The sequence below is a fragment of the Fundulus heteroclitus genome, unplaced genomic scaffold, assembly GCF_011125445.2.
Source record: "Fundulus heteroclitus isolate FHET01 unplaced genomic scaffold, MU-UCD_Fhet_4.1 scaffold_267, whole genome shotgun sequence".
Taxonomy (NCBI): domain Eukaryota; kingdom Metazoa; phylum Chordata; class Actinopteri; order Cyprinodontiformes; family Fundulidae; genus Fundulus; species Fundulus heteroclitus.
In genome coordinates, this window is record NW_023396677.1 from 83,263 (window position 1) to 155,351 (window position 72,089).

The 72,089-nt window shown below is 42.1% G+C and overlaps 2 protein-coding genes across 2 annotated transcripts; one reads left to right on the plus strand and one right to left on the minus strand.

The window, feature by feature from the left end:
* Nucleotides 1-7,610: 7,610 nt before the first annotated feature.
* LOC118559308 (coxsackievirus and adenovirus receptor homolog) lies at nucleotides 7,611-48,785 on the plus strand. Its single transcript, XM_036129973.1, has 3 exons — nucleotides 7,611-7,851; nucleotides 41,393-41,740; nucleotides 47,682-48,785. The coding sequence occupies exons 1-3, from the start codon at nucleotides 7,785-7,787 to the stop codon at nucleotides 48,107-48,109; spliced, it is 843 nt and encodes a 280-aa protein (XP_035985866.1). The 5' UTR covers nucleotides 7,611-7,784; the 3' UTR covers nucleotides 48,110-48,785.
* A 10,381-nt stretch (nucleotides 48,786-59,166) lies between these two features.
* Nucleotides 59,167-66,085, minus strand: LOC118559306 (general transcription factor II-I repeat domain-containing protein 2-like). Its single transcript, XM_036129972.1, has 2 exons — nucleotides 64,608-66,085; nucleotides 59,167-59,503 (listed from the first exon to the last, which is right to left on the minus strand). The coding sequence occupies exons 1-2, from the start codon at nucleotides 66,077-66,079 to the stop codon at nucleotides 59,167-59,169; spliced, it is 1,809 nt and encodes a 602-aa protein (XP_035985865.1). The 5' UTR covers nucleotides 66,080-66,085.
* Between the last annotated feature and the right edge of the window lie 6,004 nt (nucleotides 66,086-72,089).

Genomic DNA, 72,089 nt, shown 5'->3' on the forward strand with positions numbered 1-72,089 from the left:
TGCATTGCATTGAAATGACTGTTGTCATTTCAGCTTTTAACTTTTGCTCTCTCTCTTTTTTCTTCATAGTAGGTACACCTGGTCTGACATTCTGTTAACTGTGACATCAGCCAGAGAAGACAGATCACCCGCTATTACCATCTAATGTAGAACAGATTACTGGATCAATGTGTGCTTCTGTGCTTTTTTGTCTGTCTTGTTGTGTCTCTGCTCTGTCTTCTGTAACCCCCAGTCGGTCGAGGCAGATGACCGTTCACACTGAGCCCAGTTCTGCTGGAGGTTTTTCCTTCCCGCTAATGGGTGGTTTTTCTTCCCACTGTCGCTTCATGCTTGCTCAGTATGAGGGATTGCTGCAAAGCGATGGACGATGTAGGAAATTTTTGACCAATCTGTATAATATGATTGATTTTGACTTTGTAAAATGCCTCGAGATGACATGTTTCATGAATTGGCGCTATAAAAAAAATTTAATTGAATTGAATTGAATAATCAAAACCTAACAGAAATACAATTATAGAGCATTCAGTATTGTAAGAAAGCCCACACTGTTTCTGGATAAATACATTATTGTATGAGTTAAGTTCTATTCCGTTTTATGCCTCTTTCCTTGTGTGTTTGAAATGTCCCATGCTCCTGAATGCACCATAGCTTTCTGACGCTCGCGAATGCATCACACTGGTCTATGAACGCTGTGCTGTGTGGATGCATGTTTGATCTTCCGCTTAAGACAAAGCTTTGCAGTTCAAAACTCACGTCGGTTCTCACGGTTTATTGTTGTATGTGAAAGACAAGAGATCACAAGAAATAAATCAGCCGTACCTAGGATAAAAACTTTGGATTTAATGTTGTTCATAACACCCGTACTTTTGTAAATGAATCTGCCAAATAAAAACAGTTTTTTTCACACTAGAGGTACATTTAAACATTTTTATATAATTAATATAAGAACAAGTCCCTCCGTTGGTCATATTTTAATCCGTTTTTTCGTTGATATTCATTTGTACAGAGCGAGGCGCGCTCCCGCGACAGGGGATGCATATCTCGGCAGGCATGCACTTTTTGTGGTGTTTGTGACTGTGTGGGTGTAGTTAGGTGTGCTCTCTCTCTCGGATAGGTGTGGCTTGGGGAGGAGCTGGCTGCACACACCTGAGTCTGATCTTCATCTGGAGCAGTATTTAAAGCCTGGCTTCCTGTGTGCTCACTGCCAGATTGTCACCGCTAGTTGGATCCAGCTCTGCTCCAGCCACCAGCCACCTGCCACCGAGCCACACCACCCACCTACCACATCTCCAGCTGCTACTCTCGTGAGCCTTCCTTCCTCCTCGACCAGCCCCAGCTTCCGGAGACACCACCTCTCCCTGCTTCCCTAAGGACTAAATAAACTGTTGATTGCACCTTTTCCCCATGCCCGGTTCTCTGCACTTAGGGTCCAGCTCCTTGCTCATAACAGTACCATCTGGCCAAACCATGGACCCAGCGGACCCAGACGATCTCCGGAAAGCCCTCTCCAACCAAGGGATTTTAATCGGAAAGCATGACCAGCTACTCACTGAAGCCATGAGCCTTCTGTGGGACCTGAGTCACAAGGTAGCCCTCATTTCTTCCCAGCTGCCCACCCAAACTGCTCCATCTGAAGCCCCAGCAGCAGTGAGTAATCCTCCCCCTCCTCAGGCCCAAGCACTTCCCCTGCAAACAGCTAGGGAACCTTTTGTTCCACCACCAGAATCAGAATTCAGAATCAAGTTTAATCGCCAAGTAGGTTTGTACATACAAGGAATTTGACTTGGTGATGATGGTGCAGACAGAATAAGAATACAATAAAATAAAGTAAAATTTAATAAAATCAATATATATACAGAAGTAATATACATTCAGTAGACTGTGCGTTAATGTAATGCAGAAGCTTGTAAGTCCTGAACGGGGGAGAGAGACAGTGTCCAGTGTCACGGGCAGCTCTTGGCCTTGTTCATAAGACCTGTAGAAGATGGGAAAAATCTGTTCTTGTGGCGTGAGGTTCTGGTCCTGATGGACCTCAGCCTCCTGCCAGAGGGAAGTGTCTGAAATAGTCCATGACTGGGGTGCGAGGGATCAGCCACAATCTTCCCTGCATGCCTCAGAGTCCTGGAGGCGTACATGTCCTGGAGAGGTGGAAGATTGCAGCCAATCACCTTCTCTGCCGACCTGATGACACGCTGCAGTCTGCCCTTGTCCTTAGCGGTGGCACCAGCGTACCAGATGGTGATGGAGGAGGTGAGGATGGACTCAATGATGGAGGAGTCGAACTGCACCATCATTGTCCTTGGCAGGTTGAATTTCTTCAGCTGCCGCAGGAAGTACATCCTCTGCTGGGCTTTTTTGGTGAGGGAGTTGATGTTCAGCTCCCACTTTAGGTCCTGGGAGATGACAGTTCCCAGGAAGCGGAAAGACTCCACAGTGTCAATGGTGGAGTCTCAGAGGGTGATGGGTACCACCAGAATGTTACTCTGGAGATTTAGGCTCCTGTAGTCGTTTTTTGTTACAGTGTTCCCTAGTTTTTGATCAGCAACCATTCAGTTATCCAGATGATCGCTCTCGGATAGCTTATGTAATAAATATACTTAGAGGTAAGGCGGGTCAGTGGGCAACTGCTTTATGGGAGGGGGGATCAGGGGCCCTTCAGTCTTTCAAAGCTTTTTCCTCTGAGTTACGCCGTGTTTTTGACCATCCTATTCAGGGTCAGGAGGCAGAAAGAGGGTTGTTATTCCTGTGTCAGGGGACAGCTTCTGTTGCTAGCTATTCCGTTGATTTTCGCATCTTAGCCGCTGAGAGTCGGTGGGACGTCAGGGCATTGCGAGCAGTTTTTGTTAATGGTCTCTCAGACCAGATTAAGGATGATTTAGTTTCTCGTGAGATGCCTAACTCATTAGACGAGTTAATTTCGCTGTCTATTCGTATTGACAACCGCCTAAGGGAGGGGAGTAGGGAAAAGACCAGCAAGTTTCGAGCTGCTGCTAGTTTCCCCCTCACCTCTTCCCAAGCTCAGCCGCATCTGAGTACATCTGTCAGCCCCCCGAGTCCCAGTAGGCCTCCCTCTGGCTCTGGGGAGGAACCCATGCAGGTTGGGCGGGCTCGCTTAACTCCAGAAGAACACCAACGGCGGATGCAAGCAAAACTCTGACTTTACTGTGGCCAGACGGGTCATTTTATAGCTACCTGCCCCCACACACCAAAAGACCGGGTTCACCAGTAGGGGAGAGTGCCCTGGTGAGCCAGACCACCTTTAAATCCAGCTCTCCCCCTCGTGTTAATGTGTCTGCCTCTCTTACTTTTGCAGGGATTACCTTGCCCTGTTTAGCACTAGTGGATTCTGGAGCAGACGACAATTTTATTGATATAGAACTAGCTAATCAGCTGCAAATTCCTCTCAAGCCTCTCACCAAACCCTTAAATGCAAATGCACTAGATGGTTGACTTCTAGCCACTATAACTCATCGTACCAAACCCATTTCTCTAGTGATTTCAGGTAACCACCGGGAGAGGATTCAGTTAAATGTCCTTCCCTCTCCTGTGTCTCCAGTGGTTTTAGGTCTCCCTTGGTTAAAACTCCATAACCCCCATATAGATTGGCAGACTTCCTCCATCATCGGTTGAGCGTACACTGCCACTCCTTCTGTCTCCATGCTGCCTTACCCACCACCAGCACCCTACCCCATATTCTCCCCCCAATGTTACCAGTGTCCCTTCAGTTTATCATGACCTAGCAGCGGTCTTTAGCAAAGATCTAGCTCTGTCCCTTCCTCCCCATCGACCATATGATTGTGCCATAGACCTCCTCCCTGGTGCCAAATTCCCTGTTAGCCGTCTTTATAATCTATCCCGGCCTGAGAAAGACATCATGGAGCAATACATCAACTCCTCTCTGGAAGCAGGCCTAATCCATCCCTCTTTCTTCCCGTTAGGTGCAGGTTTCTTCTTTGTTGAGAAAAAGGACAAAACGCTTCGCCCTTGTATTGATTACAGAGGATTGAATGACATAACAGTAAAGAACAAGTATCCACTGCCCCTTATTGATCCCTCTTTTGAGCCTTTATGTCACGCCCAAGTTTTTACCAAGCTCGATCTCCGCAACGCATACCATTTAGTTCGGATACGTGAAGGAGATGAATGGAAGACCGCGTTTAACACCCCTTTAGGGTATTTTGAGTATCTGGTGATGCCTTTTGGTCTCACAAACGCCTACATTCACGTCAAGCTCGTTGGACCCTATTCCTTAGCCGCTTTAACTTCACACTCTCTTATCGCCCAGGCACCCGCAACCTCAAGGCTGATGCTCTCTCACGGCAATCTTCCCCAGATTCGGTCTCTTCTGAACCAGTGCCCATCCTGCCATCTACGTGTTTTGTGGGAGCAGCACAGTGGGAAATGGGTCCATAGTACGGGCAGCTCAACAAACCTCACCCGATCCTGGTGGTGGTCCGGCTGATCGCCTGTATGTTCCAGAAACAGCTCGCTCTCAAGAATTGTAGTGGGGACATGCCTCCACACTCACCTGTCATCCTGGTTTTCAACGTACCCTTCAGTTCCTCCAGCAGAGCTTCTGGAGGCCAGGCGTGACTCGGGACACTAGGGAGTTTGTGGCAGCCTGCTCTGTCTGTGCTCGTAGTAAGGCTTCTCATCGCCCACCTGCTGGTCTCTTACAGCCTCTGCCTGTCCCCAGTCGCCCATGGTCACACATAGCTGTGGATTTCGTTACTGGACTACCACCCTCTAGAGGTAACACTGTCATCCTCACTATTGTTGACCATTTCTCGAAGTCTGTTCATTTCATCCCTCTCCTCAAGTTACCCACTGCCCTCGAGACTGCTGACCTTCAGGTCTCACATGTGGTTAGGATTCATGGGATTCCTGTGGACATTGTTTCAGACCGAGGCCCCCAATTTGCCTCCCAAGTGTGGCGGGCTTTTTGCCGAGTTATCCGGATACCACCTTCGGCCAGACAGAGCGGGCCAACCAGGACTTGGAGTCTGCTCTCCGGTGTGTTTGTGCCAGGCATCCCTCCTCATGGAGCATCCAGTTGTCATGGATTGAATATGCCCACAACTCCCTTGTCAGCTCTGCCACAGGTATGTCCCCATTCATGGCAGCTAATGGTTTTCAGCCTCCTCTGTTCCCAACCCAGGAACGTAACGTTGCTGTGCCTTCGGTCCATGCCCATCTTCGCCGAGTTCAAGAAGTGTGGAAAGCCACCCGAGCAGCCCTCACCCGTTCTGCCCACCGCAGCCAGGTGCTCGCAGACAAACATCGTTCTCCTGCCCCCCGGTACCAGCCGGGTCAGAAGGTATGGCTATCCACACGGGATCTCCCCCTGCAGGTCAAGTCCCGGAAGCTCGCCCCCCGTTTCATTGGCCCATTTGAGGTGGAGAAAATCATCAATCCTTCTGCTGTGAGATTGAGATTGCCGGACTCCATGCACGTTCACCCGACCTTCCATGTTTCTCTGCTTAAGCCTGTGTCCTCCTCCAGTGCCCTTAGCCCTCCGGCCGAACCCCCTCCTCCCGCCCTGACTATTGATGGCCATCCTGCCTTCATTGTCCACAAGATCTTGGATGTGAGGCGTCGGGGTCGTGGTTTCCAGTACCTCGTGGACTGGAAGGGCTACGGTCCGGAGGAGCGGTCCTGGATTTCCCGTCGTCTCATTCTTAGTCAGCAGTTATTGGATGACTTCTACCAGGAGTTCCCTGACAAGCCTGGAAAGACGCCTGGAGGCGTCGTTTAGAGGGGGGGTACTGTGGTGTTTGTGACTGTGTGGGTGTGGTTAGGTGTGCTCTCTCTCTCGGATAGGTGTGGCTTGGGGAGGAGCTGGCTGCACACACCTGAGTCTGATCTTCATCTGGAGCAGTATTTAAAGCCTGTCTTCCTGTGTGCTCACTGCCAGATGGTCACCGCTAGTTGGATCCAGCTCCGCTCCAGCCACCACCCACCTACCACATCTCCAGCTGCTACTCTCGTGAGCCTTCCTTCCTCCTCGACCAGCCCCAGCTTCCAGAGACACCACCTCTCCCTGCTTCCCTAAGGACTAAATAAACTGTTAATTGCACCTTTCCCCCACGCCTGGTTCTCTGCACTTAGGGTCCAGCTCCTTGCTCATAACACTTTTGGGCATAACAACGGACCCATCACTACCAACTACCTTTCCTTCCAACACTTCCTTTTTACACACCATTTGTATTATTAGGGCCTTGTTCTTTTGCTCAGCATTTTTACAAATAATAAGTAAGCTTCCATCCCTCTGGACTTTAGCTAGTTCTACATCTCCAACAACTTTCTTTAATCCAATTGACAAAGTGATAGGACTTACTCCGCTCATATCCTGTCCAGCCTTAAATTTCAATAATACTTTAAAGTCTTCCATTATTGTTTTCTTTCTTGTCTGAACTCTTTCTTCTTCATCCTGAAGGGACCTTTTACCAGCATTTAATCCCCTTTCAATTTTATCTCCAGATTATGCCAAAACCTTTAAACCTTTAAATTCAATGTATTACTCGCCAAACAATCGCCGATCGATCAGTTGAACTCGAGCGCAAAATTCCTTACTTCGGCAAACTTCTCCTTCTCCTCTGCCACCCGCCAAGCCCAGAGCCCGATTCATCCCGTTGACAGATATCCTTCATTATAAACACTGTTTGGCGCGTCGAAACAGGTCCTGTATTGGTCACGTGACTTTCCCACAGTGATACGCGCATTCATAGACCTCATATACGTAGACGCGTCGTTGGGCGCAGGTTCGCACGTCAACGTCACCGCCATATTGTGTGTGGCAGAAAAAAGTTAAGTTCTGTTGTAGTGAACGTGGATCAGAGAAGATGCCTCCTTCCTGTGCTGCATGGAAATGTATTCGGGCTGTTTTTACTACTTGTATCTGCCTTCTATAAACTAAGACTGCACCATGTTGCAAAACTGGACACACTAAAGCTGCAGAGTGGCATATATAAGGATCCATTTTCATAAAACCGTGTCACATGTAAAACTTTTGGAACAGACTTTTTGGGGGAGTATTAAAGAGGTAAAATTACTAATATGAGAAAAAAAAGACCTAGGACAATAAAGTAAAAAAAAAAACATAAAAGTGGTAATGTTATGAGAAAAACGTCATAAAAACGTATTATGAGAATTAAGAGGGAACATTTCCAGAATGTTCACAGTTTGCAGAATTATTTCACTCCTGGAGTAAGGAGTAGGGCCAGGTTAGATTATTTTAATTATTTTTATTCTTTACGAGAATGAATTCAGGAGAATGAAGCTAGAGGGCTATTAAAATAAACTTGTAATATATTGCAAATATAAAAATATTACGAAAACAGTATATTCTGAGATTAAAGTCCCTCTGATACTGTTTAAGTGACTGAGTAACTGCAGATTTGCCACATTTAACATGGCGGACGCTCTGACGCATCGCAGCATAGGCAGAACCCGCCCAACGACGCGTCTACTCTTATATTATGCGCGCATCAACACGGGTTTACGCCATGAGCACAACGCATGCGCCGACGCATCAGCGTTGCCGGTCCCAACACTAGTCCTACCTTCAGCACCTTCTTCCGTGAATCCGTCAAAGAGAAGTGAGACGTCGATTCAACCGCCTCAACTCAACTCGGCTAGAAATTCTTAGTTTGCCTAAATTAGAGTCGGTGTTTCGGTCTAACTGCAACGGACGTCTAAAAGAGTTTATTCTTAATGTACAACTCTGTAACTCAAAGGATTTGAATGAACTCAGCGTTAAACTCGTCGATTAAGTGAAAGAGGAAATGGTTCCTCTTCCAACTGCATCACTAGTGTTGGCTCTGCTGGTTTTCAGCTTCAGTGTTTCTGCTGGTAAGTTTTGTCTTGGATGATAATAAAACTGTCCCTTTAGGGGCTCCGTTTAAAACGATGAGTTTTCATGTGAGATGTTTTAAACAATTTTCTGTATCGCTGTAATAACAAACTCATCTCCTGGTATTTGACCAAGGTACTTTTTATCAGTTTGATTAAACGGTATAATTCAACATAGAAAAAACAGATAAACGGCCGTTTTCTCCTTTTGTGGTTTTTGCACATAAAACCAAAATCCATTAAACGGCTTGATTTTGTTTTTTTTGTTTTCGCCCCCAAAACGGAAATACCATTCAATTTTCGGTTTCAGAAGTGGGCGTTGCTTTCAAGCCCGCCAGTCCGGTGCCCTTCAAAATAAAAGCATGGCATGGAGAAACTTTCGTTGTATTTTCTGCCCTTATCGAAACTTCTGTGTTTTAAATAAAAGCAGGAGGTGTAAATACATATATAATATATAACATATATATACATATATATTTATATAATATATATAGATTATATTATATAATATAAATAACATATGATACATATATATTATATATATGAATTAATACATATATATTATATATATATAATATATACATATATATAATATATATAATACATATAATATATATATATACATTATATTATATATATATAATATATACATAATATTATATATTAAATATATATACATATTATTAATCTATTTAATTATATAATAATATATATTCTATATATATATATATATATATATATATATATATATATTCACTTTGAATGTTGAATTCACTGTGCTTAACACGTGGAATTATATAATTATCAAAAAAGTGTGAAACTGCAAATATATCTTATATTCTAGGTTCTTCAAAGTAGCCACCTTTTGCTCTGATTACTGCTTCGCACACACTCTGTATTCTCTTGATGAGCTTCAAGATGTAGTCACCTGAAATGGTTTTCACTTCACAGGTGTCCACTGTCAGGTTTAATAAGTGGATTTCTTGCGTTGTAAATGGCTTGGGACCCTCAGTTGTGTTGTGCAGAAGTCAGGTGGATACACAGCTGACAGTTCTACTGAATAGACTGTTAGCTGCTTTTTTTTCTTGCTTATATATATATATATATATATATATATATATATATATATATATATATATATATATATATATAGATATATATATATATAAGCAAGAAATATATATACATATATATATATATATATATATATATATATAAGCAAGAAATATATATATATATATATATATATATATATATATATATATATATATATATATATAAGCAAGAAATATATATATATATTATAAGCAAGAAATATATATATATATTATAAGCAAGAAATATATATATATATATATATATATATATAAGCAAGAAATATATATATATATATATTATAAGCAAGAAATATATATATATATATATATATATATATAAGCAAGAAATATATATATATATATATATATATATATATATATATATATATTAGGGCTGGGCAAGTTAACGCGTTAATTTCGCGTTAATTCATTAGACTATTAACGGCGATATTTATTTTATCGCGCATTAACGCATGTTGCTCACATGCTTTCAGTCAGTGTCAGTCAGCAGGCGCGCTGACTGCAGCGCGCTCTCACGGCAGCACTCTCCCGCTCCCCCTCCCCTCTCGTACATGGCTCAGCGGCGCCAGCCAATCAGCACGCAGGCTCAGCCTGGCGAGCCCACTCAGCTCACACAAACTTACCAAACAAACAGCTGAGAGAGACCGCAGCAGCGAAAAAACATGAAATGGGGAAGTAGCACGTTTGGCTTTATTTTAATACCGTAAATGAAATCAAGCTGTATGTTTTGTAAAAAGCCGGTTCATTTCAGTGGAAACACAACAAATTTATCTAAGCACGTGAAAAAACATGAAAACGTCGAGCCCCAGAAACGGAGAGAGGAGACGAAACTTCTCTCATTGCCCCGACAGACCCACAGACATCTCTGACTGAGGCGTTTCAGTCCTCCATGAAACATCCAGGTAGATCAGTGGATGGATGGATGGATGGATGGATGGATGGATGGATGGATGGATGTTACTGGAGCCCACACATAACATGTAATTTAGGGTGACCATATTTTCATTTGGGAAAACCAGGACACCTTTGAGCGGGCGTGGTGGGGGGGGGGGGGGGGGGTGGGGGGGGGGGTGATATTGCTAAATGATTTGATTTAAAGAACACAAACACAGAATTCCAATTAAATCTTTATTCAACCACCTTTTTTAACCATAACTGATTTTTTTAAAGAAAAATAACAACTTTATATCGTGGATCAAGAGTGGCAGGTAATTGTTTGAAGCCAGGTTTTTCAGCTGCAGAGAACAGCAGACATATCCATCACTATGAAGCACGTTACTGCATGCGTTATGTCGCTTGGACGCTTTGTCATTTTATCACAAAGAAGGGAGCCCAGTTTAGCTGCTGTACCTGCTTTGTTTTGGAAGAAGTTACAGAACGCGACGACGACGAGGCGCACAGCTCGCGCTGCTGCGGGTGTGAGCGGCTGAGCGGCTTACGTGATGAATACTGGTGGGTTGCGTTACCAGACTCTGTTTTTACCGGTTCCTTGCAAGTTTTACAAATCACTGTTGTTTATTTCTATCAGGCTGGCGAACTAGTAAAACCTCGTTTTGGGACCGTTTCCTCCGCCGCTACTTGCTGCTACATATTCACATGCTCTGTGTTGTGGTTTGAGAGGGCGGAGCTTTGTGACGGCGTGCCGACTGTAGCAAGGAAGTAAAACTGTCTATCGAACTTTTTATCGACCCTATTTTTTCCTATCACGCCCCACGTCTATTGATCGATAGATATTGTTATCCACGCTATCTATCTTCTGATTAAGAACAGGGCTGCCCGCACCGTCGCGGCTCAGGGATTACGTCACACGCAGCGCTGTGCGCAGTGTCCTAGTGCCTGTCAATCCAATGGTCCAATGAAGGTAATTTAAAAAGCAGGACATTTCCTCACTTTCTAAAAAAAACCCGGGACGCCCGGGACAGGACGTGAAATACGGACATGTCCCGGGAAATACGGACGTTTGGTCACCCTATGTAATTAAGACCTTGAAAGAACCCAGTACATATATTAAAAAGTGTTATTTAAGATAAGATAACATTAGCTAATCCTTTTTTTATCCCACGACGGGGAAATTTATAGGATTAAAGCAACAGGCAGGTGCACACAACACAGACAAAATTACATAAGGATTGAAATATATAAGAGGTGGATTAGCGAAAAAACACTGAACATAACATTATTATTATTATTATTATTATTATTATTTAATTGTAATAATAAAATAAAAACCACAAAACCCAAAAGGTCAACAGTTTCATGATACATCAAGCTTAGGGACTGGCTAATATACAGCAGGTCAAAAAAGGCCATATTTTGGCTGCAGTGCTTGCTGTTCTCTTATGAAGAAAAGATCAACTAGTGCACTAAATTCAATAGATGGGTTGAAAATATCCAGTATAAAATAAGTGCTACAAATGTTTACAACACTTTGTTCATTATGGCAGCAGAACATAAAATAAAAGTGCTCTTTACACTACTTTTGAATTCATTCTTGGAGTTTGTAAATACAATGCGATTAATCGCGATTTAATCGCGATTAATCAGGGCGATTTAATCGCGATTAAATATTTTAATCGTTGCCCAGCCCTAATATATATATATATATATATATATATATATATATATGCAAGAAATATATATATATATATATATATATATGCAAGAAATATATATATATATATATATATATACAAGAAATATATATATATATATGCAAGAAATATATATATATATATATATATATATATGCAAGAAATATATATATATATATATATATATATATATATGCAAGAAATATATAATATATATATATATATATGCAAGAAATATATATATATATATATATATATATGCAAGAAATATATATATATATATATATATATATATATGCACGAAATATATATATATATATATATATATATGCAAGAAATAATATATATATATATATATAATATGCCAAGAAATATATATATATATATATATATATGAATATATATATATATATATATATATATGCAAGAACTATATATATATATGCAAGACCAAATTTTTTAGATATCTATATACATATATATATATATATATATATATTGCAAGAAATATATCTATATGCAAGAAATATATATATATATATATATGCAAGAAACTATAATCTATATATATATATGCAAGAAATAATATATATATATATATATATATATATATATATGCAAGAAATATATATCTATATATGCAAGAAATATATATATATGCAAGAAATATATATATATATGCAAGAAATATATATATATATATGCAAGAAATATCAAGAAACTATATATCTTATATGCAAGAAATATATATATATGCCAGAAATATATATTATATGCAAGAAATTATATATAATATATGGCAAGAAATAATATATATATATGCAAGAAATATAATACTATATATATATATATAATATATATATGCAAGAAATATATATACTATATATATACTTAATAGAACCCATATATATATATATGCAAGAAAGAATATAGATATAGATACATATATATATATAGATATATATGCAACGAATATATATATATATATATATATATAGATATATATATATATATATATATATATATTATATATATCTATATATATAATGCAAGAAATAGATATAATTATATGCAAGAAATATAATATATATATAATATATGCAAGAAATATATATATATATATATATATATTATATATATATAGATATTATATGCAAGAGAAATATATATATATATATATATATATATCTATATATATATATATATATATATATATATCTCAAGATGCTGTGGTAGCCATGGCTGGTTCAGTATGCCTTTAAGTTTGAATAAATCCCCTAACCCAGCAAAGCACCCCCACACCATCACATTTTCTCCTCCATGCTTCACGGTGGGAACCAGGCATATAGAGTCCATCCGTTCACCTTTTCTCCGTTGTAAAAAGACACGATGGTTGGAACCAAAGATTTCAAATTTGGACTCATCAGACCAAAGCACAGATTTCCTCTGGTTTAATGCCCATTCATTGTGTTCTTTAGCCTAATCAAGTGTCTTCTGCTTGTTGCCTGTTCTTAGCAGTGGTTTCTAAGCAGCTATTTTACCATGAAGGTCTGATTCACACAGTCTCCTCTTAACAGTTATTCTAGAGATGTGTCTGCTGCTAGAACTCTGTGTGGCGTTGACCTCCTCTCTAAACTGAGGTGCTGTTAACCTGTGATTTCTGAAGCTGGTGACTCTGATGAACTTATCCTCCGCAGCAGAGGTGACTCTAGGTCTTACTTTCCTGGGGCGGTCCTCATGTCAGCCAGTTTCTTTTTAGTGCTTCATGGTTTTTGCCACTGTACTTGTGGACACTTTCAAAGTTTTCCCAATTTTTCAGACTGAATGGCCTTAATTTCTTAAAGTAATGATGGCCAATTGTTTTTCTTTACTTAGAATTTGTATTATGGCAAGAAAAAAAAGCAGCTAACAGTCTATTCAGTAGAACTATCAGCTGTGTATCCACCTGACTTCTGCACAACACAACTAAGGGTCCCAAGCCATTTATAACGCAAGAAATCCACTTATTAAACCTGACAGTGGACACCTGTGAAGTGAAAACCATTTCAGGTGACTACATCTTGAAGCTCATCAAGAGAATGCAGAGTGTGTGCGAAGCAGTAATCAGAGCAAAAGGTGGCTACTTTGAAGAACCTAGAATATAAGATATATTTGCAGTTTCACACTTTGATAATTATATAATTTCACGTGTTAAAGCACAGTGAATTCCACATTCAAAGTGAATATATATATATATATATATATATATATATATATATATATATATATATATATATATATATATATATATATAGAGAGAGAGAGAGAGAGAGAGAGAGAGAGAGAGAGAGAGAGAGAGAGAGAGAGATCGATCTATTATTTTTTTCTACCTCCCTCCTGTTTATATTGGCTGTTTTCCCAGATACCAGATATATATCTAAAAAAATTCTCCCCCACAAAAATAAAGTTCCACACACAACACACCGTTTCATAAATGTTCCATTTATTGACTATGAGGTGTTTACGCTGGATATGGTGATGAACTGTCACATAATGAACAGCGACATCTGCTGGTCATTTAAAATACCTGTCTGTCCTGTCCTGTTAAATCTCTCTGACACTGAATAGATGACTTTATTCCGAGTTAACCCTGTAGCTATAAAAATTATAAATATATATTACATCTAAATATATGTATATATTTATATATGTATTAGACCTGCTTTAATTTAAAACACAGAAGTTTCGTTGAGGGCAGAAAATACAACGAAAGTTTCTCGATGCCATGCCTTTATTTTGAAGGGCACCGGACCGGCGGGCTTGAAAGCCACGCCCACTTCTGAAACCGAAAATTTAATGGTATTTCCGTTTTGGGGGCGAAAACAAAAAAAACCAAAATCAAGCCGTTTAATGGATTTTGGTTTTATGTGCAGAAACCACAAAACGGGAAAACGAATTGTTTTTCTGTTTTTTCTATGTTGAATTATACCGTTTAATCAAACTGATAAAAAGTACCTTGGTCGTATTTATACTCCTGCATCGACGCAGGAGTATAACCGACGAGAGATGAAGTACAGATGTTTTATATATTATTTTTATGCATATATTTTTATTAATAATTAATCAACAATACAAAATTATTAATGTTACTGTTATTATTATTATTATGATTAATATAATAATAATAATAATAATAATAATAATAACAGTAATAATTTTGTAATGTTGTTAATATAAATATATGTTTTTACTTTCGTTAAGAAATGACAGAGGATTATTGATACTTTCTTTCTCAGTTAGTGGGTTAAAACAGAAAAAAACACACAAATGTTCTGTTATTGTTTCAACATATTGAGACTGCCAAATATGAGGAGAATTACTTCTGTTTAATCTGCAATCACAACATTTACGTTCAATATTTCACCTTCGAAACAAGTAAACAGCTCTGTGGTTGTTTCCAGAATCCTGATGGAAATACAGTTTGTTCTGATTTTCGCTCATCTCCAGAAATTCTTTCTGCAGCTACAAAAAGTTCACCTTCCTGAGTCCATCCAGCACTCTGGTTTCAAGTAGCTTGTCAACACACCCATGCAGGGTGCATGCGGGTTGGATGTGGGCTGGTGAGTGGGCCCCAACTGGTCTTCCCAGCTGGGTCCCAGATATTTTGGTGTGGGGGTTCCATGTTGGCCCCATGTGGGCCAGCCCAGATGGGCTGAGGGTGGGTTTCACATGGGCCCCATTGAAAGCCTACATGGGGAATCCAAATTTCTCCCACACGGGGCCCACACTAGCTGCACCCTGTGTGGGCTGATTATGGGTCCCTACTAGGTCCTACACTGTACCCAAAAGGCGAGTAATCATTATTATTACATGCTAAGTATTTATTTTGGGTGGGGGGGGGGGTCTTATTTTGTTTGTATTACTTTGTCTTAATGTAAAACACACTGAGTGTCCTCTTGGTATGACATGCACTATATAAATAAAAATGCCATGCCATTACTCATGTCTCAATTAGGTCAAATTCAATAATAGATACACACAAATACATTATATATGTATGTATGTATGTATGCATGTATGTATATACACTCACCGGCCACTTTATTAGGTACCCCATGCTAGTAACGGGTTGGACCCCCTTTTGCCTTCAGAACTGCCTCAATTCTTCGTGGCATAGATTCAACAAGGTGCTGGAAGAATTCCTCAGGGAGTTTGGTCCATATTGACATGATGGCATCACACAGTTGCCACAGATTTGTCGGCTGCACATCCATGATGCGAATCTCCCGTTCCAAGACATCCCAAAGATGCTCTATTGGATTGAGATCTGGTGACTGTGGAGGCCATTTGAGTACAGCGAACTCATTGTCATGTTCAAGAAACCAGTCTAAGATGATTCCAGCTTTATGACATGGCGCATTATCCTGCTGAAAGTAGCCATCATGGGTTGGGTACATTGTGGTCATAAAGGGATGGACATGGTCAGCAACAATACTCAGGTAGGCTGTGGCGTTGCAACGATGCTCAATTGGTACCAAGGGGCCCAAAGAGTGCCAAGAAAATATTCCCCACACCATGACACCACCACCACCGGCCTGAACCGTTGATACAAGGCAGGATGGATCCATGCTTTCATGTTGTAGACGCCAAATTCTGACCCTACCATCCGACTGTTGCAGCAGAAATCGAGACTCATCAGACCAGGCAACATTTTTCCAATCTTCTATTGTCCAATTTCAATGAGCCTGTGCAAATTGTAGCCTCAGTTTCCTGTTCTTAGCTGAAAGGAGTGGCACCCGATGTGGTCTTCTGCTGCTGTAGCCCATCTGCCTCAAAGTTCGACGTACTGTGTGTTCAGAGATGCTCTTCTGCCCACCTTGGTTGTAACGGGTGGTTATTTGAGTCACTGTTGCCCTTCTATCAGCTCGAACCAGTCTGGCCATTCTCCTCTGACCTCTGGCATCAACAAGGCATTTCCGCCCACAGAACTGCCACTCACTGGATGTTTTTTCTTTTTCGGACCATTCTCTGTAAACCCTAGAGATGGTTGTGCGTGAAAATCCCAGTAGATTAGCAGTTTCTGAAATACTCAGACCAGCCCTTCTGGCACCAATAATCATGCCACGTTCAAAGTCACTCAAATCACCTTTCTTCCCCATACTGATGCTCGGTTTGAACTGCAGGAGATTCTCTTGACCATGTCTACATGCCTAAATGCACTGAGTTGCCGCCATGTGATTGGCTGCTTAGAAATTAAGTGTTAACGAGCAGTTGGACAGGTGTACCTAATAAAGTGGCCGGTGAGTGTATATATTAGGGCTGGACGATAATTCAATAACAATATATATCGATCGATAGTCGTGTGGCGCGATAGGAAAAAAAAGGGTAGATAAAAAAATCGATAGAGTTTTCCTTCCTTTCAGCCTATCGTATTAGTTGATGCTACAGTCACTACTTCCTCTCGAACAATCGTAATCGCGGACCCAGACACGCCGTCACAAAGCGCCGCCCTCTCAAACCACAACACACTGCAAGTGAATATGTTGCAGCAAGGAGTGGCGGAGGAAATTGTCCCAAAACGGGGTTTTACTAGTTCACCAGTCTGACAGAAATAAACCACAGTGATTTGTAAAATTTGCAAGGAGCCGGTAAAAACAAAGTCTGGTAACACAACCAACTTGTTTCATCACGTAAGCCGCTCACACCTGCAGCAGTGCGAGCTGTCAGCCCCGCGCAACTCCACGTCTTCTTAGGAGTCTTCTGGAACTTCTTCCAAAACAAAGCAGGTATAGCAGCTAAACTGGGCTCCCTTCTTTGTGATAAAATGAAAAAGCGTCCAAGCGGCATAAGGACATCACACATGCTGTAACATGCTTCATAGTGATGGATATGCTGCTGTTGTCTGCAGCTGAAAAACCTTAACCTGACCCTAGCCAGATGTATTTCGCTCAGCCTAGCTCCACTCAGCCATCTCGGACTGATCCATAGGAATGGCTCTTTTATTGAAGCAATATTAGGTAGATTGGACAACATGGAAGAAATAGCAGCATCAATGTTAACGCTTGCTTCCTCGATGCGAGCCACCATTGTTGTCTGAATCAAAACAGTCTCACGGTCGCTTCTCCACTACGTCACATCTATGAAACTCCAGCCCTGCGTCCTGATTGGCTGGACAATAAAATGGGTCCAAGAAATCACTCTCAATGGGAGATGTCCCAGATGGATGTGAGTGAAGCTAGGCGGAGCGAAATCCATCTGGTTAGGGTCAGGTTAAAAAAACCTGGCTTCAAACAATTACTCGCCACTCTTGATCCGCGATATAAAGTTCCGGGGCGCAAGTTTTTCTCTAACAGCGCTCCCTAAATTGAGCAACGAGTGCAGGGAATCATTGCAAAATGAGCTGCAGTCTGTGTCTTCCCACGCCACAACCTCAGACCTCAGCCCTGCATCAGCCTCTCAATTGACTATATAGACAGAGAATGGAACCTGAGGAGTAACTAGTGTACCATTCCCACCTAAATAGGCTATTCTATTAATTCCGTCCGTCCGTCTTCTTCCGCTTATCCGGGGTCGGGTCGCGGGGGTAGCAGCTTCAGTAGGGAGGCCCAGACGTCCCTCTCCCCAGCCACTTGGGCCAGCTCCTCAGGAGGAATCCCAAGGCGTTCCCAGGCCAGCCGGGAGACATAGTCCCTCCAGCGTGTCCTGGGTCTTCCCCTGGGCCTCCTCCCGGTGGGACGTGCCCGGAACACCTCTCCAGGGAGGCGTCCAGGAGGCATCCTGACCAGATGCCCGAGCCACCTCAACTGGCTCCTCTCGACGTGGAGGAGCAGCGGCTCTACTCTGAGTCCTCCCCGGATGACTGAGCTCCTCACCCTATCTCTAAGGGAGAGCCCAGACACACTACGGAGAAAACTCATTTCAGCCGCTTGTATCCGGGATCTCGTTCTTTCGGTCACGACCCAAAGCTTGTGACCATAGATGAGGGTAGGAACGTAGATCGACCGGTAAATCGAGAGCTTCGCATTTTGGCTCAGCTCTCTCTTCACCACAATGGATCGGTACAGCGTCCGCTTCACAGCAGACGCTGCACCAATCCGCCTGTCGATCTCCCGCTCCATCTTCCCCTCATTCGTGAACAAGACCCCAAGATACTTGAACTCCTCCACTCGGGGCAGCACATCCTCCCCAACCCGGAGAAGGCACTCTCCGGGTTGGGGATTAGGCACACCTTTTCCAGTTCAAGACCATGGTCTCGGATTTGGAGGCACTGATTTTTATCCCGGCCGCTTCGCACTCGGCTGCGAACCGCTCCAGTGAGAGCTGTAGATCACGCCCTGATGAAGCCAATAGGACCACGTCATCCGCGAATAGCAGAGACGCAATCCCAAGGCCACCAAAACGGATCCCCTCAACACCTTGGCTGCGCCTAGAAATTCTGTCCATAAAAGTTATGAACAGAATCGGTGACAAAGGGCAACCTTGGCGGAGTCCAACTCTCACCGGAAACGAGTCCGACTTACTGCCGGCAATGCGGACCAGACTCTGACACCGGTCGTACAGAGACCTGACAGCCCTTATTAAAGGGTCCGGTACTCCATACTCCCGGAGTACCCCCCACAGGATCCCCCGGGGGACACGGTCGAATGCCTTCTCCAGATCCACAAAGCACATGTAGACTGGTTGGGCAAACTCCCATGCCCCCTCAAGAATCCTGCTGAGGGTAAAGAGCTGGTCCAGTGTTCCACACTGCCACACTGCTCTTCCTGAATCTGAGATTCGACTATCCGACGGACTCTCCTTTCCAGAACCCCTGAATAGACCTTACCAGGGAGGCTTAAGAGTGTGATTCCTCTGTAGTTGGAACACACCCTCCGGTCCCCCTTTTTAAATAGGGGGACCACCACCCCAGTCTGCCAATCCACGGGAACTGCCCCCGATGTCCACGCAATGCTGCAGAGCCGCGTTAACCAACACAGCCCCACAACATCCAGAGCCTTAAGGTACTCCGGGCGAATCTCATCCACCCCCGGGGCCTTGCCACCGAGGAGCTTTTTAACAACCTCGGCAACCTCAGCACCAGAGATGGGAGAACCTGACCCAGAGTCCTCAGGCTCTGCTTCCTCAATGGAAGACGTGTTGGTGGGATTAAGGAGGTCTTCAAAGTATTCCGCCCACCGACGCACGACGTCCCGAGTCAAGGTCAGCAGCACACCACCCCCACTGTAAACAGTGGGGGTCTATTTGTTGTGTATCACTACGCGCTATAGAGAGTGAATTAGCGACAGCGATGGGAGTTCCATGCATTTATCATCATCATCTGATAGCGATTTGGAATATATAGAAGACTTTCTTGATAGCATCCTGACTTTGGACGGAATCCAGCCATACCAGTTTGAGCCAAGGAGACCAAAATGGCACCATGTGAGCTGAATCTTTCTGCTGCGGCTGCCATCTCTGTATTTTTGTGTTATTAGGGCTGTCAGTTTTAACGCATTAACTTTGTTAGACCATAACAGCGCCTTTTTTAACGCGTGTTAACTGCAATAATGCTTTTTTTCCCTGCAACATCCTCAGAACTGTTTTTTTTTTTACCCCTGCACCTTCAGTTATTCCACGAATGCTAGAGAACAGCATAACCGAACTGTGCTTACTGTTGAAAAGCCCACTTATTTTATGCAACTTTGGGCTTCTTTTTTTGCTTGTAAATTTAATGAGTTGCGAGTTGCAGTTTTTTTTGTTTGCTTGTTTCTGAAAGTGAAACTAAGTGACACTGCCGCACTACAGACACCAGCTGAAATATCCCTCCGTCTCATAACCGAAAACTGAAAAAAACAAATGTTTTTGAAAAAAAAAAATTATGTTTTTTTCACTTTTACCGGATGTATTGGAACATGGCCATGCACGTAGGCATTGTTGCTTTAACAATAGCTCTCGCGAATTTCAATGGTGAAGTCCTCTGGAAATCCGCAATAATTGTTGTTGATCGCAGCTTTGTAGAATACTTCCTATTGAATTTGCTTGTAAAGAGCGGAGAACTTCCCTCGGCTCACGAATTGTTACGTCACAGGATGTGATGTCAGGCGGCCGTTTTTGCCCATATTTGGGCAAAAATGGCAGCCCCCAGTATCAGTGATCGCGACGACAATTTATCTTTTTATTTCTTTACTGATTAATGCTAAATTCATTAAATCACCACAAACGTATTATTTTTAGGTATAGCCGATGACCCACTGATTTTTCCTTGTTGACCGGACTTCTCCTTTAAAGCTCCTGCAGGTCAGTGCCAACACAACTCTCAGCAAGGATTGTAAAGTCAACTATGTTAAAGTGATATTCACCCAAAACTGATCTTTTTTATATCAATTACTCAAGGTTTGAGTTGTAATTTTGGATGAAGTATCCCTTTACATAGTTGACTTTACAAACCTGCAAACGTCAGAATGAACTGGGAAAAAACAAAGAAAAAAGAAAGATAAAAATTCAATGCTGACTGGCCAAGGGTGTCACATTTTTTTATTTATTTCTAAAATCTGGCTTTATTAAATAAATTACAAACCAAGGAAAAAATACAAAATTTAATGTTTTTAATAACAGCTTTTGACTGGAAGATCTGTGCAAGAAAATCTTGAAAACATTTCCTATCTGATAACATTGCTGGTGTACTTGTTTTGAGGGGACATTTATGTCCTTAAGGTGAGCGTATTATTAAACCTTAGAAAATCCAGATTACATTAGTTGCATTAAATTAAGCTTCCTAGCCACAAATAATGCCATTCCAAGTCAGTAACAGCCATTTTTTTTATACCCACTCATTTTTTATACCCAATAAGTGAGTATAAATTTCCCTCGACAGACAAATATCCCAAAGTTACTACTGCTGTGACCTAAGGGGGAACAAAGTCAGGACAAAGCTAATTAATTTTTATAGCTCGTTGGAGTAAAACCGACAGATAGACAAACTCTGGGTCTAGATTATTTTCATTGTCAATTAATCTATTGATTATTTCAACAATTAATTAATTGATTGGTTCTTGTTCTGTCCACAAAACAAATAGATACCCAGTTTATTGCCATGAATGAACAAAGACAACAGAAATATTCACATTTATTAAGCTGAAATCAGAGAATTAGGACTTTTCTGCTTAAAACAAACTACAGAAACTGATTATAGTTGCCAATTAATTGAATTGAATTACTGTTCAATTTATTGATGAGTTGTTGCAGCTCTATTGTGAGCACACTTGGGTAGTTTCAGATCAGATTTACTGCTAGCCCCTAAAAAACTTAATGAAATTTCATTAGCCTAGACTTTACATACATACCAGTTCAGACATGAAGCTTGAGTTAGACAGTTTTTCCTCCATTATTTCAACCTCCCCAACAATCTTTAGGGGGAAACCCTCTGGGATATGAGCAAGGGTGTCACCACTGTGTCCACGCTGTTGTCAGCGTTCGCAGCATCCTTTCATGAACTCTTTGGGTTTCTTTGATATCCTCAAGGAGTGTCAGGATGCGAACAAACATGCTGTCCCTTATTCGTATTTGCTGGGTTTCTGGTGGTGATGTGGTGGACCTGAGGGCAGATAGAAGCAAAAAAAGTGTCAGTGTAGACCTGTTGGATGGAGGCAAAGGAGATGTCAGCACAGACACCTCAATCAGACAATTAAACAGGCTTATTGAAAAGCACACATTCTAAGCAGTTTCTTTCGCTTACATCACTGTGTGCCAGAATGGGATTTGAAGACGGATGGAGGCAGTAGAGGTGTCAGGGCGGACCTGAGGGTTGATGGAGGCAGTGGAGGTGTAGGACTGTGGGTGTATGGAGGCTGAGGAGGTGTCAGGGTTGATAGGGTTACTGGACGAATTATCATCATCTTCATTCTTGCTGGACAAGAATCACTCGCCTAGACATCAATCAATCAATCAATCAATCAATCAATCAACTTTATTGTCAATTTCTTCATATGCTCCAGACATACAAAGAGATCTAAATTACGTTTCTCACTATCCCACGGTGAAGACAAGACATATTTACCAGACACAAAGTACACAGATAAACATAACATTCAGATAAAAGTAAATAAGAGGGCACATGCAGTGAAGAAAGAAATAAAAGCAGCAAAATTTGGTTTTAAAATTGTACATGGACAGTCAATAATATATTAATGCAAAAATAAAATATTAGTGCAAAAGTTCTGTTTTTAGACATGTAAAATATACAAGCATAATCAGGTAATTAATTTATTACAGTTCTGTGAATGAACTATATTGTGTAAATATACAACACAATATATTTTGTACAACAGGTGACACATTTGTCCATATAATTATATAATGTAGACATCAGTGTTTCCATAGACCGTCAGTGTGTGTGTGTGTGTGTGTGTGTGTGTGATGGGGGGACGACACTAACATGCAAAGATAATTCAAACAGCCTTACCTCTTTTTGCGCTTCTCCCTTCCCATGTTTTGTGCGGAATCAGACTCCGTCGGTACATCTGTGTTCTGTTCAAATTCATAAAATTTTATTTGAGCTATCTCATATGTTGCTGTCAGAGACAGAAAAAACGAGTTACAATTACTTTCAAATTTTAACCAAATCCATGGTGAGCTCATCATGTCAGACCATATCATACATTAAAACAGATGGTCACACTACCTGCTTTTCTCTTGACAGTCAACTTGTATGTTGCCCAGTAAGGGTGGGGGTCCTGTTGCTCTATCTCATCGCAAGCATCGTAGAAAGTGTCCATGGAATTTATGTTCTCAGAATCATGTGGCAACAAATCATCAGTCATAGACTTTTTTTTTTTTTTTTCCCAGTGTCCTGTCTAGCAATATGGCAATAGGAATTGATATCTCAATGCCAGATAGAGCTCGACAGATTTTGCTTTTACAAGTGGAGCAAACAGCTTTCGCCATAGTGCTCCACTTGATTTATGCTTGTAAATAGCTTTATTATGATTCCTGCAAGGACAATTTCAAATTATATGGACATGACAATGGGAGAGTAAAGGAAGAACAAAAAGTGAAAGAAAAGGAAAAAAAAGAGTAGAGGTGAAAGAAAGAGGAGATAAAAGGGAGAGAATGATAAAACCTTCTTTGTCTGCTCCATCACCTGGAAAGAGACACAAAAAGAACAGCACAACCAACAGACATAAAGCAACAGATACACTCGAATAACACCTAGATGCCATTGCTAAATCATATATATTATTATGTAAGCTGACATGTGTAATGTGATATTTGAAAAAAGAAAGTGAAAAAACATAAATAAATTATAACTTTTACTGTATATAAGTGAACACTTAATACCTGGGACCCAGCACCTGTGGGAGATGTGAAAGTGCACTAGTTTAGGTGAAGATTATCCAGAAATAGCTTGATAGTGATTGTGGAGAACCGAAGACCCACCTTCCCCGAGCACAGAGGCAGGCTTCAGGGGACCCGTAACCCCGGACTCCCAAAGGGGTCCCTAAAGCAGGTCGCCCAGGAGGGGCCGACACAGGATATCTGCAACCCCCCCCCCCCAAGGAAGGAGCAGAGACGACCCCGAGGAAATCCCCCAGCCACCGCAATGCCGACGCCCTCAAGAGCCGCGGAGACGAGCCTGTGGGCTCCGCCGGCAGCTAGCCCCGCTGAAGTGGTCCCGGCCATGGGCCCTGAGGGCCAGAGGCCCCAGGGGCGCCCCGCCCCCGCGACGAGGGCCCCGGCCGCCCCCCGGGGGGCCAGGCCCCGCGAAGAGGCCGCCGGGAGTGGGCCGGCGCACGCCCGGGAACCCGCCCCAAACCCGAAGCCAACCAGGGGGCCAAGGCGCCCGCCAACGAAGTGGAGGAGGGCAGGACGTGGGGGGATGGGCTCCGCACCTAGCGGAGACTTGAGATGTTCTTGGGAGAGGGAGCGGACCATACCCATACCTGGAAAAAAAAAAAAAAAAAAAAACTCATTCACCCCATCCCTCCCTTGTGCCCCACTCACCACACACAGAGAAAAAAAAAAAAAAAGACGCTGTACAGACATTCCCACATAACACTCACATCCAACACTGACCAAAGGGGGGGGGGTCACCCCAAATCGACTATACGACTGCTTGTGCCCGACCCCCGGTCCCGGCCCCAGACCAGACGCCCCCCGGACCGGGCCCCCCCAAGAGGGCGGGCCAACACGACCCGCAGGAGCCACCCGGCCAGAGCCCCCCCCTCCCCCTAAATACCTAATAAACCCCCTCCCTCCCCCCACCTTACCCTTGCCATCCCTGCCCCCCGCCCCCTGGGGGGAGCAGAGGCATCAGCCCCAGACCTGGCAAGCCGCTGACTGCACACCGCAGCCCCCCACCAAGACCCCGGACACAGTGGCCCGCACCTCCTCCAGGCCCCAGACTCCTTGCCGCCATCGGAGAACGGGGGTGTGCAGAAGACCCCGACCCTCCCTACGCCTGCTCAAATGTTGTGTTGTTGCATGTTGTTCTCAAGTGCGTTTAAAAACTGGGAGCGCCGAAGGGGATGCACGGCACAGCCCACCCCCCTTCCGGAAGGTAGCTGTTGCCAGCGCACCCCCTCCGTGTGACTGCCCAGAACCCTCAATGTCTAAGTGGGAGAGGAGGTGAAGGAAGCCGTCCGAGGTGAGGCCCACACAACATAAGCCCCCCCCCCCCCCCCCCCCAGACGTCTTCCCCCCACGCGGCACCACCGTAGCCCGGGGGCCAGGGAGAGGCCGCAGGGCCCGCCAGCCAACCACCCACCAGGACCAACACCTCAACCCCCCCCAGCCCACCCACCAAGCCTACTTAAACTAAATAAATAAATAAATAATAATAATAAGAGGGGGGGACCCTGGCCAGCCGGCCCGCACGAGCCATCCCAAACCCCACCCCCCAGGTGAAATCCCCACCGGAAGATGACACGGACCAGGACCGGGACAGGGGGCCGGACACAAACCCACCGCCCCCTATTCCACTAAGTGATGGTGTTGATCAGAGGAGCCCAAAGAGACCAATCAGATGTGGAAGCAGATGCTGTCTCTAGATTAATATGATCCAACAAAAGATCTCTATACTGATTGATACTGAGATTTTGTTTACTTTTCCAATTCATGAGGATAGTTTTCTTTGCGATGCATAAAGTAGTAAAAACCATGTAAACTATTTCTTTTTTCAGAGGACTTTCCTCAAAATTACCGAGCAGGCAAACTGTTGGGGACGGTGTAATTTTACAGCTCAAGCACTTTGATAAGTCCTTACATATCTGTGTCCAGAGCCTCTGGACTGGTGTGCATAACCATAACGCATGAAAATAATTATCAGGATGATTGCCTATGCAGTGTGGGCAGATATTAGGTTGTGCCAGACCCATCTTGAATAATCTTTGTGTAGTGTACTCTGTGAAGGATTTTGTATTGTATTAGTTGTAAGTTGGTGTTTCTAGTCAATTTGAAAGTTCTTAGACATGTCTGAGCCCAGAAATTTTGTTCAAAGGTGCCTGATAAATCTTTTTCCCACTTCATTATAGGAAGAGATATCGAATCATCTATTTTAGTCAGTGTCCTGTATGATTTAGACAGTAGTTTGGGGGGGGGGGGTTAAATCTAAGAACTCTATTATATTAGTTGGGACTTGTAAACCACCATTAATATGCTTATATTTATTTTTAATTATAGATTTGAGTTGTTCATATTCCAAGAATTTATTTTTACTAATGCCATATTGCATATTTAGTTTAGCAAAATTGATGAACTCGGTTCCGTCAAGTAGATGTTCCAGATATTTAATACCTTTATTCTTCCAGTATGTAAAGTTTATCATTTTATTATTTTGTAGGATATCAGGGTTATTCCAGATAGGTGTACGACTGCATGGGATAAGGGATGACTTTGTTATTTTGAGGAACTCCCACCATGCTGTCAGAGTAGAACTAATGTTGATATTTTTGAAGCATGTATGCCGTTTTATATTTGAGCTTATAAACGGCAGATCTGCAATCATGATATTATTGCACATTTCCTGTTCTATATCTAACCAAGGCTCATCTAAAAGACTATTTTTTATCCATTTAGAGATGTATTGTAGCCTATTTGCTAAGTAATAGTTATGGAAGTTAGGCAGATCTAATCCTCCCCTGTCTTTAGTCTTCTGTATTGTCTTTAAGCTAATACGTGGGGGTTTATCTTTCCAAAGAAATTTAGAAATGGCAGAGTCTAGAGATTTAAACCAGTCAGATGATGGTTTATTGGGGACCATTGAAAATAAATAATTAATTCTAGGTAGGACCATCATTTTTATTGAAGCTACCCTACCCATAAGTGTGATTGGAAGCGATTTCCATCTTTCAAGGTCCTCTTCTATCCTGTTTAAAAGTGGGGCATGGTTAAGTTTAAGTAAATCTGTTAATTTATTCAACACAGTAATACCTAAATATTTAATATTTCCTGATTGCATTTGTAAATTTAGGGAGTTTTCGAGAGAGCAATTAATTGACAGTACCGTAGATTTACACCAGTTTAAGGAGTAATCTGATACTTAGAGAAAGATTCTAGATTCTAATTACTTGTAAAAGAGAATTATTTGAATGCTGGAGATAAAGTAATACATCATCCGCGTACAGACTAATCTTGTGCTCTATTTTCATGCATTTTATACCTTTTATAGCTTTTGTTTGTCTGATTGTTGCTGCTAGAGGTTCTATAAAGATGGCAAAAAGTGATGGAGAAAGAGGGCATCCTTGCCTGGTGCCCCTCTGTAGACAAAAACTGGAAGATATTTGATTATTTGTCCTGACACAGGCTGTTGGAGAATTGTATAGAATTTTTAACCAGTTTATGAATAAATCGCCAAAACCGAATTTATGTAGAGTAGCGAATAAAAATTTCCAATTTACTCTATCAAATGCTTTTTCTGCGTCTAAAGACAATATATTGGTTTTAATGTTTTTACTGTAGGAATAATCAATTAAATTAAGTAATCGGCGTGTATTTGTGGATGACTGCCTTCCTCTGATGAAACCAGTTTGATCTGGGTGTATTATGAGAGGAGTTACTTTGTCTAATCTTTTTGCAAAAGCTTTACAGATTATCTTAATATCCACATTAATTAAGGATATGGGACGATAACTAGTGGGCAACACAGGATCTTTGTCTGGCTTGAGCAGAAGGCTGATGGTGGCAGAGTTCATATTAGCTGGAAATCTACCTTTTTCCTGTATTTCCTGCAACATTCTGTGGAACGTTGGGGCTAGAATATTCCAGAACTCTTTATAAAACTCAGTGGGGAATCCATCTGGACCTGGAGCCTTTTTATTAGGCATGCTTTTAAGAGCTTCCTGGGTTTCAGCTGTTGTCAGCGGGGAATCCAGTGTCATTCTTTGGTTATCTGATAATTTAGGAAGTGTAATTTTATCCAGAAATTGCTTAATATCCTTCTCTGATGGATTTATCTGTGGTGTGTATAAAGATTTGTAGAAATCGCGGAAGGTATTATTTATACACTCCGGTTCACTTACTGTATTACCAGTTGAATCTGTAACTGCAAATATAGTAGTTTTCTCCTTATTTATTTTAAGCTGATTAGCTAGAAAGCTTCCTGACTTATTGCCATGTTCAAAATTTTCTATTCGGAGTCTTTGTATTAGAAATCTATTTTGCTTTTCAATATAGTGGTTTAGTTCTAATTTTACTTCACGGATTTTACCTAACTTCCCTTCTTCTTGAGATAATTCTAGTAACTTAAGTTTTTCTTCTAATTCCTGAATCTTTTTGTTTTCTTTTTTCTTTTTATGAGATGAGAAAGAAATTATTTTACCTCTCATCACTGCTTTTCCAGCTTCCCACAATATCGATGCCGATGTACCTGGTTGATCATTGTATTCTAAGTATGAGGCCCACTGTTCTTTAATGAATTTTATAAATTCTTCATCTTTAAGCAGTGATGTATTAAATCTCCAGCTTTTGTTTTGTGTGGTTATTTTTTTATTAATTAAGGTGAGAGTAACAGGAGCGTGATCACTGATAGCAATAGGATGAATTAGCGTCTCTGAAACAACCGACAGCAGTGAGCTACTTATTAGAAAGTAGTCCAGACGAGAGTACGAATGGTAAACATTTGAGAAAAAAGTGTATTCTTTACTAATAGGATGAAGAGAACGCCATGCATTGCAAAGACCAAAATCACTCATGTATTGTTTTACTACACTTACTGACTGCCAACTACGCTGAGCCCCTGTTTTATTCAACCTGTCTATATCGTTATTTAAACCAAAGTTGAAGTCACCTCCTATAATTAGTGAACAATCCCCGTGTTTTGAAAGTGCAAGGAAGAATTGGTGGAAAAAAGAGAGGTCATCAACATTTGGACCATATATACTGACAATACATAGCTTCTGGTTATGGATAGCTATTTTAATTATTATGTATCTACCTTCAGGATCTATAGTTTTATCTAATATTTTAAAACTAACGCTTTTGTGGATTAAGATTAAGATAGACTTCTTTTCAAGCATAAGCAAATGTTCCTCCACTTTCCCTTCTTTTTGGTCTGTCTGAAGTCTCCATTTTTTCTAAAACAAAAAGAAAAATGTTTTAGCATTTAGCTATGATAACAAACACAGAAGATAACAAACTCCAACCAACAACTGCAAATGATGTGGTTTGTTGAAGTCGGTGGTAATCTGGCTGATCTGCTCCTTCTGCAGTACAAGCCTTCAATGTAATCACTATACTATTTTAAAGATAGCAATAGTCTTAAGACTTCATGCTTTGCACTAGCACCCTTGTCCAAAATAGACCTTCCAGCCCACTCATTCCAACATCAACTACAAATAAATCACATAATTGCTTTTTTGCAAGTAAAGATAATAACAACAACAGTTCTACACAGAACAGCTATTACAACATGAACGACTAACATCACAACGGCGTGATGGTCTAACACTCACAGCCCTTTTAACTGTCAATCAAATACCAACTGCCTAAAAAAATACACCAAACAACAGCCCAAGGAGCTATGTTCTAAGAGTCTAAGTCCAGCCGTGATTCCCTTAAGGCGCTAGCATTAGCAGCAGAGCCGAGACTCCTTATGAGCTGACGACGGTAGCTCTCATAGTCGGTGCGGCATAGCCCTCAGGACTCCGGTTGCGGTGGTCACCTAAAGCAGTGACTTTTTTTGTTGCTGTTGTGGTTACTCTCAAAACCGTAGCATTTTTGAAATGATGTGAAAGTTACCATGTTATTGAAACTTGACGAAGCTCGGTGCCTGCAGCAGACACTTTAAACCTAGCTAGTTCCTGCCCTCTTTACTAGTTACTTTCCGTAAAACAGTATTTATTATATGTAGAGGCATATTCTTACCTGTTTGTTGTCCGAAACTGTTAACAGAGTCATTCTTTAGCACAGCATTCAACGTGACATCATGAGACTCACACAGATTGTGGCTTTCGTGTTGAACCTCCTTTGTTTGAAGGACACACCCTTTATTGAACAGGAGTGTCTTAAATTAGACAGGTCACGTGATGTGACACACAATAATCCAATAATCCAATAATGATAAAAACAACAACAAACTAGAACTGCAAGCAGTTATTAACGGGTTCCAAGCCCACGCACCGCCCCCTTTGAGCATGTTCCTGGACTTCAGCATTCAACACCCTCATCCAAGCCCACCTACACCGCGCCCCCTTTGAGCATGTTCCTGGACTTTAGCATTCAACACCCTCATCCCACAGCATCTGGTGGAAAAACTGGAACATCTGGGCTTCAGTACACCCCTCAACACTTCCTCACCTCCTGACCACTGTCAGTCCGGGTCTGACAGACCACCTCTGATGTCATCACCCTCAGCACGGGCTCCCCTTAGGGCTGCGTCCGCAGCCCGCTGTTGTTTACTCTGATGACACACGACTGCACCCCCAGGTTCACCCCAATCACATCATGAAGTTCGCAGATGACACAAACTCATCAACAGTTCAGCTATGGAGGTGGTTAGCAGCACCAACTTCCTGGGGGTGCACATCACGGTCAACCTCACCTGGTCTGTGAACACCACGTCACTGGTGAAGAGGGCACAGAAGCGCTTGTACTTCCTGCAAAGGATGAGGAGAGCCCACCTGTCCCCGCACATTCTCACAACCTTCTACAGAAGTACCATAGAGAGCATTCTGACCAGCTGTCTCTCAGTGTGGTGTGGAGGCAGCAGCACCTCTGACTGGTGGAAAATGAGGAGAGTGGTGGGGACAGCAGAAGGGATCATAGGGGCTCCTCTTTCCTCCATTAAGGACATCTCATCCCAGCGCTGCATGTCCGCAGCCCATAGCATCAACAGAGACCCTCAAACCCCCACCATGAACTGTTCCCCATATATATATATATATATATATATATATATATATATATATATATATATATATATATATATATATATATATATATATATATATATATATATATATATATATATATAATGAATGTTCTTCATTTACAGTGACCCTTTAAACCATTAATGCTATTACTCCTTTTCATGACAACTCATAATATATGAATTACATGTTTCCCGTAACTTATACCTTTTTATTCTAAGTTCAACCAAGATATTCTCTTATTATCCTTGTAGCTTGTAGTGTTAAATAAGACTAAAATCGTTTCATTTGAATCAAGGTATGCAGATGTTGATAGATATATCTATCTATCAGTGACGTGCGGTAGGGTTCATAGCTGGCGAAGCACTGACATCATCAGTCAGATTTACAAATATATACATTCTACAGAGTAGACTCGTTGCAAAGTGCTGAAGGAGACTGGTTGAGCCAAATCAATTAATCAAGAGACATGAAAAAAATATTGATTATTTGTTTAAAAAATAAATAAAACTAAATTATTTGTCATTTGATTGGTAGCAGTTTATGAGTTATGATGGATTTCTACATTTGTAACACATTCAAAAACTAACCTACATTACGCACATTTCATTACAAAAACAAAACATGAATAATTATCGCTGTCTTACCTCTACTTAGAAATGAAGTCCAGCTGCGCTCTTTCTGAACAAAAATATCGGTCACTTTCTGGTAAAAGTTATTTTTATCTTCTTCAGTTTTTAGAGTTTCTCAGTCTCAGTGGAGCTCACTGCCAGGGAGGAAAGCCTTCCTTCATCAGTCCTGTTCCAGCTGTATGTTTAGAGTCTTTTTAGTGCTTTACTTGTTTAGCAAAACTCGCTAATAACACATCCATAACTTGCTTTGACTCTATTATCTGGGGATCAGAGCGGTGCCCCTTAAGCGCCCCCTGCCTAGAGGCCAAGGAACTGCCGACCTCACCTACAACCAGCTCTTTGGCTTTTATGATCGCCCAGCAGCACACGAAAACACATAGTTTAATGACCAAAACACAATTCGTAATCCACATATATTAAATTGTGGAAAATCAGTTCATCAGTGTTTGAACAATTGAATTTATGATCTAGAGACAGGAAGATGCATTCACGGAATGGAAGTCAGCGCAGTTAACATGGGATTGCGCAATCCCAGGGGAGGCCAAGATCGCTGGCTTGGTGGCGCTTCACTATCAAGCACCACCAAGGATTTACGTTAAAAATAGCCAAAAGTCTTCGATTTTAAAGAGAATATGATAAAAAAATAAGGAAATTAGATTAAAAAAACAATTATTACAAATGACTGAGTGAATCACAATATATATTATCATTATTCTATATTTTCTATCTTTCCATGATTGCCTCCCCTGAATGCATGTCACTGCTATCTATAACTATAACCCATAACCTTTGCACAACATTCGCATATTTGCTCATTTTGCATCATTGCATCTCCAACTAGCATTACAAATGCTGTCGAACTCTGTTTCTAAATGCATTCTCGCACAAATGCCCTTTGCACAATCAATTCAGTACATACAAATGGTTTTAAAAATACTTACCTGTACACTGTGACTTTCTCATGCATTGTTTACACTTCAATTGTTTACTTTTAAATCACTGCTGCACCTTATATTGTAATTTAAATTGACTGTAATTTACAAGCTGTATTCTTGCACAAATTGCCCTCTGCACAATAAATTCTGCATGTACAAATGTTTTTTTAAAAATACACACCTGTACACTGTGACTTCTCCTGATTTGTTTGCATTTCAATTGTTTACTTCAAATCACTGCTGCACCTTATACTGTAATTTATTTTATTGCAATTTACAAGCTGTATGCAACAGAATTTCGTTCTGTACGCACTCTGTGCATACAAAATGACAAATAAAGTTTTCTAATTCTCTCTAAGTCTATCTATCTATCTATCCTTATTATATTATAGCGTTACTTTTCGAATAAGTCTGATCCATATCTGAACTATGGATCTTTGCAAATGTTCTTGCCATTACTTCTACTTTTTATTCATTTGTTAATGCTGTTCCTTCTTCATGTTTTAGAACTGGATATGTTCTCTCTGATCTATTTCCCTTCATTTTCTTAATCATTCCCCATACCTCAGCTATAGAAGTTGTTCTGCCTATTGAATCACAAAAATCTCTCCATTTTGTCTTCTTTGCCTTCGAAATAACTTTCCTTGCTTCTGCTTGATCTTTTTTATATTCAATTAAATTTTTTAAATTATGTGTTCTTTTCAAAACTCTAAAAGCTATCCTCCCATTTCAAGTCTCTGCTCCGCTTAGAAAAAACACAGGATGTGACGTCACTTCCGGTAATGTGCCCAAATATGGGCATAATGGCCGCCCTGTTCACAGTTCTGGATGGCAGAGCTCTCGATGATGAGAGCTGTAAACTGATCACAAACTTCATAAATTTGTTAAAATTCAACGGTTTCCTCTAAAATTCTGAAAATATTCATGAATGTCCAAGAGTGTTTTATCTAACCACACGATTTTTTTGATGGTCATTAAAAAAATGGATTTAGAGAAAAAAAATATTAAACTTTATAATCTTGTATCATTAATTTTTAAAATCTTGTAAATTGGTCAAAATCGCCTGGATTTTTACCAAACTGAAAGACATGGTTATTCTGGCTGTGCTTTACAGATAGAGGCCATTTTTATTGGGATTGACCAATATTTGTGGAAAATACATTGATTTCTCCATTTTACAAACTTTGAAAAAAACAGAGTGTGGCACTTTCAAACACTGGAATACATGCAGTGAGAGAATTGTTGCACCTTATTCAAGGAATACATCCTGAAAATCTGAGCTTGTTACACCACACAAGTGATTTTAGGTGAATTTTTGAAGTTTTCAAGTTTTTTTCCACACTTTTGGAAATAGGCCCCGCCCACTTGTTTCAATAAATACCATATTTAATACTTTAGTTAAGGGCAATGTCTGGAAGGGAATGAAGAAGGTTTTGTAAAAATCCGATCAGCCATTCTTGCGTAGTAGATTTCTTGACATCACAGCGCCCCCTAGTGATGGACGATCCTCAAATGCGGGTCACATGTGCAAAATCTTATTTGGACTATGGGTTATGAAGGACATGTCAAAATCTGTTATGGTTTTAGAATAATCAGCAATTACATTTAGAGCTAGCTCGCTAACAATCACTTATTTTAGCGTTACTTTTCGAAAAAGTCAAAATTCAAAAATCCGCCGCGATAATTTTTTTTATTTATCCATGACACACTTATATATAAAGTTTTGTGCGGATTGCACAAAAAATGTTGGAGGAGTTTAACAAGAAAGGTTTAACCTTTGTAGCCATGTAGCGCGAAAACTAGCTGGGAAACGAAGAGTGTGCCAATTCTCTTTATTTTGCAGAATCATCCAATAAACAAAGTGCCATCAAGTTTTTGAGTGTAGGACCAGTAGTTTGGTGGTTACAGGCGTAAACGCATTGTCCTTTATTATAGCGCCCCCTAGTTGTTGAGGGGTCTGAATTTTTGGGTTTGAGTAGCGGTGCACATTCTGTACTTGGATACCTGATTCAATGGATTCGTTACAAATCCGCATGGGCCGCCCAACGCGTTTTAGCGGAGAATAATAATTACCCGTAATAATAATAATAATAATAATAAATAATTTAAAAACACTAGAAAAACAATAGGGTTCTCTGCTCACAGAGCAGACGAACGGCATAGCCGTTCGCCTGCGCTGCGGGCTTGGAACCCTAATGAGAGCATAAAAACATTCATAATGTCAACACCCCCACTTGTTCACATTTGGGTAACTTTCTTTGACTCTTAATATTTCTACCAAAATACATTCATGTTACACCAAACATAAACATTTCATACTTCCTCAACTTAATCTTCCTTGCTGGTTTAGTTAGTACATCTGCAATCATTTTATTAGTTGGACAGTACTCTAGAATGACTTTTCCTTCATTTACAACTGATCTGGCAAAATGATATTTAATATCAATATGTTTACATCTTTGTCTATACACAGGATTTTTGGCTAAGGATATGGTACCCTGATTATCCTAATAAATCTAAATTTAAATCTAAATAATCCTTACCGTCCATGTTGAACAACAGTTGTTTCAAGTATAAGCATTCCTGTACAGTAACAGCTAATGCCATGTACTCTGCTTCACATGTAGATAGAGATACTGTAGGCTGTCTTTTGGTCTTCCACGAGACCAACGGACCATCTCTATTTAGACTCATACAGTAACCTGTTGTACTTCTTCGATCTGTTACATCGCCTGCCCAATCGGCATCACTGTATGCATATATAAGGTTATCACAGGCACCTTTTCTAAAACATAGTACTTTATCCTGTGTGCCTCTTAGATACCTAAAAACATGCTTTACAGTTTTCCACTGTTCTGTGGTTGGGTTTGCAAAGTACTGTGACAGCTTGCTTACAACATAGCTTAAATCTGGTCTTGTACATGTTGACAAATAGATTAAGCTTCCTACTGCCTCCCTGTATTTTCTGACATCATTCATTACTTCAGCATTATCAGCATAGTTAGGTTTCTACTCACAAGGGGTAATTCGTGGCTTACAGTTCAGCATGTCAAACTTTTCCAGTATTTTCTTTACATATTTTGACTGTGACATTTTAATACTTTCAGCATCTTTTTCAAAGTCAATGCCAAGACAATGTGTCAAATTTCCTAAGTCCTTCATCCTAAATTTTGAGTCAAGTTTTTCTTTTATATCACTAAGGATATTCGTATCACTGGCAGCAATAATCAAATCATCGACCCATATAATGATAAATACAGTTTCATTATCAGTAATCATTGTGTAAACACAATGATCAGCAGGGTTTTGAGCAAACTTGATTTCACATAAATAGTCATGCAACATTCTGTTCCAGTTCCTGCCTGATTGTTTAAGTCCATAAAGAGATTTTTGCAGTTTATACACCAGTCTCTTATCTTCTTGTCTCTTATCAAGTGATAGGGTCTAATTTCACACAGTAAACTCAAGAAGCTTTATGTGCAGCTTATTACCAGTTCCAATTTATAACAAAGCTGAAACATTTTTCGTTCAAGCCATGTTAATCTCTGTGTTTCAATTTAATTTGCCCGGATATTTAATGTGGGAAGAAAACAAACTTTATGTTATTGAAGTCTCTATTTTCCCTTCTTTTAGTTTTTTAGTTAACATAGTTCATGATTAAAATATCATTTGATTTACGGAGCTGCAGTTCTCCCAAAACAAATGAACATTTTAAAACCATGAACATTACTTCACACAGACGAACGTTTAGTTACATACGATACATACATACATACATACATACATACATACATACATACAGTTGCATAGAAACGACGTCATTCAGACAAACAAACACATGCAGGCCTTTGTTTTCGTTCTATTTTACACAGTCGTTATGCAGCCGTCTCCCCTGCATAACATGTAGTGTCATTTAAAAGGCCAGAATCCATCCTTACCGGATAAAACGTCCTCAGTGTGCTCCAAACTTGCTGTGCCACTAGGGCCAAAGGAGCAGCTGCTCCTAGTTTGTCAGTTCCAGCAGAAACTTCAACCGCATGTACCTCATGTGGTTCCAGGTATGCTGATATGCCAGTCCTCACATCACCAATAGCCAATACATACCCGCTTAAAATCTTCAAGAATACTTCGATCCAAAGGTGTGCCCCTTCTCTTGGGTCAGGGAGCATGTTCCTCAGCTGAACACCGTCAGCACCTGATAGAGGGTTGTAAGAAACTGCATGCACCTGTAGCACTGTGAGTCTAAAACAATGGTAGTTGCACACTTTGTTTTGTTGCAGGTAAAGAAGGATCAGTTTCGTTAGAATGCAGATTATCTCTGGGGCCCTTTTCCGCCCTGTATTCCAGTATCTTGTAGCGTGTGTCATCGGTTTTCATAACATCTGCGTCATGTGGTTCTGTAGTTTTAAGAGCGTACCTTACCACTTGTTCTATCGCATAGAGACCGTAGCTGGTCTCGTTTGTGTTTATCTAACCTATTTTCTCCATCTATCGGTCTTACGTTACAGCTTACCTGTCCCCCACATAACTCCATACCAGGCACCTCCACCGAAGGGTCTGATGAAGTCACCACACTCCTGGCCTTGGATAATAGTTCTCTAGTATCACCACACAGATTGTTTTGCATAACAGTGGCTGCACCAGAAGCAGACATGTCCGGAATGACTGGAGGAGTTATGTACTTACCTTCTTGTTTGAAAGAAGATGATTCACTCACCCCCTGCAGACTTTCACTCTCTTGTTGTTGTTTGTCGAGGCCTGAGAAGCATATGCTGAAATAAAGTTTGGTTAGTTTTATCAAGCCTGCTATTTTGATTTCCTCTTTTTGGCATTTTTTCCAAGCAAACTCGCCAGCACCAGCCGTTTTTACTTGTGCTTGGGCTAGTCTATTTTTTAACATTTGTAAATAATGAGTACACATCTGGGATTCTGGCGGAGGCCCCTCTGCATCACCAAAAACCCCGTCACCCCTCATCTTTTCGCACCACTCCTCGAATTGTTACAGATGATGTTCAGCATCTTTGTGTGGAAAACTTGCCACTATGCTCCCTTTTCCTGTCTCCAGCAATGTTCTTAAAGAACACCTCTGGAGCTCATTTGCTACTGGATCTTATGCCATTCCAGTACTCACACGTTTTGGCCAACCTGCCAGTACAGTGCCCGGAGCCCGGTAACAATGAGAAACCAAAAATCCAACGGCTGGTAGCTTTTGGGACTACTTGTTGTGGTCCTTGGACTCTAAACCTAAGCCTACTCATACACGCTCGTTTTTCGAAAAGGCCGCTTTTATATTTCTGTGAAAACTAAGAGTTTTATGTTCGTCTCACGCAAATAAGGGGCTCTAAACCTGCATTTCTAGGCTACATGATCTTTTAGAAGCCACGCGTAACAGTGTGCCTGTCAGTCAGAATGGCAGCTTTTATGCTAGCACACAGAGGGAGACGAGCACCCCCTCTCTGCCTAACAAGGCACCTCTAAACCCAAATTCTCAGAATGGCAGCTTTTATGCTGAACACAGAGGAAGACGCATCCCCCCATGCCCAACAAAGGGCCTCTAAACCCAATTCTCAAGGTTCACAGTATTTTCAGAGACCTGGCCAAGGTCTCCCGGACTTTCACCGCTGTAACCGCACGCAACTCCCAAGTTTTTACCGACACGTTTGCAAACAATTATCCTCAAACATTTCTCTGCCTCTAGGAGTGCAAAAAGTCGGCCCTTCCAGGAAGAAAAAGACACTAGGAGATAAATGGAATCTCCTTACCTTCTGTGCAGCCTGCAGATTGTGTGTTTTTCCTCTGGAACAACGTCCTGGCCGTAAAACAGAAGGTGGTATACCGCCTTTTGGGTCCGGGAGGAAACACAAATTTGTTATTAACTTCACCGTACCCCGTCTACGGTGAGGCACCCTCGGTGGACCCAGCTCTTTTTACCCAGTCAGGCGACCCCCACTTACGTATTACCTTGAATGTAGGACGCATAAAACAGACACGTATACTTTTAGTTATATTTTATCTACACAGTTTCTCTACTGATTTTACCATTTACCATCTACGTAAAGACAGAGAAACAGTTACAGTCACACCAGCGCTGATGGGCTCTTGATCAGCAAGAAGCCCCGATTACTCATCACACAAACATTATATAGGGATCTAGGTACACACCCATGCAAGGGCTGTACACATCCAAACTGTGACATCAGTAGAGAAACTGTGTCACCTCCGGGGTGGTATCTGATAGATATGTGCCAATCTTTTGGGTCAGTGGTATCCAAGTGTGCCATGCAGTTCAGGGATAAACAGTTCGTTCCACTTGACCTCTTTGATATCCTAACAGACAGGCTTTGTTATTTTTACGGAAGGAATGCTGTGTGAGGCGATTGTGGTCAGGGAAATTCGGGTGTCACAGTCTAGTGCGATCAAGCTAGCTTTCCTGGGGACAACCAATGTTGCGTCTCAGCTCGACAGTGCATAATGGCATGGTATTGAACAACATAACCAACAGACTGAAGAAAACAGGTATATTCTCAGCCGAATGATAAAGCTTACTGTATAAAACTTAGCAAAAAGTGTGAGATTGCCCTGAATGAACATGAGTTCCTTGTTCCTTGAATCCCGGCATTTTTAGGTGCATATTTGAGACAATATATGAGGGACACTTTAGACTCATGAGCCACTATAATGCTCAACCCTATTTAAAGCACACTTCAGCAGTAATTCAACATTAAATTTTGGATTGCATGTACAGTGTTTACAAAGATGAGGTTGTTCAGCAAGAGGCAAATGCACCATTTGAATGCCTCTGTCCCTCAACGCAGTCAGAAAACAGAGTGAAGATGGCATGTGAACGCTCAGGATGTCCCAGAGCGGAGCTTTAGCAGGAGTATGGTGGTCAGGGGACAGGCAGAGGGTCGGAACCGTGGAGGCTGTAGCAGGCTGGAAGATCCGTAAGGCAAACCAGTAACCGTAGTCGGGGGGGAAAGGTCCAGGATCAGCGCCCGGTGATCAGAGGTCCTTTGAAGAGCCAGAGGGAAATCCAAGACGGGGTCGGGCACAGTTCTGGGTTCGATAACGGGTAGCATACAATCAGAACGGGCAAGGGACAGGCTGTAAAGGCAGGTAGTTGGGTCAGGCAGAGATCAGGCATAGCAGACAAGCAAGTCAGGACACGGCAAGCTCCGAGGTCGAGAGGCAGAAAACAGGTCAGTAATCAGCTGATCAGGAAGTCAGGAAAATAAACGCTGGAATAAGTCTCACCACAGGGCTTGAAATAATCTGGTACTGATGTCTGGTGTAAGGACTGGTTATATATTAACAGACGCAGGTGGATGAGTGGTGATCAGAAACAGCGCAGAGCTGATCAGGCATGTTGTGTAAGTAATCAGACCAGCATCAGTGCTGAGATCATGACACACACACTAAACGTTCACCCTTATGCTTGAACGTTGTGTTTGTGATGGACAATCCATGACGAGCACAGAAGTCCAACAACAAAACACCACTCGAGTTCAGATCAGGCGGGCCATTCCTCCCAACCACGCCCCTCCAGGTCTCATTGTCATTACCCACGTGAGCGTTGTAGTCCCCCAGCAAAACGGCGGAGTCCCCAGGAGGGGCACTCTCCAGTACCCCCTTCAAGGGCTCCAAAAAGAGTGGTTAATCTGAACTGTTGTTTGGTGCATAAGCACAAACAACAGTTAGAACCCGTCCCCCCACACGAATGCAGACGGAGGCCAACCTCTTGTTTACAGGGGTGAAACCCAACATGCAGGCACCGAGATGAGCGGCAAGAAGTATGCCTACTCCAGCTCTGCGCCTCTCACCAGGGGAAACTCCAGAGTGGAAGAATGTCCAGCCACTCTCAAGGAGACTGGTTCCAGAGCCAGAGCGGTGCGTCAAGGTGAGGCCGACTATCTCTAGTCGGAACCTCTCAACCTTGCGCACTAGCTCAGGCTCCTTCCCCACCAGAGAGGTGACATTCCACGTCCCAAGAGCCAGCTTCTGCAGCTGAGGATTGGAACACCAAGGTCCCCGCTCTCGACTGCCACCCATTTCGCAGCACACCTGACCCCTTTGGCCCCTCCTATAGGTGGTGAGCCTATTGGAAGGGGGACCATAGGTGAAAGCCTGGCCACCAGGTGCTCGTTCGGGTGAGGGAACACGACGTCCATTTATCGTACTCATCATAATGGGGTTCTCTGGTCCCTCACCTGGGACCTTTCTGCCTTGGGTGACCCTACTAGGTGCATAAAGCCCCTGACAGCAAAGCTCCTAGGGTCATTTGGACACTCAAACCCCTCCACCACTGTAAGGTGGCAGCCCGGGGAGGGGGTGTACCGACCTGGGCTGTTTTATTACCACCAAGCCTGTCTGACTTTGTTAAGCTGTACTGCTTATCTGTTGACCTGGTTCCATCCCACAACCGTCTCTGTAATAAACCTTCTTTAATCCTATCCACTCTTCTGGCTGAATACTGGGTACTCTTGACAGGTGGCATCACACAAGCAAATTTGATATGAATGTTTAGGCTACTTACATCATGTGCAACACAAAAAATACTTTCTTCAGCTGAGTGTGCATTTATGTATGTATTTATCTGCAACTTTTCCTTTTTCTTAAAAAAGACTTATTGAAAGAATTTCTGTAAATATAAAATGCATTTTACAATACTCTATATCTATTATGCAAATTGTCTCAATTATTGTTCAATATTTTTCCTATTATTTATTTATCCTCAATAAAGTTACATTAGGTAGAGGTGCCTTTAACCATTCTGGCTGCTGAAACTAATTGACAATTTTTATGTTATCTACATATGAAAGGGATCATAATTATTTAATCAATAAATGTTTCTGTTTCTGTTATAGTTTAGAGAATAAACTATAATTATAGTGAATGTTCAGAGCTCCTCTCTAACTTCTCTGCTCTGTGTTGTTTTCTCTCCTTCAGGTCACACAATCATCACAGCTGAACCAGGAGACAACGTCATTCTGACATGTAGAGCAGCTGAAATCAAAGATGTTATAGCTGTAAAGTGGAGCAGAACTGATCTGGGGTCAGATTATTATGTTCTTCTGTACAGGGACAAGAAGGTTGATCCAGAGCATCAGTCTCCATCCTTTAGTAACCGGGTGCATCTGCTGGATGTGAAGAATGGAGACGTGTCTTTGGTTCTGAAGAACGTGACGACTGATGATAGAGGAACATATGAGTGTCGAGTCGTTCAGAGAGGAAAGAATCGCAGGAAGATTCAAGACACCGACCCCATCAGCATCATTAACCTGAGAGTTGAAGCAGGTGAGTCTGTCTGTGGATCAGAAGCTCCTGCAGCTTCCTGGTTGTTGATGGAAGAGAGAAACAGATCAGATGTTAGATGATGGAGATGGACAGAAAGACTTCAATGAATCCTGGTTTTCATTTCTGACAGAACCATCCTAGAACTGAACAATTTGACAGTTTTCTTCCAGAAAGTCCAACAGAAATGTAGAACGTCATCCAGCTGCTTTGATTTAGTTCAAGAAGCATCAGATGCTGCTTTGCTGCTGCTAAAATCATCTATTATTACAGTTCTACTGATGTGCTCTAAGACTTATTCATTATTGAAGACATAGACACAAATGTGGAGAATCAGAAGATAAATGAGGGCTGGCAGTGACTCTGTTTAAAATCAGTCTCCATGTCATTCCAGTCATTTACCAATCAGCTGATTTCAGGTAAAGATGCTGAAATCAATGCAGAATAAAGTCTATTTCAGTCCCCAGTAGTCAGACATCAGATATGTAGAGCAGCATCATGTGATCTGCTCCTGGCCAGCACCAAGATGGACTCCTGGCTTTCAGAGAACAGCTTCTGGATCAGAGGATTGTTGCTGTTCTGGAGCAGAACAGCAACAATCCTCCAGAACTTTCCTCAGGATCCTGTTAAAGGTGGAGAAAGATTTCTACCATCAAGCTGTTTAGTCACTTTAAGCAACATGACAAGCTGCAGAGCTGCACTACAAGGTCACCTTCAAGAACTGCTTTAACTTTTTATTATTCCGAATGTTCTTATTCCAGACAATAACTTTTTCTCCTTGTTGAATATAAAGTGCAAACAACCAACAAGTTTATGTTAAACAGTTTGACCTGTACTTAATGCTGTGGTGAGATTCCTGAAAGTTTCTGGTAAAAAGTATGTTTATAAAAGCAAACAAAATTAGATTATCTCACTGCTACTACTGTAATTTTCATTCTGTTCCCTTCAATGTGGAGGCAGACCCCCTTTAAACATTTTAAGGACAGCATTAATTGTAACATAGCCAAACATTGCAGACCTCTTTGATTTGGAAATTGTGTTTTTTTTTTTAATTGATATTAATTGTACAGCCTTGCTGTTTACACAAAAATCTTTAACATGATCTGAATGTTGATACTTTGAACAACTGTTCTTGGTTTTCCCTGTAGATTAAATCTTGTGTTCATGGCTGATAATTATCTGAAATTCTGATATTCTTGAACTGAAACTTTCTATCAGAGATTCTCTGATCAATCAGCCAGAGCTGGAAGCAGATACTTCTGGTTCTTCTCTGGTCTGGAACATGATGAAGGTCTGCTGAGGTCTGGAGACCAGACAATGGTTCTGGTTGGGTTTCAACTATTAATAATTAAATGCGAAAATAACTATAGTTGTTTAAATCACCTAGGGCTGCAACTAACAATTATTTTAATAATCAATTCATCGGTTGATTATTTTATTTTATTTTATTTTTTTATAAAGCAATCAGACAAGAAAACGTTTTTTTCCTCCAAAATAGAAAATTTGGACTAACGGCGCATATAAGCGCACACAATAGTTGCTACTTAGGTTTTCTTTTACAATACACGTTTTTGCTCCAAATAAAGAAGTTTATGTTGACTAGATTATTTGTCAATCATTTAATACTCAATGTTGTGTATATGAACAGTGACAAAATTGAAGCTGTAAAACTGGGGGGACAATGCAGTTTTAACCCCCCCCCCCCCCCCTTTGAACTAGTGCGTCTATTCTAGGGAAATAATTGAGCATAAAAATGCAACCAGAGCAGAAACACCACCTATGAAAATTAAATAAACCTCCAGCCCATTTCATACACTGTTGTAGCACAAGCAGCATTTTATGTAAATACCACATGCTGCGTTTGTCAGTCTACATATTTTATTTCCAAGGACATTTGATTCCAGGGGCGGTTCAACAGGAGCCAGTGCCCTTGTTGAACTGGTCCTGTCCCCTGTACTAAAGACGTGAAATTAAATAATTTTTTTACGATGATATAGAAATACCTTAACTGATTGGTGACTTGGGCCAATTGTTTTTTTTTTTACCTTTACAGTTCTACTCTAATAATAATTTAAAAATTAAGATATTTCATGTTTAGCTCCAGCAATATTGAGATAGGATCAGGGTCTGCCACCTGCAGTTCAAGAGCCACAAAATGTTATTTGGCTCATTTAACATATTAAACGATAAAATATTGACCCATTTAGTTTTGTTTTTCCAATCTTTTGTCTTGTGCCCCAATGAAAAAACAACAGCCCCCCCCCCCCCCCTTGCTAAATTTGGTCTGAAACCGCTACTGATTGAAGTGTTTTCTATTTGTTTTCAAAAGAGTGAAAAAGGGTGTTATATATATTTAATACTTTTTATTTCTTCTGAGGAATGTTTAAGTCTCATTTTGCTCTAAGCGTTTTTCATTTGGGTCTACCTCTTAACATTCTAAGTGTCTCACATAAATTTAATTATGGTTACATAACAACAACAATAAAGAGTCTTGATTTTTGAAAAGTGAGTTTGAGCCCTGCTACTGTCTCCCATACAGTACATTTACTCAGATTCTGTCTGAGAATTGAAAACTCAAAGCTTAATCAACATAGTATAACCATCATCCATTTTCCAACACGTCTATCCCTTGTGGGTTCACGGGGGTGCTGGTGCCTATCTACAGATGTCAATGGGTGAGAGGCGGGGTACACCCAGGACAGGTCACAGAGACAGACAACCATTCATACACTCACATCAAAGGAGAATTTCGAGAGGCCCAAATTATAACCATCAAAATGAAATTGTATTATGATTCAGAGAGCTTATTTATAATCCATATTTCAATCAGCATCCATCTAAACACTTGTTCTCATTAACTCATGAACTTACAGCGCCTGCATGTGGGAGATGGAGCCGCAGTGCTGTGGAGCACAGAACATTTTGGGAGGATCATAATTTCCTCCCACTCTCTCAATAGCAGCAGCAGTAGTTCTTCACGATCTCAGAACCTGGTGCGAGTCCATTCTCTGGACACGCACCAGAACCAATACACCTCTGTGCTTGTTTTTTGCCCGCATGACGAAGTACAAAACTTCTGCCATTGTTTTATGCAAATTCAACAACTCTGCTGACGTCAGAGAGTTTCTATTTTGAATACTTTGGTCCAAGTATACACGTCATGACACTGCTATGTCAACTGATTTATCGAAGGGTTGATGAGGAGTGAGAAACAGGCAGGCAAACAGAACACAATCCAATGGTAGATAAGGCGGACATCCAGGCAACACTTGACTGGGAACAGGCGGACAGAACTGGGCAGGACAAACAGAACAGGTTCATTAAAACAGACTCAAGGTGCTGAGAGCTCTTACCAGAGACGGGACCAAAAACAGGGAATGCATTCAGGGATACGAAGCAATGGAGTGAGTGTGCGAGGGAGATGAACCGACAACTAGGTGAGGAGGGAGTGAGGCTTAAATAAACGGACAAACAGGTGAGCGGAGTGAACATTAATTAACCAAAGGCAGGTGGAAGCAATTGCGGAAACGACACGAGCTGGGGAATAAACCAAAGACCAAGAATAATAATGAAAACAAAGCGCAGAACTAAAATCAGAACTAATACAGAAAACAGATAAAAAAAAAACAATGAAAAGGCTAAACAGGACTCCAGAACCTAAAACAGAAAATAAACCATAAGGCAGGGAAAGGCTAACTTAACCAAATCATAAACAGGAACCAGGACCGAATATTACAAATTTCTTTCCTTTTAATCCAAGCACATTTTAAGAATGGCTGGATTGAGTTATCTGAGATAACTGCGCGTTCATGCGTTTGTTTAAAAGGGGAAATGTATTGATATTAGAAACAATGATCAGCAACGCTGCTATTGGCTTTTCAGCATGGCCACACAGCAAAATCGGAACTAAAACTAAGTAAAATTTTCTTGAAATTAGTGTATTTTTCCTTGATTTGAGGAGCTAAATAATATTATTTGCCAATGGAATGAGTATTTTTACCCCTAAAATAAGATAATTAGATATCCTGCACTTGAAATAAGATGACGGAGATGAGTTGTTCCTATTTTAAGTGCAAAAATCTTATTCCATTGGCCAATAGTGTTATTTACCTGCTCTAATCAAGGAAAAATACGCTGATTTCAAGAAAATTTCACTCATTTTTAGTTCCCTTTTTGCAGTGCAAAGAACGCCTACAGTTTTTCTCCCAAGCAGAACAAGAGCTTTTAATGGCTGAATTTGTGTCATTAATTAAAATGACAGGGAACACCTCAAAGTCTGCTAAAGCCAGGAGAGAGGGCTGGCAAAAAGTAGCAGACAAACTAATGCGTAAATACTGTCCATGTTAGATGTTTCTATCACTTTCTACAGTATGAATTTTTGCATTTTAATAATTTCATATTTATTTTGTTCTTTCATATCAGAGCCTCCACGGAAACCACTAGAACATGGGGACAAGTAAAAGTGAAATACAAGAATATTCTACAAAATGATAGCCTTTAATTATTATACTTATTATAAAATTATTTATTATACTTATTTTAAAAAGCCACTTGTTATGGCAAAAGATCCAAATTTCAGTGTCATTCCTTAGACATTGGAAGTAAAGAACACGTGCAAACTGGGAATTTTAACAAAAAATGATTTATCTATAAAAAAATGAAGTTCTTCCTTTTCCAAGTCATACACAGTTTACACGGTAAAACTGTATTGCTCCGTGGCTAGATAATCCATCCATAGTTTTTTCTAATACAATATACGGCTCGACAGGAAGCAAGCCTTTCAAAGTAAAACTAAACTTCACAATAAAATGGCCCGAACAAATCTTCTTACTGAATAGGATAAAAATAAAAAGCAAACCATCATACAAATAACTTAAATATTTTCTATTTATGGCTCTAACACCACTTTTCCCTCTTTAAAAGCCACTGTTAAATGATGTGTTTGTCTGTTTATAAAAGCCACCAAGAAAAATCTCTCTACAATTACACTGTCGCGCTGCGCTCAAGGATCCTGTCTATTGCGCAATACGCGATTAATTCGAAAAACTCTAAAATTATTCTTGCACCTTACGCAACAGGTTGCAGTCGTAAAAATGGACATGGCTACGACAGACTTCCCTATCTGCTCCGCTTATAAAGCTGTGATCTAATCCTGTTTACATGAAATAAACCTGCTGGCGTACATGTTGCTATGACAACAAGTCCAGGATGAGTTTCGAAGAACCAAACGATCCAAGATCATGCCAAATCGTCAACAATCAAATCCAGCTAACTGAGTTAGCGACGTACTAAGAACGGACCCCAGGACGCCACTCACAGCCCCGAGCCAAGTACTGTTTACGTTTCCTCACTATAAAACAAAAAAATCGTCAGACATTGTAACAACTTGAGCTCTCTTCACCCTCATCAATGACTCCAAGTGGTTTCAGGTTAGATATCTTCACATTGCTTATTTTTTTGTTTTGAGGACTTGCTGCAAGCCGCTTGCTCTGTGTCGTCATTTGTAGAATTTACTAAAAAAAAAAAGTTATATTTGAAAATACCGACCCCACTTTGTTTACATTGCTCTGGAGTCAGTCAGCATTGACGAAAGCAGGTGAGGTAAACGACTCTGCGACATGGCACACAAATCCATGATAAAATTCATTGCCAACACTTTTTGTGAATTTTTATAGATGCATTGTTGCAGCCCTAAATTCAACTCTACAGAAATAACCAGCGTGCATGTAAAGTTCCCACAACTACTCTCCTGTTATAGCACAGTAACCACAGAATGTGAAGATCTAGTTTTAACTCTTAATAATTGAATAAGAAAGTGAGAATAATTATTTAATCAACTAGTGTTTCTGTTTCTAAAGCAGGATTAGACATGAACATATTCTTATAGTGAATGTCCAGAGCTCCTCTCTAACTTCTCTGCTCTGTGTTGTTTTCTCTTCTGCAGGTCAGAGAATCATCCCAGCTGAACCAGGAGACAACGTCACTCTGCCATGTAGAGCACCTGAGAACAAAGATGTTATAGTTGTAGAGTGGAGCAGAACTGATCTGGGATCAGATCATTATGTTCTTCTGTACAATAACAGTCATTTTGATCCAGAGGCCCAGTCTCCATCCTTTAGGAACCGGGTGTCTCTGCTGGGCGTGAAGAATAGAGACGTGTCTTTGGTTCTGAAGAACGTGACGACTGATGATACAGGAACATATGAGTGTCGAGTCGTTCAGGGAGGAAAGAATCGCAGGAAGATTCAAGACACCGACCCCATCAGCATCATAAACCTGAGCTTTGGATCAGGTGAGTCTGTCTGTGGATCAGAAGCTCCTGCAGCTTCCTGGTTGTTGATGGAAGAGAGAAACAGATCAGATGTTAGATGATGGAGATGGACAGAAAGACTTCAATGAATCCTGGTTTTCATTTCTGACAGAACCATCCTAGAACTGAACAATTTGACAGTTTTCTTCCAGAAAGTCCAACAGAAATGTAGAACGTCATCCAGCTGCTTTGATTTAGTTCAAGAAGGATCAGATGCTGCTTTGCTGCTGCTGCTAAAATCATCTATTATTACAGTTCTACTGATGTGCTCTAAGACATTTATTTATTATTGAAGACATAGAAACAAATGTGGAGAATCAGAAGATAAATGAGGGCTGGCAGTGACTCTGTTTAAAATCAGTCTCCATGTCATTCCAGTCATTTACCAATCAGCTGATTTCAGGTAAAGATGCTGAAATCAATGCAGAATAAAGTCTATTTCAGTCCCCAGTAGTCAGACATCAGATATGTAGAGCAGCATCATGTGATCTGCTCCTGGCCAGCACCAAGATGGACTCCTGGCTTTCAGAGAACAGCTTCTGGATCAGAGGATTGTTGCTGTTCTGGAGCAGAACAGCAACAATCCTCCAGAACTTTCCTCAGGATCCTGTTAAAGGTGGAGAAAGATTTCTACCATCAAGCTGTTTAGTCACTTTAAGCAACATGACAAGCTGCAGAGCTGCACTACAAGGTCACCTTCAAGAACTGCTGCTATGGTCTGCTGCTGTCTACAACATTTAATCTAATGGACCTTCAGAGGAGGGAGCGTAATAGAAAGGTGGAGGAAACAGAGCTGGAGATGCTGATGAGACTCTGGAGGAAGCAGCTGCTCTGAGATCAGAGATCAGTAGATGATGTGGGACAGCAGCTTCTCTATCATCTCCTACCTGAAAGATCAGACTAACTCCTGATTCTCTTCTGCAGGGAACAAGGATGGAGGAAACAAGACTAGACTGATAGTTGGTCTCTCAATTGGACTCCTTGCTTTGGTTTCACTTGGTTTTCTGATCTACAAATATCAGGGACGTTTGCATCAGGAACAGAAACCGTCTCCTGCAGCTGGAGTAGAACTTGAACCTATAAATCCTGAAAACCGTCCTCCAGCTGAAGAGTGAACATCAAGGCATCATTTCCACCTGGAAGAAACCTTCAGCTCTGAGACAGAATATAAAGGGATGATAAAGTCACACCTGGTTCTCTTCTGCAGGGATAAAGGACGGACTGATACTTGGTCTCTCAAGTTTCTTGTTGTGGTTCTTCTTGTTTATGTGCATCATAGGATGCAGTTAGGTGAAATTCTTTACCAAGACCCGACCGACCGAATTCTTGTATCATAAAGGGACTGAAATCAGATCTCTTAGACTTGGTGCGAGGCTTAGCAGATGTGAAGGACTATTTTCACACTCTAAGCTTTTTAGTAAGTGTGTTTGATCTGTGCAATTAATTGACCATATATTATATCTGTAATGACTGTGATTTGTATTATCTCTACATATCCTGAACTCAAGATGTCCACAGATAAACAAAAAATTATCACCATGTCGATATTGTGACATCCAAGATTCTTTATTCTCTGTGGCAGAAGTATTCTTCACCCAGACCTGATCCATATCCAGTGCCAGAATCTGAAATATAGCAGATTACAGCAGTACCGTAAAAACTTAATCATCCCTTAAAACCTTTCAGATGCTTCCAACAAGCTGACTTGTTGTGTTTTGTCTGAATGGAAAACATGTCAGTTTATTCGTTTATTTTATTTATTTAGTTTTTGTGTAGTTTATTCACTCTTTTTCATTTCGTCCTACAGAAACAGCATCTCTAATTACACAAATAAAAAGCATTTAAAGATTTTGGACAGATTAAAGATCACTAGAACCTGTGGCTCTGTGGAATTAAAATGTGAGATTTTATGTTTATCAAAGCTATTTTTTACAACTTTTATATTTCTGTTAATTTTGTATAAATCAAAGAAAAAAGCTCATAAATGTGTTTTATACGGATTTGAAGTTGTTTTTGTGTTTCTTTTTATTAACTTAGCTCTTTTCTAAACAAAAAAATAAGCATTGTAGATTTTTTACAACTGATTTTTTTATTAAGATTTTATAACAGATGAGTAATAAACTAAAAATTATTTTGTGCTTATTTTTTATCATTTAGCCGTTTTCTAAACATAACACTCTGTTAGCTGCTGGCACAGAAAAAGAGAAAATGAAAACTGGTTCCTGTTAGACAAAGGGTAAAATGTGCAGGTTGGTGCAATCAACTGGTTTCCTTATATAGGACATTTTTGACCAATCTGTATAATCTGACCCAATCTGTATAATATGATTGAACTTGACTTTGTAAAGTGCCTTGAGATGACATGTTTCATGATTTGGCGCTATATAAATAAATTGAATTGAATTGAATTGGTGTTGGAGGTTAAATATTGCGCTGATTTTTGAGCATTTGTTAAAATGTTAGGTTTAGACACACATGAAGACTCGCTAACAGCAGGTCTAGACTGGAGGACACCCATCTACTCCTTTGATCATCACTGAATGTGTGTCTAGAAGTCTGTTTTTATGAAAAATGAGCCAAGGCTTAAATCCAGGTCTGAGATAAATACGTTATTGTATCATTAAGCTAGGTCCCACAGACCTGAATGTCACGAATGAAAGATTGAGGACCCAGTATTCAGCCAGACAAGAGAGGTATAAGCAAAAAAACAGGATTTAATAATAAACAGGGACAAGCAAGGCTCAAATGGTCAAAAAGGGCAGTCCAAAATCCGGCACACGAAAGGCAGTCCAAAACAGGCAAAAGTACAGACAAGGATAAGGCAAAACTCAAAATATCCCAAGGCAGGTCCAGGGGCCTGTTTCAGAAAGGAGGTCAAGTGAAAACTCTGAGTATGTTAACCCTGAAATGAGGGAAACTCTGGGTTTTCTGTTTCAGAAAGGGAGGTAAGTTAAACCTGAGAAAGCAGAGTAAGTCAAGCCCGTTTTTGAAAGAGAGGTAACTTATACTCAGAGTCAGTTACCATGGGAATTTACTCTGTGAACCTAACCTGGTGGGAGTAGGTTTTCTTCAGAAAACCCAGAGTTTATTTTGGTCTCCTCCCCTTTTTTAAAGAGGAAGTGGTGTTTAAACACCTCATTGATTCTTTGGGGACATATTCATTGCGCACATTTCAGTCACGCAGAGCGCATCAAAGGGAATGAAATGGCATGTCCATTTATGGATGATCCTGTTGACGAAGAGGCTGTATTACTTCGTAGGGAGTTACATTTACGTCGGGAAAGGATTTTGAGGCCCAGAGTGGATTTTTTGTCATATGCCTATATCCTATCACAGCAATTTATATGGTGTGATATTTGCTAAAAAAAAGAAGAAAAAAAAGATTTTAAAATAGTTTCAATATTTCCTAGAATTCACCTGTGACCATATACTCACCTCTAGCTTTAGTTTCAGAATGTTGATTTCCAGATCTGCCTTTTGGATCTGGCGGTCCAAGTATACAAGTTCTTTGCTGTTTTTTCTATCTTTTTAATAAGAAGAAGTCTATATAACTCCTTAACTGGCAACTGAAAATACATTAGATTAGAGTTACATTATGAATGTAGTCTAAAATTCAGAATGAAACTGTGGCATTTACTGTAAATCACTGAACTGTGTCCATCTGTGCACCAGAAGTTGATGGACCTTCCTCCTGCTGTTCTTCCATAACTCTGGGGGGTAGAGATAAGAATCACCATTTATAGATATAAACTTGGATTCTATAGAATACTCCACATATAAGTGTCAATGTTTGATGTGTAGACATATAATATTAAAATTACCTCTGTAGGCCTGTCTGTGGCAGCAGAAACGGTTTCTTCATCCCCATCATCCTGTGAAGATGAGCATTTCATAGAGTACACTTTATAATACTATTTGTCATAATTGATGGTGTATGGAGTAGGCTACTGACAACTGTATGGGGTACTGTTGGGACAGGAGGCTCCAAGAGGCAGATATTACCATCCAAATCTGTTGGGACCAACAAAAAACCCAACCCAAAGTAATATGAATGGAAATATCACATTTAGTCTATATAAAAAAATAACACTGTAGGTAGACCTCTTACATGTTATGAAGGCACTTAAATCTTCTGGAGTGATTGGCTCTGATGAAGTCCCTCCAGGAATTTCCTCAGCCATTGGCCTTCCAGCATTTAGGCTCAGGGCCATCTCTTCTGCATTTGTCAGGGGTGGTGGTGCAGGTCCTCCCCCTGTTTTACGAGCCTCTGCCTTCTTTCTGTTGGCTGAATGAACATTTAGATCTATGTCAAAAATCCTGCTGCACTGCTAGACACTGAATGCCATTTAGTCATTTAATATGTCAAATGTTTGTAAAGCCAGGTAGCTACTCTACTCCTATGATGTGCTCAAGGCTTACCTGGTTGAAGTATTTTTTTATATTTCATTTTCAGCTGCTGCCATGTTCTTTTGATGCCTGCAGGATTGCACCTATCCATGGAAATTAAATTAGGTTTAATAAAATACTGTTCTTCCAGTTTCACCTCTGATAGTATAACAGCTGGGTAAGTTACTCTAAAATAGTTCTTAATTACTAACTACAAATTTTATCTTCAACAAGTCTAATTAGATTAATGTAATAATTACTGTCTCTAGAAAGTATTGGTCTACTTACTAATTTGCTTTTTTTTAAATACATGTTCAAATTCTGCATATGCTTGAATAAGCACATCCAGTTCTGCTGGTGAGGTGACGCTGTTGCCATGGTGACTCGTAATATCTGCACTCCATTGATAATGGCTTTTTATAGTTGTGGTGCACGCACTTAACTCAGAGTCAGTGAACTCAGAGTTGATTGAACTAACTAATTTCAGCTGATCTGAAACCCAAAACTCAGAGTTTCCCATCTCAGGCTAAGTCAACTCAGAGTTCAAGTTTTAACTCAGAGTTGGTTAAACCTCCTTATTGAAACAGGCCTCAGGTCAGAGAAACAGGTAAACAATCGTACAGGGCAAGAAAATCAGGTTTAGGGATCAGGCTGGCTCAGAATCAAAAAGGCAATAGGGTCGGTATCAACAGGGCTATCAGTAATACAACGCTGGATAAGACTCACCAAGTGGTTTGAATTGATCAGGCAGATTGCAGGGGGAAGAGGCAGGTATAAGTAGGGGAGTGAGCAGGTGAATGGAGTGAAAACTAATTACTGGCATGGGTGGAGCTTATCAGGAACAAGGAAGTGACTGGAAGTAACTGAAACTGATTGGATGGTGACTGGAGAAGAGGAATGACAGGGTTTGACTAAGAGGTGAGCTGGCAGATGGTAGGTGAACTGAGTGACTGATTAACAGCTGGATACAAAGAAGTGAACTGAGCAGGCCAAGTGACTTAATAACAAACTACTCCATAAACCAAAACAGAACCTAAACCTAAGACTAAACAAAACACAAGCTATAATAGAAACCAAACAAGAAAGAACCCAAAAGCAAAACTGATTTTAAAGGCCGGAGAGTTAACTAATAAATCAAAATTAACAAACAGCCAAAACAAAACCCAAATCCTGACACTGAATGAGGGTAAAAATCATTAATTGGTCTTCCTCCCGTCTTCGTCGCTGTCTGTGGGTCCTCAGCACCATTTTATGACAACTTCATGATCTTCAGGCAGGAATTTTATTCTGAGACAAACAGCAAAACAGGTCAGAACCTTTCCTCCCAACAGAAAACAATGGTAACAGCAGACTGGATGAAACCAGTGAATGAAGCAGAGTAACAGCAGAAGCTTCTTTCTGACAGGCCTCAACATGTTTATTAATGTGAGATGGTGTCAGCACTGGAGGCAGAAAGTGACTGTAGAGATCCAGGTGGTGGGCTGGGCTTGGAGAACGTCCAGGACCGGTTTTTCTTCTGGGACACTCCTTGTAGTTTTACAGTAAATGAAATAAAACCTGTTTGATCAAAAACAATCAAGCTGAAACTGGTTTTATCTTTTGTCAGAGCAGCAGCTTGTATTTAATCATGCAAACACATTCAATATACAAAGTGCTCTGGTGTGGGATAATGTTTCACCTCCATACTGTAATTGTAGATTGGAGCAGAACTGATTTTGCAGCTGAGTGCGAAGCGGCCGGGATGAAAATCAGTGCCTCCAAATCCGAGACAATGGTCTTGAACCAGAAAAGGGTAGAGCGCCTCCTCCGGGTTGGGGAGGATGTGCTGCCCCTAGTGGAGGAGTTCAAGTATCTTGGGGTCTTGTTCACGAATGAGGGGAAGATGGAGCGGGAGATTTACAGGCGGATTGGTGCGGCATCTGCTGTGAAGCGGGCGCTGTACCAGTGTTGTAGTACTCGAGTCCGAGACTCGAACTCGAGTCCGAGTCATTAGCTAAATTTAGAGACTCGTGACTTGACTTGGACTTGAGCACTGATGACTCGAACTTGGACTCGGACTCCTACATTCAGATCATTCTGACTCAGAAATTGAGAAAAAGACAACTTTTTTTTATATCATTAGGCTATAATTTTAATTTGACATTAAAATATTATTTGGTGTATGATTTTAATATCTAAATGTCGTACCGCGCACGTGATGTCACCATCTCATGAGCAACGCCCCTTGCCGCTAAGGTTGGGCAAACAGTGTGAGAGCGCACGTAGCAACCAGCCGTTACACATGCAACAGTTACAACGGTATGACCGAATTTTCAGCTGTTAAACTTTCACAAGAGGATGTCCAGGCGCCCATTTTACTGGTAGAACTGTGGAACAACACACCAACGTTCAGCTCATACGATGGATTGAGTGTCGAGGGCTTAGAAAGCCTGGAAAACGGGCCGAGTTGATAGAAATGTGGTGGGATGGTGTTCCGCCCTCCCAACCACACACACCAGGTGTAGCAATTGATTGGTGGGCGAGGCAGATAGCTTTAAAGCTGAGCAGTCTGCTGCGAGGTGCGTGTGCCTTGTTTCCTTTACTGTATGTCGGCTCCCCGAGTGGCTGGTGTGCTCGATCCACTCATCCAGAATAGTAAGTGCCATTTTTGCCATCTGGGCTGGGATTGTTGTCGGGTTCTGGTGCAATACCTGCCGTGCGTTTCTGCAGCTTTGCGCGGCTGCCGTTGGCGGCTGCAGTTGGAGGTCGGTGCGGCGAGTGGCTTCCATCCAGCCCTCGCCTGCTGATCCGCTCCCTCCCTGGTCGGCTGTGTCACCACATCTGGGTAAGCTACCTGTTTAGAACTTAATTTATCTTATCTGCATCCAGGGTTAACAAGTTCTCTAATTTAGGATTCGTTTGGAGTTGCAGCACTTGGACGCTCCTGCTGTCTTGTCTTGCCGGTTTTGTTTGGGCCGCTCCCGACGGAGTCTGCTGATGCTTGGGCTGGCCGAACGAGCGGGGCATGACTCCTCTGGTCCCGTGAAAGGACATTAGAAGTCGGACAATGACAATTTGTCCCATCGTTTGCATTGGTTGTGTTCTTTTCTTGGCCGTTTGTTTGCTTATTATTTAAATTACTAATTTGTTTGTTTTCCTTTGTTTTGACTTACTAATTTATTTTTTTGCATTGCATGTTTTGTTTTCATTTTTGGGAGTAATTTACCTTGTCCTTGTTTTGATGCCTTTTCCTTCTAGGGGCTGAGTAGTGGGCCTGAGGCCATGTTTTAAAAGAAAAATGTTTTAATGAAATTGGTTAATAAATCATTGTAGACTACTCCGTGCTCTGGTGCGTCTTGTCTAAAAGATCAACCCCTCGGCTGGTCACATTTGGCGCTGTTGACAGGATTGCACCATTGAACACGGACTTGTCTTTGTTTTTTATTTTATTAATTCTTTTGTGTCCTTCCCCAGCTGTGGCTGGTGGTGTCATGCCTGCTGGTGCTGTAGTTGCTGAGCGGTTGGTGATTGTGCCCGGGGACCGGCGATGTCCCATGTTCGGTGGTAGGACTGGGATGGGTGAGTGGATCGAGGAGGCCCAATCATGTATTCGGGCCCGCCATTTGTCAACAGCAGACCAGGCTTTCTTCCTTTTTGATCATCTAGAGGGGGAAGCAAGGGAGGAGATAAAGTACAGCACCAGTGCAGAGAGTAATGATCCAGCTAAGATCTTGGCTATTTTGAGGGAGTTGTATGGTTGCACCGAGTCCTATGTAACTCTTCAGCATGCATTTTTTTTCTAGGAAGCAGCAAGAGGAGGAAACACTGTTGCAGTTTTCCCTAGCATTGATGGCCCTTATGGAACCAGTTAAGCAGAATGCTCCTGATGGGTTGTTGAATGCTGATGTTCTGCTGCGTGACCAGTTTGTAGAATATGTGTCGGATAGTGCTCTCCGCCGGGAACTTAAGCAGTATGTTCGCGGTCATCCCACTGCCACCTTGTTGGATGTGCGTGGGGAGGCAATTCGGTGGGAGAGGCAAGGGTTTCCAGGTGGCGCTAGGGAGCGTAGTTATTCTCTCCCTTCTACATATGGGCTGCAGTACGGGGTGTATGGCAGCTCTCGGCTAACTCCACCTACTGCTGCCTGCTCTGAGTTTAGTGAGTTAAGGGAACTTCTAAAACAGCAACAAGAACAGATTAATCAACTCACCCAGTGTATTGCTTCTCTGCAGACTTCTTTACCACAGGTGCGGCATCCTCGTCCAGGTTCTGTGGTCTGCCACAGGTGCCAACAGCCGGGTCACTTTGCCAGAGAGTGTGATGGTGAGCGGGTTCGTGCCAGGGTTAATTCTGTGACAAGGCCAGCTAATGTTAACCAGGTGGAAAACTAGCACCCACTGAACTGTCGAGCCACAACTCAGGTGGGGGAATAGCAGGCTCGCAAACAGCAGCCGCGTCAAAATTGTTGGCACCCTGCCCAGTCATCGATGTCGTCATGAGTGGTATCTCTGTTACTTGTTTAGTGGATACAGGTTCCATGGTGTCGACAATCACCGAGAGCTGTTTTCAGGAACATTTTGCATCATTGGGGCATGATAGCCTTCAGTCATGTCACTGGCTGCAGCTTCGTGCAGCCAATGGTCTTTCCATCCCATACATTGGCTATTTAGAGTTGGATGTCACTCTGTGTGACAAAGTGCTTCCTCATTGTGGAATTCTGGTTGTGAAGGACCCCATTAATGTTGGTTCTTCTGTTCCTGGCATTTTGGGAATGAACATAATTAATCGTGTCTACCAAGAACTTTTTGGGGCACATGGAGGCTCTTTCTTTGATTTACCTTCAGTAACACAGTCCTCTGGTCCAGTTGTGGAGGCCCTGCAGCAGTGTCATCAAGCAGCAGCTAAGTCCCCAGCACAGTTGACTGGTGCTGTTAGGGTCCGGGGCCCTCGACCAGTGAGTATAACGGGTGGGGTTATGAAATTCGTAGCTGCAACCTGCCCTGAACAACTTGCTGGTCAGGTTTTATTGTTTGAGCCTCCAGAGTCCGGCTTACCAGCTGGCTTATTAGCCTCTCCATGTCTTATTCAGGCTGTGCACGGTACTGCATATGTTCCTGTCCTGAATTTTGGAACTACTGATGTTGTACTTTCAGGTCGCTCTTGGTCCAGAACAGAGTTTGCTTGAGTCTGTTGATTTGTCTGCACTGACCGAAACTGAACAAAGGCAGGTCCAGTCGCTTCTACAGCAGTACAGCTCTGTCTTTTCCGCCCATGAAGGTGACTTGGGGTGCACTAATCTGGTTTCCCATGACATTCCCCTGTTGGATGAGGTCCCGGTCAGGCAGAGGTACCGATGTATCCCTCCCTCAGAGTACGAGGCTGCCAAGTCGCACATCAACCAGCTCCTACAGAACCAGGTAATAAGGGAGAGCAGCAGTCCTTATGCCTCTCCCATCGTTCTTGTTAGGAAGAAAGACGGCAGCCTGAGTATGTGTGTAGATTACCGTCAGCTTAACAGCAAGACGAGAAAAGATGCTTTCCCATTGCCTCGCATTGAGGAAAGCCTGGACCATCTTTCTGGGGCCCAGTGGTTTTCCACCCTAGATCTAGCCCAGGGGTGGGCAATTAATTTCTTTAGGGGGCCACATGACAAATCTGAAATGTGCTGGAGGGCCGCACCACTAAAACGAATAATTTTATAATGCTCATTCTGCCTTTTTATGATTCTTTTGGTAATAAGAAATTTTACATATTCTGTAAATATGTATATAATGTATATATAAGTATATAAAAGTGATAGTGTAAAACAAACGCAATCATACTATAAGATTTTGTAATGAATTATGAGGAGATGAACCCGGTATTCAGCCAGACACTAAAATAATGTTTGATGGGATTTATTAAAGGAGATGATGGGTCAGGAAGGCAGACAAAAAACAATCCAAAAAGGTGTACAGACCAAACATCTGGGAGACAACAAAAACTGGGACAGATTCAAAAAACAGAAGAACTGGTCAGGCAATACATACAAATGCTGAAGGGCTCTTACCAATGAAACATGTGTGAGAAGTTCCAGCAACAAACAGAAAACTGAGGAGGGTTTAAATAGACAGATGGACAGGTGAAACTAAGTGACTTCTGATTAACTAGGAACAGGTGAGAGTGATCAAGGAAGGGGAAGTGACAGAGAGGCTGATGGGACAGAAACTAAGATGACCAACTACAGAGCAAAAATAGCCATAAAGAGAAAACCAGATAACTAAAACAGTGAAGGCTAAACATGAATCCAATACAATACTAGAAACAGAAATAAACCCTAAGGCAGGAAAGTTAACTTAACCAAAACAACAACAACATCATGAACCAGAACATTACAGATTTTGATTTTTTGAATCTCTTCACAAATGAAAATGAGATTATTTTATAACGTGAACTTCTCCACCATGAACAATAAAGTCTTATTGTAAACATGAACAGCTTATCAACATTAGCACAAAATTATTGGAATTCAGTTAAGTTTTCAATGTGAAAAGTCCAATCTCTCCTGTGCTTCAACAAGTGCATTGAAGTCTGGTTCAATGTCTGATGCAGCTATGCGCAGGACAGCTGCAAGGTGGTCATCTGTAATGGAAGACCTGTATCTGGATTTGTTGAACTTCATCAGCGAAAATGTTTGCTCACACACATATGTAGATCCAAAAAGTACAAGGATCTTTTGAGCATGTCTCCTCAGGTGTGGAAAGTTCTCCTCTTTTAGTGAAGAGTAAAACTGAAGCAGTGAGACTGACTAAAGTGCTCTGCCAAAAGTGTGTCAGCCTGCAGATCAATAAGTTCCATCTGAACATCACTACATGCATCTTCAACACTACAAGTGAAGGGCGAAGAAACCATGTTCATCTCACTCTCAACTATTTTGAAGTCTTGGAATCTCCTTGAAAACTCATTGTGCAGTGCATCTAACATGGATGAGTACCTCAGGAGCTGATCTGCTGATGGTGTAGCTTGCTTTAGTGTTGGCATGTGAGTGAGAATATTATCCCTCAGCTGGCTTGAAAGAAGCTGCAACTTCCTACTGAAAGCCTTGACTGCACTCAATTCAATTCAATTCAATTTTATTTATATAGCGCCAAATCATGAAACATGTCATCTCAAGGCACTTTACAAAGTCAAGTTCAATCATATTATACAGATTGGGTCAGATTATACAGATTGGTCAAAAATTTCCTATATAAGGAAACCAGTTGATTGCATCAAAGTCCCGACAAGCAGCATTCACTCCTGGGGAAACGTAGAGCCACAGGAAGAGTCATCTGCATTGTACATGGCTTTGCTGCAATCCCTCATACTGAGCAAGCATGAAGCGACAGTGGGAAGAAAAACCACCCATTAACGGGAAAAAAAACCTCCGGCAGAACCGGGCTCAGTATGAACGGTCATCTGCCTCGACCGACTGGGGTTACAGAAGACAGAACAGAGACACAACAAGAGAAACAAAAAAGCACAGAAGCACACATTGATCTAGTGATCTGTTCTACATTAGATGGTAGTAGCAGGTGAGCCGTCTTCTCTGGATGATGTCACAGTTAACAGAACGCCAGACCAGGTGTACCTACTATGAAGAGAAAAGAGAGAGAACAGAAAGTTAAAGCAGAAATGACAACACATAATGCATAATTGAAAAACAGTAGAACTCAATATAGTGAGAAAATTAGATCCTGATATACTCCAGTAACCTAAGCCTATAGCAGTAAAACTATAAAGGTAGCTGAGAGTAACATGAGTCACTAGTTATAATTTTTGTCAAAAAGAAAAGTTTTAAGCCTAGTCTTAAACGTAGACAGGGTGTCTGCCTCACGGACCAAAACTGGGAGTTGGTTCCACAGGAGAGGAGCCTGATAGCTAAAGGATCTGCCTCCCATTCTACTTCTAGAGACTCTAGGAACCACCAGCAGACCTGCAGTCTGAGAGCGAAGTGCTCTACCAGGAACATACGGGGTAATCAGAGCTCTGATATATGATGGAGCTTGATTATTAAGGGCTTTATACGTTAGAAGAAGAATTTTAAATTCTATTCTTGATTTAACAGGAAGCCAATGAAGGGAAGCTAAAATTGGAGAAATATGATCCCTCTTGTTGATTTTCATCAGAACTCTTGCTGCAGCATTTTGGATCAGCTGAAGGCTTTGAACTGCATTCTGTGGACTTCCTGATAGTAAAGAATTACAATAGTCCAGCCTTGAAGTAACAAATGCATGGACCAGTTTTTCAGCATCACTCCTGGACAGAATGTTTCTAATTTTGGCGATATTCCGGAGGTGAAAAAAGGAAACTCTGGAAACCTGTTTAATATGGGATTTAAATGACATGTCTTGGTCAAAAATAACACCAAGATTTTTTACTTTATTACCAGAGACCAGGTTAATGCCACTCAGATTAAGTGATTGATTAAGAAGTTTATTTTTTGAGGACTCTGGCCCAAAGATTAAAACTTCGGTCTTGTCAGAATTTAGATGCAGGAAATTTAAAGTCATCCAGCTTTTGATGTCATCAAGACATGACTGCAGTCGAAGTAATTGATTGGATTCATCAGGATTTATGGATAAATATAGCTGAGTATCATCAGCATAACAGTGGAAATTAATCCCATGCTGTCTGATAATTTTGCCTATCGGAAGCATATATATAGTAAAGAGAATTGGTCCAAGGACTGAACCCTGTGGTACTCCACAGGTGACCCTAGAGTTTGAGGAAGATTTATTATTAACATGAACAAATTGGAATCTGTCTGACAGATAAGATTTAAACCAGCCTAATGCTTTCCCCTTAATCCCTACAGTATGTTCAAGTCTTTGTAGGAGAATATTGTGATCAACTGTATCAAACGCAGCACTGAGATCTAACAGGACAAGTATAGACACAAGTCCATTATCTGAGGCCATGAGAATATCATTAGTGACCTTCACCAGAGCTGTTTCAGTGCTATGATGAGCTCTGAAGCCTGACTGAAACTCCTCAAGTAGGTCATTACTTTGTAAATGTTCACAAAGTTGATTAGCAACTACTTTCTCAAGAATTTTAGATAAGAAAAGAAGATTAGATATAGGTCTGTAATTTACTAACTCATCTTGATCAATAGAAGGTTTCTTAAGTAAAGGTTTAATAACAGCTACTTTCAAAACCTGTGGTACATATCCATTTACTAAGGATAGATTAATCATGTCTAAAATAGTGCCACTGATCAAAGGGAATATGTCCTTAAACAACTTGGTTGGGATTGGGTCTAACATACAGGTAGAAGGTTTAGATGAAGCTAAAATTTTAGATAGCTCAGAAAGCTCTACTGCTTCTAAACAGTTCAAACACTGCGCAGATTCTAAAGATTCCTCCAATGCTGCCTCACTTACTGAGGACGAGGTAATCATGTTTGGGAGGATGCCAATTATTTTATTTTTAATGGCATCAATTTTATTTATGAAGAATCCCATAAAATCATTACTACTAAGAGCTAAGGGAATGGATGGATCAACAGAGCTGTGGCTCTGGGTAAGTTTGGCAACTGTACTAAAGAGAAATCTAGGATTATTTTTATTCTCTTCAATTAATGATGAAAAATATGCTACTCTAACTCTGCGGAGGGTCTTGTTATACAACAATAGTCTGTCCCTCCAGATTAAGTAGGATTCCTCTTGGTGTGTAGAGCGCCATTTTCTCTCCAATTTCCTAACATTGTGCTTCAAGGAACGCAGCTCTGAATTAAACCAAGGAGCCAGCTTCCTGTGAATAATCACCTTCTTTTTCAAGGGAGCTACATTGTCTAATGCAGAACGCAATGAGGAAGTCACATTGTTAGCAAAGGTATCGATTTGTGAATGGGAAGAAACAGCAATGCTGCCATCTACAGGGCATTTCTGCAATACTGAGGATATTAAGAAGGGGACAGACTCTTTAAGTTTTGATACAGCATTATCCGATAAAAATCTACTATAATGGAACCCTCTTTTGGGGGTGGAGAATTCAGTTAGATTAAACTCAAATGTTATTAAAAAATGATCAGACAGGACAGGGTTGTGAGAGAATACTGTTAATTCTTCACAATCAATGCCATATGTCAGAACAAGGTCTAAAGTATGGAGCCGAGAGTGCGTCGGTTTATGCACATTTTGAACAAAACCAATTGAATCTAGGATAGTTTTAAAGGCTACACTAAGGTTATCACATTCAGTGTCAACATGGATGTTAAAATCACCCACTATAATAACCTTATCAGTATTTAACACCAAATCAGATAAGAAATCTGACAACTCATCCAAAAACTGAGTGTAAGGGCCTGGTGGACGATACAAAACAACAAACAGAAGAGGTTTTATTGCTTTGCAGTTTGGATGAGGGAAACTGAGGGTTAAATGTTCAAAAGAACTGTAATTATTAGTTGGCCTGGGACTAATTAATAAATCAGACTGAAAGATAGTTGCCACTCCTCCTCCTCTTCCCACAGATCTGGGAATGTGGAAATTTGAATAACTGGAGGGGGTTGACTCATTTATACTAACGTAATCCTCTTGTAGCCAGGTTTCTGTGAGACAAAACAAATCAATCTGATTATCAGAAATCAATTCATTAACTAACAAAGTCTTTGGAGGGAGAGACCTTATATTTAATAGACCACATTTTATTATTTTATTTTTAGGTTCAAGGTGAACCATATTGATTTTTATTAGGTTTTTATGATTTGTTCCTTTTAGATCAGTTTTTGATCTGTTAAGTTTTGGCCGTGGGAAAGACACCGTCTCAATAGGATAATGGGTGGGTAACAGTACAGAAGCTGCAGAGAGGTGTGTTAAACTACGGCTCTGCTTCCTGGTCTGGACCCTGGGTTGTCAGCATTTAGGAGAACTAATAAATCCGGCCAGATTCCTAGAAAGAAGAGCTGCACCATCCAAAGTAGGATGGATGCCGTCTCTCCGGATCAGACCAGGTTTTCCCCAGAAAGTTCTCCAGTTATCAATGTAGCCCACGTCGTTTTCTGGACACCACCTAGACAACCAGCGGTTGAATGATGACATGCGGCTAAACATGTCATCACTGGTCAGATCAGGCAGGGGACCAGAGAAAATTACAGAGTCCGACATAGTTTTAGCAAACTCACAAACCGAAGCAACACCAACTTTGGTGACCTCTGATCGGCGTGACCGGGTGTCATTACCGCCAGCGTGAATAACAATTTTGCGGTATTTACGCTTATCCTTAGCCAGTAGTTTTAGGTAGGATTCTATGTCGCCTGTTCTGGCCCCTGGTAGGCATTTAACTATGGTCCCTGGTTTCTTTAGTGCCACATTTCTTATTATGGAGCTGCCAATAATTAAGGTCGGCTCCTCGGCGAGATTGTCGCTCAGAGGGGAAAATTTATTAGAAACGCAGATGGGTTGGTGGTGATCTGGGGTCTGTAATCTAGAGCTATGCTTCCTACGAACTGTCACCCAGCCAGCCTGGTTACCAGGCTGGCTGGGTGATACTGCTTTAGGTTCGCTACGTGAAGTTACTCTATGCGGCTCCGCGCTAGCAAAAGAGCGGCTATCAGCTGGTTTTTCAACAGCACGGAGCCGGGTCTCCAATTCTGACACCCTCGCCTCCAAAGCTACAAAAACACTACATTTATTACATGTACCATCATCACTAAAGGAGGCAGAGGAATAACTGAACATCTGACACAGAGAGCAGCAGATAGGAGACTTAGTCAGAGCCGGAGAAGCCATTATGAGGCTAAGGCTTGGCTAGCGCTAGGCTAACGCTAGGCTAAAGCTAAGCTAACGCCCTATTACCACGCCAAAGAACAAACCGTGTGAAACACGAGGAGTTCCCAAACGTGATGAGCAGCCACAGACAATGTTTTAAAAGTGCTTATGTTTGGAAACAGATGTTACAGCAAAGAGGTTTAAAGATAAAAAGCGAGAGAGCCTGGAGCAAAGCTCCGTCGTTCACACAGCAACAACAGGAAGTGACGCAATACGCCTTACCGCAAACAGGAAGTCCGCCTCAAGCCAATGCCTATGGTCTGGGACAATGTTTTAAAAGTGCTTATGTTTGGAAACAGATGTTACAGCAAAGAGGTTTAAAGATAAAAAGCGAGAGAGCCTGGAGCAAAGCTCCGTCGTTCACACAGCAACAACAGGAAGTGACGCAATACGCCTTACCGCCTGTACATTTGAAATACAAAAAGTCCCTTGCTTTGCAGTTTCACATTTAGTTCATTCATTTGAGCAGTCACATCTACAGTAAAAGAAAGATCTGCCAACCAGTCGGCCTCTGAAAGCTGGGGGATGTCCTTTCCCTTCCTCTCACAGAACTCCTTAATCTCGCTTCTCAGGTCCCAGAAGCTTCTCAGCACTTTTCCCAAGCTGAGCCACCTCACAGCTGTATGGTAGCTAATGTCACGGTGCTCAGTCTCACATTCTTCTAAAAGTGAAAGAAATTGTCTATGATTAAGAGCTCTTGCTCTTATGAAGTTTACAGTTTTTGTTACAACTTCCACTACGTGATTCACATTCAACACGGATTTGCATAACACTTCCTGGTGTATTATACAATGCAAAAAAGTTAACTTTTGTTCAGGGTTAATTTCTCCCACTTTATCTTGTATTCTCTTCAATAGACCAATGTTTTTTCCTGTCAGATTTGGGCAGCCGTCTGTTGTCACTCCCACCAGTTTGTCCCATTGCAGTCCCAAATTTTCCAGACATGCATTTACCTCCGTAAAGAGATCACCCCCTGTTGTTGTCCCTTTCATTGATCGCATGCCCGCCAGCTCCTCTGTCACTGCGAAGCCTGCGTTGATCCCGCGGACGAAGATGAGCAGCTGGGCGGTGTCCCGTACATCACTGCTCTCATCCAGAGCCAGGGAGAAGAAGTCAACGCCCTTTGCCATCTCCTTTAGTTGTCCCTCCAGGTTTTTTGCGATGTCCTCAACTCTCCGCGTCACAGTGCGGCGCGATAGTGGAACGCTCTCAAAAGCGCCCGTTTTGTCCGGGCAAATGATCGCGGATGAGTCCAGTAAACATTCTTTAATGAACTCCCCATCAGAAAAGGGTTTACTCTTTCTTGCTATCTTGTGAGAGATAACAAAACTTGTCTTGACCGCAGCAGCTCTAGATGGCAAGCGTTTTCTCAAAAGTGTTTGTTGAGATTGCAGCTTGGCTAGCAAAACTGACGACTCAGTGGCGCGCTCTTTATCAGAAAAGTTTTTGTATTTCTCCTCATGCTTGGTCGCGTAGTGACGATTCAGATTGTAATCCTTTAACACAGCAACTTGTGCGCCACAAACCAAACATAGGGCTTTACCTTTGACTTCTGTGAACAAATATTTCTCTGTCCAAGCCTTGTTGAATACGCGACCCTCAGAATCAACTTTCCTTTTTTTATGTGTTGACATTTTGGGCGGAAAATATGCTCGCTGCGTGACCTGACCTGTCACTGGGCAGACTGGGGGAGACAGATAGCAGCGTGCACGTGCGTGCACGTACGTGCTGCGCGCGCTTGTAAAAAACGCGTCAAGCCCTTTCAACATAAAAGACCGTTGCGTCGCATCCACACTAAAGTACTTGTTTTTTGGACTGATGGTCCGCGGGCCGGACAGGGACGCCTCGCGGGCCGGATGTGGCCCGCGGGCCATAAAACGCCCAGGTCTGATCTAGCCAGTGGGTACAATCAGGTTCCTGTATCAGAACAGGACAAGTCAAAAACAGCTTTTTGTACGCCATTTGGACTCTTTGAGTGGAACTGTATGCCCTTTGGGCTTTGTAATGCACCTAGTACCTTTCAGCGTCTTATGCAGAGGATGTTTGTGGACCAGCAGTGCCAGTCTCTTCTTTTGTATTTGGATGACATCATTGTGTTTTCAGGTTCAGTCTCCCAGCACATTGAGTGTCTGGAAACGGTTCTTGCTCGGCTCCAGAGAGAAGGTCTGAAGGTAAAGCTTGAAAAGTGTTCATTTTTCAAGCGACAGGTTAAATACTTGGGGCACCTTATCTCAGATAAAGGTGTAGCTACAGACCCAGCCAAGACTGAAGCAGTGGCTAAATGGCCACGTCCCACACATGTTTCAGAGCTTTGCTCCTTTTTGGGCTTTGCAAGTTATTACAGGCATTTTGTGGAGGGTTTTGCTAGGCTAGCGGGTCCTCTTCATAGGCTGGTGGCACAACAAGTGGGCACAAAGCCCAGGAAGGGGTCTGGCCAAGCTTTTCAATCTGCTTGGACATCAGAGTGTGAGGAGAGCTTTGAGGCCTTAAAATTTAAATTAACATCTGCACCAGTGTTGGCATATGCTGATTTTTCACGTCCCTTCATTCTAGAGACTGATGCCAGTCACAGTGGACTTGGGGCAGTACTGTCACAGGAAACAGAGGATGGAGTGAGGCCCATTGCATATGCCAGTCGAGGTCTTAAACCTTCAGAGCGTAACATGGCTAATTATAGCTCCATGAAGTTGGAGTTTCTGGCATTAAAATGGGCCATGACTGAGAAGTTCCGGGAGTATCTCTTGGGCCACTGGTGTATGGTTTACACAGATAACAACCCGTTGAGTTATCTTCAGTCTGCCAAGCTTGGTGCCATGGAGCACCGTTGGGTTGCTCAACTTGCTGCTTTTGATTGCGATATTAAGTATCGTTCTGGACGCAGCAATAATAATGCTGATGCACTCTCCCGCCAGCCAACATCAGGTGCCAGTCTGGAAGAACTCTTGTCATGTACCTCTGTCCCAGAGGTTCTTCAGTGTGCCCCATGTCCTGCTCCATTATCAGTAACCCAATCTATGGTGACTGTTTTGCCGTCTCATTCTTTGTCTGATCTTTGTGCTTTGCAGGAAGCTGATCCTCTCCTGAAGGACATTTTGGGTTTTTGGAGGAGGCAGGTTTATCCTACTCCTGAGGAGAGGCAGCGCTTTCCCAAATTATCCTTGGTTCGTTTGAGACAGTGGGGTCGTCTCGTGGAGAGAGATGGGGTGGTGTACCGTCGGGTCCATCGGTCAGATGGTGGTGTGGAGGTCTTACAGCTGGTTTTGCCGTCAGTTCTTAAACCGGATGTTCTGACTCAATTACAGCAAGAGCATGGACACCAGGGTGTGGAGTGCACCACAGAGTTGGTACGGCAGCGCTGTTACTGGCCTGGGATGTCTAATGACATCAAAAAGTGGGTACAAGAGTGTCAACGATGCCAGGTTTTTAAAAATGTACCATCTAGCTCTGGCACTTTCATGAGTCATTTGTTGGCTTCTCGGCCAAACGAGATTGTTGCCATGTATTTTACCATGTTGGAGCCTTCACAAAATGGTCTGGAAAATGTTCTTGTAATTACTGATGTATTTAGTAAGTACACCATTGCTGTTCCAACTCGGGATCAGAAGGCAGCCACTGTCCAGATTTTGCTCACTGAATGGTTCTTTAGATTTGGGATTCCAAGTCGCATTCATTCAGATCAGGGTCGGAGTTTTGAGAGTGCGTTAATTCAGCAGCTCTGTAACCTGTATGGGGTTAAAAAGTCACGCACTACCCCTTACCACCCTGCTGGAAACGGGCAGTGTGAGCGCTTTAATAGAACACTTCATAATCTGCTGCGCACTTTACCAACGTCTAGGAAACGGGATAGGGCTTCCTGTCTTCCACAAGTGCTCTTCTGTTATAACACTACCCCTCATCAGAGCACTGGCGGGTCTCCTTTTTTTCTTATGTTTGGTCGTGAACCTCACCTGCCTGTGGATTTCTTGTTGGGTCGCATTCGGGACCCTGCACCAGGTGAAGTGGTGGACTGGCTGGCTGAGCATCAGACCAGGTTAACTATGGCGTTCCGTCATGCTCAGGATCACCTGTTGGCAGCTGCAGGGCGTAGAAAAGAGCATCATGATCAGGGCATCCGGGAGGTTTCATTGCAGGAGGGACAGTGGGTTTACCTGCGTGATCATAGTGCTAGAGGTCGCCATAAAATCCAGGACCTCTTTAGTCCTTTATCCATCAGGTCGTGAGAGCTCCAACAGCTGGAGGGCCGGTTTATACTGTGGCTCCTGTAGGTGATTTGCAGAGAACTCGAAAGGTGCATCGTGACATGCTTAAGGCTCGGGTCGGGCCAGAGCCTACACCCCTGCAGTTAAAACCTACCGTGCCTTCAGGGGGGCTGGATGACTCTTTGGAGGATGATTTGTGCTTATTGGTTCCCGATACTTCAGTACCATCCACCTCTGCAGCTCCAAGGTTGTCTCCACAGGTTGCCTCAGGACATGGTCACCCTGCTCAAATTTCTGAGACAGCTCCTCTACCCTTGAGTCACACTGTTCATTCCAGGGCTGGTCAGCATTCGAATGTCCATCACCTTCCTCGACCTGTGGGTTATACTGCAGGATCTAGTCAGCCAGTCTCCACCTCCCAGTTAGCAGTTTTTCGTCCTTGGTGCTGAGGTTTGTAGGTTCATCGTCGGGGCAACGATGCAACACCGGGGGGTAGAATGTGGTGGGATGGTGTTCCGCCCTCCCAACCACACACACCAGGTGTAGCAATTGATTGGTGGGCGGGGCAGATAGCTTTAAAGCTGAGCAGTCTGCTGCGAGGTGCGTGTGCCTTGTTTCCTTTACTGTATGTCGGCTCCCCGAGTGGCTGGTGTGCTCGATCCACTCATCCAGAATAGTAAGTGCCATTTTTGCCATCTGGGCTGGGATTGTTGTCGGGTTCTGGTGCAATACCTGCCGTGCGTTTCTGCAGCGTTGTGCGGCTGCCGTTGGCGGCTGCAGTTGGAGGTTGGTGCGGCGAGTGGCTTCCATCCAGCCCTCGCCTGCTGATCCGCTCCCTCCCTGGTCGGCTGTGTCACCACATCTGGGTAAGCTACCTGTTTAGAACTTAATTTATCTTATCTGCATCCAGGGTTAACAAGTTCTCTAATTTAGGATTCGTTTGGAGTTGCAGCACTTGGACGCTCCTGCTGTCTTGTCTTGCCGGTTTTGTTTGGGCCGCTCCCGACGGAGTCTGCTGATGCTTGGGCTGGCCGAACGAGCGGGGCATGACTCCTCTGGTCCCGTGAAAGGACATTAGAAGTCGGACAACGACAATTTGTCCCATCGTTTGCAGTGGTTGTGTTCTTTTCTTTGCCGTTTGTTTGCTTATTATTTAAATTACTAATTTGTTTGTTTTCCTTTGTTTTGACTTACTAATTTAATTTTTTGCATTGCATGTTTTGTTTTCATTTTTGGGAGTAATTTACCTTGTCCTTGTTTTGATGCCTTTTCCTTCTAGGGGCTGAGTAGTGGGCCTGAGGCCATGTTTTAAAAGAAAAATGTTTTAATGAAATTGGTTAATAAATTATTGTAGACTACTCCGTGCTCTGGTGCGTCTTGTCTAAAAGATCAACCCCTCGGCTGGTCACAGAAAGGTAAGTCGATGTTTTTCTCCTGCTCGGCTTTCATGGTGTCATCGGCCGTTTTTTTTTTCTGTTTGTAGTCACCGTCCAGGAATCGCTGTATCGACCGATCTGCACCAGATTTGTTGTGAGTAATGGGGGAGCGCTGCCGAACGCGTTTGTAGGAATCGCCCGGTGGACGGGCGAGGAAAATGCGTGACAGCATCTGCGGTAGCGGGCGGCCGGCGGTGCGCGAACCCCGCCGGCCGGCCGGAGCCGTGGAGGTGTGCGAACCCCGCCCGCTGGCCGGAGCCGCGGCGGTGGCCAATAGGCCGGAGTGCGCCTGGCTGCGAGGGCCGATCGACGCCGCTTGCGGCTTTAACATCCTTCATATGCGGCCTATCAGCGTACCTCGAGTCGCTGTTTCACGTTCCATAACAACTATGTTTAAAAACCATGGTTAGGAGACGTCTTAGACTTGGAAAAAGCAGTCGTTTTACCGAGTAAAACCAAGGGTAACTACAGCGAAAGAGTTATTAGTGCAATGGAATGTTACTGCTTCATGTCATACATCTCACGTCACGGCATGTTCCTACAACGAACTTGGATCAATAGTGACTCGACTCGGACTTGACTCGGATGAGTAGTGGACTCGACTCGGACTCGACTCGGATTTTTTTTTTAATGACTTGGACTTCACTCGGACTTGAACACTGGTGACTCGAACCTGGACTCGGACTCGAGGCATAGTGACTTGACTACAACACTGCGCTGTACCGATCCGTTGTGGTGAAGAGAGAGCTGAGCCAAAAGGCGAAGCTCTCGATTTACCGGTCGATCTACGTTCCTACCCTCATCTATGGTCACGAGCTTTGGGTCGTGACCGAAAGAATGAGATCCCGGATACAAGCGGCTGAAATGAGTTTTCTCCGTAGTGTGTCTGGGCTCTCCCTTAGAGATAGGGTGAGGAGCTCAGTCATCCGGGGAGGACTCAGAGTAGAGCCGCTGCTCCTCCACGTCCAGAGGAGCCAGTTGAGGTGGCTCGGGCTTCTGGTCAGGATGCCTCCTGGACGCCTCCCTGGTGAGGTTTTCCGGGCACGTCCCACCAGGAGGAGACCCAGGGGAAGACCCAGGACACGCTGGAGGGACTATGTCTCCCGGCTGGCCTGGGAACACCTTGGGATTCCTCCTGAGGAGCTGGCCCAAGTGGCTGGGGAGAGGGACGTCTGGGCCTCCCTATTGAAGCTGCTACCCCCGCGACCCGACCCCGGATAAGCGGAAGACAACGGACGGACGGACGGACGAATTTTTTTTAGTTTGCACAGAAAAATTATCAGAACAGAATTTGTGTTGACCCGGTTCGATCATGTTCAGCAGAACAGAGTGTAGCCCAGAACCAGCACATGGACTGAAGGTTGCAAAGCTTGAGTTGTCTGCGTGAGAGTTCGGTAGCTAAGAGGAAGTGGCTCAGCTCTGCTTGAGCAGGTCTCTGCAGTATTTTCTGCTGCCACAGAGACTGTGAATAGAAAACCTGCAGCTCTGACCTAATTCTGCAGTGCCAGCTGTTTCTGTACAAATTTGATTTTCTGTTCAGTTCTTTCTGCTTTATTTCTGCTCTCCGCCGTCATGTGCTTTTAATGTGGCTGTTGCTGTTCCCAATGTAGAAATATTTTAAATACTTTTTTGTTCAACCTCAGAATGCTTTTAATCATTTCTGACAGTAAGTCTCTTGATTTTTCTTTTTCTCCCTTTAAGGAAACAAAGAAAATAATAAGACAGCCTCAGCTCTGATGAACACTGAGTTGGACCAACATCAGCCGCTCCGACTGCTGTGGTGACAGCCTTTAACTCTGACATCATCACATGACAGAAATATACATGGAAGATTCAAGTCAAATCCGGGCCTACAGCCTTCAGAAAATAAACTTCTCTCCAGACATTTTCTTTTATTTAGGTGAGGTGAACATGCAGAAAACTAACAGGTGACACTTAAAAAGAGCCCACATGTTGCTCATATCTCCTTTGATGAACTTGCCATTATCTTCTTTGTTGTTTTTGTCCACACTGAAACTTTCTGAAAACGTTTCAACATCTATTCAGGAGTCTTGGTCAATTCTTGTGGCTAAATGGTAGAGATTTCTATTTGCCCCCTTTAAATTGAGTGTTATGTAAGCACTTAGGAATCAGGAATATCCAGAATATCTTATTTGTCACCGCGGCAAAATTTCTCTTTGGCCACTCCAGTTTACATTACACATAATGGGGCAAAAACTGACTAACAGGCAATGTACAAGGGTTACATT

Coding starts and splice junctions, on each gene's coding strand:
- LOC118559308 (XM_036129973.1), top strand. CDS start 7,785: ATGGTTCCTCTTCCAACTGCATCACTAGTGTTGGCTCTGCTGGTTTTC. Junction 7,852..41,392: donor CAGCTTCAGTGTTTCTGCTG/GTAAGTTTTGTC, acceptor TCTCTCCTTCAG/GTCACACAATCATCACAGCT. Junction 41,741..47,681: donor TAACCTGAGAGTTGAAGCAG/GTGAGTCTGTCT, acceptor TCTCTTCTGCAG/GTCAGAGAATCATCCCAGCT.
- LOC118559306 (XM_036129972.1), bottom strand. CDS start 66,079: ATGGCCCGCGGGCCACATCCGGCCCGCGAGGCGTCCCTGTCCGGCCCG. Junction 59,504..64,607: donor TTTGTATTTCAAATGTACAG/GCGGTAAGGCGT, acceptor AATTGAATTGAG/TGCAGTCAAGGCTTTCAGTA.